At 42.0% G+C, this 72,089-nt stretch overlaps 1 protein-coding gene and 3 long non-coding RNA genes across 12 annotated transcripts; 3 read left to right on the forward strand and 1 right to left on the reverse strand.

The window, feature by feature from the left end:
• Positions 1 to 10,075: 10,075 nt before the first annotated feature.
• Positions 10,076 to 13,923, forward strand: LOC135243505 (uncharacterized). The gene is made up of 3 exons (XR_010326661.1): positions 10,076 to 10,634; positions 12,777 to 12,929; positions 13,289 to 13,923. It is a non-coding gene; the product is annotated as an uncharacterized LOC135243505 (long non-coding RNA).
• Positions 13,924 to 13,936: 13 nt separating this feature from the next.
• LOC135243507 (uncharacterized) lies at positions 13,937 to 19,946 on the reverse strand. Its single transcript, XR_010326669.1, has 3 exons — positions 18,462 to 19,946; positions 17,283 to 17,340; positions 13,937 to 14,757 (listed from the first exon to the last, which is right to left on the reverse strand). It is a non-coding gene; the product is annotated as an uncharacterized LOC135243507 (long non-coding RNA).
• A 183-nt stretch (positions 19,947 to 20,129) lies between these two features.
• On the forward strand, positions 20,130 to 32,940 carry LOC135243506 (uncharacterized). 7 transcript variants are annotated; one of them, XR_010326663.1, is made up of 9 exons: positions 20,130 to 20,259; positions 22,500 to 22,602; positions 23,458 to 23,540; positions 24,085 to 27,371; positions 28,200 to 28,241; positions 28,401 to 28,486; positions 29,243 to 29,584; positions 29,708 to 30,784; positions 31,544 to 32,940. It is a non-coding gene; the product is annotated as an uncharacterized LOC135243506 (long non-coding RNA). The 7 variants fall into 7 exon arrangements; XR_010326664.1 differs by having other exon boundaries at positions 20,131 to 20,259; positions 29,243 to 29,319; positions 29,518 to 29,584; positions 29,708 to 32,940; XR_010326665.1 differs by having other exon boundaries at positions 20,131 to 20,259; positions 24,085 to 24,219; positions 24,963 to 27,371; positions 29,708 to 32,940.
• Positions 32,941 to 49,666: 16,726 nt separating this feature from the next.
• On the forward strand, positions 49,667 to 59,607 carry LOC135243736 (proline-rich protein 29-like). Of its 3 annotated transcripts, none has more exons than XM_064315736.1 (6): positions 49,667 to 50,223; positions 54,567 to 54,657; positions 54,943 to 55,058; positions 55,631 to 55,815; positions 56,316 to 56,386; positions 59,228 to 59,607. In XM_064315736.1, exons 1-6 carry the CDS (start codon positions 50,038 to 50,040, stop codon positions 59,284 to 59,286), a joined length of 708 nt encoding a protein of 235 aa, XP_064171806.1. In that variant the 5' UTR covers positions 49,667 to 50,037; the 3' UTR covers positions 59,287 to 59,607. The 3 variants fall into 3 exon arrangements, with proteins under 3 accessions (XP_064171806.1, XP_064171808.1, XP_064171807.1); XM_064315738.1 differs by having other exon boundaries at positions 49,668 to 50,223; positions 56,316 to 56,451; positions 59,258 to 59,607; XM_064315737.1 differs by having other exon boundaries at positions 49,676 to 50,223; positions 59,258 to 59,607.
• The last annotated feature ends 12,482 nt before the right edge of the window (positions 59,608 to 72,089 follow it).

Genomic DNA, 72,089 nt, shown 5'->3' on the forward strand with positions numbered 1-72,089 from the left:
GTTTCCATTTGAATAAAAAAAAAAACATGATAGCGATGAAATCTTTTGCTTTCTCTCATGCACCTAACAGTGATTCAAGTCAAAGCAAGCAGATAAATCAAGTGAATTATTTTAGCTAGGTGTTCCAGTCTGCTATTGCTTTTCACAAGGGTGCATTATCCTTGAGGTCAGGGTCACGCTGACTAGGTGTAGCTAGAACCCGTAGGGAGATCATTTAGAAAGCTTCTATAATCGAATCACCGATCTCCTTTCATTTAAAGAACGGTAGCTATTTAGCTAGCTCCCATAACACGGAATGGCTGAGTGCACACTTCTTGAGGATTTAAACCAGTCAGAAAATGTGGCTAGGCTGCCAACTAGATATAATTACTTGTAACAGTCGACTGCCATTGTATGGCAAGCCGTTTTAGCTTTAATTCACTTCTGGAGCATATCACAAATTCTATTCTAACTAGTTAGAATGCAAATTCTTGATATCAGAAATTCAATTGTAACTAGTTGTAATGTGTATTTCTGATATCAGAAATGAGATTTTAACTCGTTAAAATGCATATTATTGATATTGGAAATAAAATTTTATCTAGTTAAAATGCCAATTCTTGATATCGGAAATTCTATTTTAACTAGTGAGATTTAAAACGTTTTTTTCATTCATTTCAATGGGAGTTGGAATTTGACCTAGTTAAAATGCCAATTTATGGTATCATAAAATCAATTATTGATATCAACAATATAATTTCAACTAGTTAAAATACCAATTTCTGATGTCATGAATTCAATTTTAACTAGTCGAAATTCCAATTGTTGATATCAGAAATAAAATTTTAACTAGTAGAAAATCCATTTGTTGATATCATTAAATCTAATTTTGATATCAATAATTAAATTTTAATTCTTGATATCATATCGAAAATTGTATTTATGATATCAAGTATTGGTATTAAAATTTTATTTCCAATATCAACAATTGGCATTTGAACTAGCTAAAATTGAATTTCCAATATCAAGAAGAGTCATTTTAACTAACTTTCTGATATCAGAAATACACGTTATATAGTTATAATTGAATTTCTAATATCAAGAATTTGCATTCTAACTACTTAGAATTAAATTTCTGATATCCTCTAGAAGTGAATTAAAGCTAAAACGGCTTGCCATACCACTGAATGTTTGTATCATTCAGAAAAGTTAGCCATCTACAACTGTTCTACTGTCTAGCTAACTGGCTGGGACTAGTCAGTAAGACAGCTCGATAGCTATAGTGAATCTTAATAGTGTTTTAGTTAGCTAGCTAACCACTTTTTCATAAGTAGACTACGTGTCTAGCTAGCTGATAATTTAATGTACAGTCTTGCCAAATGCTTCTATAAAAATATCGACTGCCTTATATATTCCTTTTACTTGCAGAAATGTTTGAAACTAGAAATGGCCACAATGAGTCCTGTAGCTAGCCAGCAAAGCCACGGTCACAGTTCAGTGGCCACAGTTCGTCAGACGATTTGAAAGCTTTTTCGGAGTGCCCCCAAGTGGGTAAACGTCATTTTTCTGCGTTTACTGTGATCCTTCACCTTTAGGTACCCAGTGCGCACGGCCCATAATCAGACTCAAACATGGCTGCGTCCATGAATTGGCTTCATGCGCCATTGAGCAGCTCCCATAGGAATCCATGGAACCGGTAAACGGAAGCTGTCTCCAGTTCTTGTATATCTTGATCTCATAGAAAACACATTTTCAACATACAAAAATGCCAAGTTAGTCATGCATACAATACATACACTGTCTATGACTCATTCATTCAAACTGGCAAAATCTAAGCTTGCCATTAAAAGTATTGATATCAAAATGACGCCAAGTTACTGTACTACAAACAATATAGGCTATCTTGCCTCACCGAAATCAAATGAGCTGTATTCCAAAGCAATGCTACCCAATGTTTCCGCAATTGTTTCAAGTCATTTGGTCCTGGGTGTGTAAGCATGCAGTACATGGATAGGCTAAATGTAACAGGTCCCTGGCGTGGGACCATGTGTACAGATAATTACATTACACAATCACTTTACATTTATTTGGCAGACGTTTTCATCCAAAGCGACGTACAAAAAGTGCATTTCATAGACAACTACTAAACACAGGTTCAATAAGATACAATACTTTTTTTTTTTTTGTACAGCTATTTCTAGCCAAGGACACAGTTTAGTTCACACAGTGAAGGCTATTCTGACCTAACCTCTGCAAAGCCAACTAGACAGAAGAATAAGCTACAGTATTAGGACAAATGCAAATTATCAAAAAGTGCTGGGATGGGGCAACAGGTAACAAGTATCATAAAAAGGGGGGGGGGGGGGGGGTGGATTTTGAGTGAAATATACAGCATGGTGGTAGTTAGTCCAGGTATAGTCTAAAGAAATGAGTCTTCAGACCACGGCGGAAGATGGGTAGTGAGGGGGAGGTTCGGCGAGGGACGGGGAGTTTGTTCCACCACTGGGGAGCTAAGGTGGAGGAGCTCTGTGATCCCTTTGGTCGGGTGGGAGGGGTTACCCTGCTGCCGCAGAGCGGAGTGGTCGAGCAGGCACATAGGATCGAATCATGTAAGTAGATGGGGGCTGTCCTGTTGGCTGCAGTGTAGGCAAGGGTCAGGGATTTGAACCGGATCCTGGCAGCGACCGGTAGCCAGTGGAGTGATCGCAGCAGAGGAGTGACGTGGGAGAATTTGAGAAGGTTGTAGATGAGTCGGGCAGTGGCATTCTGAATAATTTGTAGTGGCTGTATGGCACAAGCTGGCAGGCTTGCAAGGAGAGAGTTGCAGTAATCAAGGCGAGAGGTCACCGTAGCCTGGACGAGCAGCTGGGTAGAGTGCGTCGTCAGGTATGGTCGAATCCTTCTGATGTTGTACAGAAGGAATCTGCAGGACCGTGATGTTGCCTTGATGTGCTCCTTGAGGTCCAGTCCAGTGTGGCCGAGGGGGGGGAAGAAAAGAAGAGTTGCGTGTCATCTGCATAACAATGATAGTAGAAGCCATGTGAATTAATAACTGAACCAAGAGATTTGGTGTATAAGGAGAACAGCAGAGGACCCTGTACAGACACCTGCGGCACTCCCGTAACAATGGGATGAGAAGCAGAGGCAGACCCCTTCCAGGTGACCTGGTAGGACCTATCTGCAAGATAGAAATCGACCCAAGACAGGGCAGTCCCAGCAATGCCCATCTCAGCCAAGGTGGAGCGGAGTATTTTATGGTTGACCGTGTCGAAAGCTGCAGACAGGTCAATGATCAGGACAGAGGAGAGGTATGAGGCTCCTGCAGTGGCAAGTGCCTCCGTCACAGCCAGGAGCGCAGTCTCTGTTGAGTGCCCGGATCGGAAGCCAGACTGGTGAGAGTCTAGCAGGTTGTTCTGATGGAGAAAAGAGGTTAGTTGTTTAAGAACTGCTTGTTCAAGGGTTTTGGACAGAAAGAGTAGAAGCGATACGGGTCAATAATTCATTACATCGGAGGGGTCTGAGGTGGGTTTTTTGAGAAGTGGGGTAACACGAGCCATCTTAAAATCAGAGGGAACATGACCAGAGGCAAGAGAGGAATTAACAATGGAGGACAGATAGGGAAGGGTCTCGCTGGAAATAATAATAATAGTTCCCTGTAAAACAGGAGAAATAATGAGACAGGCGATCACAGTAGTGTGGTTCTTCATGACAGCTCCTCAATTTATTAAACATTCTTTGTCCTTGTTTCTTTCTTCCAACAATTATCGTCATTCACATACGTACATACGTACATACTGGCCTATCAAGCTTATCACTAGCATTTTGTTAAGCATTAACTAGAACATCAAACAAAAATGGATTTTAACCATGAAAACAAACCAAAAACGGTTGTACATGAAATAGATTATTTCCCTTAATATGGATCACGAAAACTTAGAGGGCAACAGGCTTGATAACTATCCCTGCATACCATTTGAGCAGCCATCAACATTAAAAAGAAACACCGCCAGTGCCACGAGGCTACTGACCACAAAACAACAAGTGCTGATGTTACAGCTAAAACATTTTTCACCTCCTATAAGTACATGTCAGGGTGGGGCGCGGGAATGGACCCAAGCGCAGAGTGCAGAGAAAAAACATGACTCTCCAAAATTAGGCAAAACAAAGACTTTACTTAAAAAGGGGACAAAGAGAACAGAAAGCCTCGCAGGGCGGTTACTACAAAACAAAGAAAAAACTCCAAACAGCGGGGAACAAGCAAAATACAAAAAACCGAAAACACGTAACAAACAAAACAAACTCCCACAACGGGCAAGCAGGCAGGGAACAGGCAATGGGCAACGGGCAGGAAACAAGCAACGGGTAGGCAACAGGCAAGCAAGGGGCAGGCAACAAACAAGCAAGTAGCAAAAGGCACCGGGCAACAAACAAGCAGGCAGGCAACAGGCAGGCAACCAACAAGCAAGGATCCAGCACCTGAGTCAGGGGAAAGGGGGACTTAAATAGACACGACGCAGACGAGACACAGGAGGGCACAATGAACAATCAGGCCACAGAGAGGGAATGGAACATGAGACAATAAGCAACTAATAATAGGGAAATTGAAAGCAATAAAACGATTAACAGGACACAAAGCAGAGGTGCCGCCATCTGGCGGCCTAACCAAGAATAACAAGGGGAAGACACAGGACCCTGACAGTACCCCCCCCCCCCCAAGGGACGGCTCCTGATGTCCCAGGAGGCCGACCCTGGGAGGGGGTGAACTAGAGGGTGGGAGCAGGGAACAGAACTCAGGACAGGAGCACAGATGGGGGAACCAGACTCAGGAACAGGAGCACAGACAGAAACAGGACTCAGGGCTGGAACTCGGGACAGGACTCAGGAAACAGGAGACTCAGCGCTGGACAGGACTCGGGAAACAGGAAACTCAGGAACGGACAGGACTCGGGAAACAGGAAACTCAGGAACGGACAGGACTCGGGAAACAGGAAACTCAGGAACGGACAGGACTCGGGAAGCAGGAACTCGGAACCCGGGACTCGGGAAGCAGGAACTCGGAACCCGGGACTCGGGAAGCAGGAACTCGGAACCCGGGACTCGGGAAGCAGGAACTCGGAACCCGGGACTCGGGAAGTAGGAACTCGGAACCCGGGACTCGGGAAGTAGGAACTCGGAACCCGGGACTCAGGAAGCAGGAACTCGGAACCCGGGACTCAGGAAGCAGGGACTCAGGAAGCAGGAACTCAGGAAACAGGGACTCAGGAAACAGGGACTCAGGAAACACACCGGACAGGACAGGGGCGAGGCAGACACACCGGACAGGACTATGACTAGACGAGACTGTACACTGGACAGGAACGAGACAAGACAAAACACTGGACTGGGTAAAGACTCAAGACTGAACACCGGACTGGACTTATGACAGGAAGGGACAAGACTCAAGACAGGAACGGACAACACCAAGACCCAACATAACACAGATACACACACACACACACAACACAGGACTGGGAAAAAGACAGAAACGGAGCGTAACAAAACACTACAAGGAACTAGACGAGGGCACTACACTGGGGTAGACCAAGACTGACAGAAAAACGGACTGACAGACACAGGAACAACACAGGGAGACCTACAAAGACAGACAAAGGGCCAAGCAGGCGGGGAGGCACACTGCGACACCGACAGACAGAGTGAGCAACAGACAGACAGGGAAGGAGAGGGGTGAGCCCAAAGACTGACACAACGACTGACAAACAGGCAAACAGGACAAAAAACACGCGGACTGGCACACAGACAGACAGGCAGACAGGCGGGAGAACACATTGGCTGATGGGCCGACGGCCTGGGGGGCAGACAAACAGGCCAACAAGCTGGCTGACACACATGCGGGCAAACTGGCAGACAAACAGGCAGGCAAACAAACAGACAATGGGGTAGGAGTACAGACAGACGCATGGTTGGGAGAATGGACTGGGTGAGGTCTCTGGGCACTGGGTGGAGGCAGCGACGGCGCGAGAACACTAGGGGGAGTGAGAGCACTTGGCAAAGCATGAACACTTGGCAAGGCATGAACACGAGGCAAGGCATGAACACGAGGCAAGACAGGTGGCTTCTCCTGCAGGACAACGGGCAGGGCAGGCCGCGGCGGTGGCCCCCTGCGGGACAACAGGCGGAGCAGGGGGCGTCTCTGGGACAACAGGCAGAGCAGGGGGCCTCTCCGGGACAACAGGCAGAGCAGGGGACCCCTGCGAGACAACAGGCGGAGGAGGCGGCCTCTCCTGGACAACAGGCGGAGCAGGAGGCCTCTCCGGGACTCTGGGCAGAGCAGGAGGCCTCTCCTGGGCGCTGGGTGGAGCAGGAGGCTGCTGCTGCACTCTGTGCTGTGCAGGCAGTTCCTGCGTGGCAGCGGGCTGGGCAGGCAGCTCCTTCGGGGCAGCGGGCTGGGAAGGAAGCTCCTGCGGGGCAGCAGGCTCCGGCGCACTGGGCTTGGAGTACTTCTCGGCCAGAGGGGGCATATCCGCTGCCCCCCGGAGATACTCCTCCCAGTGAAATGCTGTTATTACTAGGGCTTTAAAGTCACAACACCCTTCAAGCCCAGAGTAAACCAGCCCATTGTGGAGGGAGTCCCTCATGCCGTCCCGAAATATCTGGCACACGATATTGGGGCAGGTCAGCCTGTGAGGCTACAGTGCTAAATACAGTCGTGTAATTCAATAAATTACGTGACCCCTGACTGATATCCAAGAGTCTGTCGGCCATCTGTCTGGCGACAGGACAGCACCCAACGGGCCTCGGAGCGACCACCGGCTTGCTCCAGACCGGTGGCATGTCTAAAGCAAAAAATGAAAACCCCAGGGAGGAAGGAGGCAAAAGAGAAAAAAAAAATCTCTGCTGGGTCCAGAATTGGCTGGATCCTTCTGTCAGGTAAGGCGAGGGAATGGACCCAAACGCAGAGTAAAAAAACTCAAAATCCAAAAGGGGTGAATCCAAAACAAGACTTTACTCTTAATAAGAACAAACACTAAGGAATACAAAAACAAAGCCACGCAGGGCAAGTCTCAAAAAACCCAAAAATAAAACTTCAGAACGCAAAACAAAGAAAATCCAAAAATCCAAAAATGCGTAGAAAACAGAACGTGGGCGGAAACACAACTGGGAGCTCTCTCAGGCAGAAACACACAGGGCAGAACACAATCAGAAACACAAGGATCCAGCACCAGAGTCAGGGAGAACAAGAACTTAAATAGACCAGACACTAACGAGACACAGGAGGGCACAATGCACAGACCACAGAGGGAAGGGACATTACATTACATTACATTACATTATAGGTATTTAGCTGACGCTCTTATCCAGAGCGACTTACAACAGAGTAACCAAACTCAGGATCAAGTCCGCTTAAGTCCATTGAACAACATGTAGATAAAAAGCCTTTACTATGATGCATACAATAAGGAGAAACAAGATAGTCTGAACAAATTTTTTTTTTTTTTTTTTTTTTTTTTTTTTTTTTTTATAGTTATGGGAGGGGGTTTAGGGAAGAGGAGAGAGGTACACAGAGAAGAGGTGCGTCTTGAGTTTCCGTTTGAAGGTGCTCAGACACTCTGCTGTTCTGACCTCCACTGGAAGATCGTTCCACCATCGTGGGGCCAGAACTGCAAAGAGTCGAGACCTTGTTGCTGCTCGTGTAGGGGGAGGAATCAGCCGCCCTGTAGTAGCCGATCGGAGCGATCTGGCCGGCTTGTAGGGTCTGATCATCTTCTGCAGATAACCAGGAGCTGACCCCTTGACTGCTTGGAAAGCAAGCACCAGTGTCTTAAACCGGATGCGAGCTTGCACTGGTAGCCAGTGGAGGGAGATGAGGAGGGGAGTGACGTGGGAGTCACGAGGGAGGTTGTAAACCAGACGTGCTGCTGCATTCTGGATGAGCTGAAGGGGTCTGGTGGCTGATGCTGGGAGGCCAGCCAGGAGGGAGTTGCAGTAGTCCAGACGTGACAGTATCATGGCCTGGACCAGGAGCTGTGTGGAATAATTGGTGAGGAGTGGTCTTATTCTGCGGATATTGTACAGGATGAACCTGCACGACCGGGTGGTTGCCGCGATATTCTCAGAGAGTGACAGCCTGTTGTCGAGCACAACTCCAAGATTTCGGGCACTCTGTGAAGGGTGTAGGGGAGTGTCTCCTAAAGAAATGGGGAGATGAGAAGTGGGAGAGGTAAGAGAAGGAATATGGAGAAGTTCCGTTTTGTTTGTGTTGAGCTTGAGCTGGTGTTTGGTCATCCAGCTCTGGATGTCACTCAGGCAGGCGGATATGCGATCGGAGACCTGAGTGTCTGTGGGAGAGAAAGAGTAGAAAAGTTGAATATCATCTGCATAGAGATGATATGACATGCCATGGGCGGCAATAACAGGGCCAAGGGACCTAGTATACAGAGAAAAGAGGAGGGGACCAAGGACAGAGCCCTGAGGGACCCCAGTTGTGAGGGGACGAGGAGCTGATACTGCACCGGCCCAGGCAACCTGGAAGGAGCGGCCGGAGAGATAGGACGCAATCCAGTTGAGGGCTGGTCCGCAAATTCCCAATTTTGTCAGGGAAGACAGAAGTGTAGGATGGTCAACGGTGTCGAAGGCAGCTGAGAGGTCAAGAAGAATTAGGACAGATGAACGGGACAACTAGACACAACTCAAAAACAATAATAGAATAATAGGAACCAATAATACAATTACACAGGGAAAAGGAACAGAACTACCGCCATCTGACAGCCCAAAAAGGAAAAAACCGAAAGCAGGAACAGAAACCTGACAATGTAGCACTCAAGATGGATACTGGCCTGTAATTACCAGGTTCAGATCTATTCCCTTTTTTGTACATGGGAATAATCTTTGCATGTTTAGAGCCACTTGGTACAATGCCTTGCTCCAGAGAGAGGTTAATTAGATGTGTAACACAGGGAGCTATTTCCTGCATCCCGTCTCTTAAAAACTTAGCAGAAATGTTGTCCGGGCCAGTGGCTTATGCTATATTGAGCTCGGCCAACATTTCGGCTACCTTCTCAACTGACACTCTGGTCAAAGCAAACGAACTGGCCAGTACCCCTCTGCTGGAATAAAACCTCTGAATAAACTCATCTCCATATACTCCTGTCTTAGGGGGCAATGCATCAACAAGCTTATTGGCTACTGAGGTAAAGAAAGCATTGAATTTATTGGCCACCTGTGCTTTATCAAATTCTATCTTACCATTGATATCTAGGCCAATATTGGGCTTGCCACTGTTGGCTTTGCCCCCACAACCCATGTCTTTCGGAGTTTTCCATAGCTTCATTTTTGTTTTCCTTTATTAGATTCATGTAGTACTCCTTTTTTGCTACCTTAATCCATCTTTGAGCTTCATTTCTGCTTCTCTGATTGAGATAGCTTGCTAGCTAGCACAACGACTAGGATAGCCTATTTCATTTTATGTTCAATGACTAATGTTAGCTGACACATCACATAACAACACAAAGTTACAAAAGAAAATTCTACATTTCTAAGTAGTTAAATAACCCTTTCATACCTATGATTTGTTGTTGTTCCCTAATTCTTATTCATAGGGAGCAAGTGACAGAAGCCCTGTTTCTGAATGCACGCGCATACCATACTTCAACTGTTTACTCTTCCCTGGTCTGGTGGGTTGGCCAAATGGCTGTGGTTGGCTGGATGGCTGTTCAATCAATCTAACTTGACTAATAGGTTTTCATGTATGGGAACTCATTCTCTGAAGTACTGTTTTTACAGATTTTAGTTTAGTTTCATCAATGACTATCTCAGGAAAAAGTGGGGGGGATGGAATAGTGTTTCTGTGAAAGTGTAAGTGTCATAACACCCGTAACACCCGCAGGTGCGACACGCTTGGTTTGAGGAAGAATCATCCATCCTGTGTTTAATGTTTCTTTCTTTTTTCTTCTGTATAGTATAGTAGAGCTCTTAAGCTATTTAGAATAGTATCATATGAGGGGCTAAGACATTTGTATCATAACTAAAAATGACGTAGAAAGTAAATTATCAGAAAGTGTCCCACTTTACCAGTATTCACCCTAATATATAACATCGCTCCGAGTGCACCTAATTAACAGTTGATAACCTGATTCAAATAACGCACCTAATTCACAGTCAGAGTGCATACTAATAATCACAATCAATAAGCCCAAGTAGCCTATCAGTTCTAAGCATCAAAAAGCGCCAAATAGTTACCTAACACAAAAAAGAGTTAACACAAGTAAACCACAAGGAAAAGTTTAAATCTAATGCGGTACGTAATTAGCAAAGGAAACCAGATACTTCACCAACTCTAGCGGGACGGATTTCAGCAGCTCTACGTGCCTGGAACGAATTATACACTTACTGTATACACAAACTTGTGTCCTCATGTCAGCATTTCTTCCTGTATTGCCAGAATAGATGTTGTTGCCATTACCACCCGTTTGTACAGGTTTCCAACCTCCCTTTTGACCAATCTTCATCCAACGGAACAGATGGACCATATCCTGGAGGAAGGTGATGGCCTTTTGATACTTCTCCATCTTGAGCCTGCTCAGTGCTGTTATCGGATGGCGAGAGGACATGAGATCAAACCAATGATCAACTTGCTCCAGGAGCCACGCTGTAGTCAGGTAGGATAGGGGGCTTTGTTCTTGCTGCACCATGTATTTCAGCTCGGCACTTGTTGCCTTCCTGAATACATTCATAGCGGGGCCCACCTTTATTTTTTCAAAATGACTGGGCTTGATGGCTTTAGTTAACAAATCGAGAGCTATTTTCAATGCCATACCTTCTTGAAAGTCCAGTAGATCCTTAATAGGGACTTCTGAAACATTACATTACATTACATTTATTTGGAAGACGCTTTTATCCAAAGCGACGTACAAAAGTGCATTTCATGGTCATGGACAACTACAAAACACAGGTTCTATAAAATACAATACTTATTTTGTACAGCTATTTCTAGCCAAGAACACAGTTTAGTTCACACAGTGAACACTATTCTGACCTAACCTCAGCCAAGCCAACTAGGCAGAAGAACAAGCTACAATATTAGGACAAATACAAATTACCAAAAAGTGCTGGGATGGGGGAACATGTAACGAGTGTCATGAAAGGGGGGTGGGGGATTTAGAATGAAATATACAGAGTGGTGGTAGTTAGTCCAGGTATAGTCTGAAGAGATGAGTCTTCAGACTATGGCGGAAGATGGGTAGTGAGGGAGAGGTTTGAAGAGGGACAGGGAGTTCGTTCCACCACTGGGTAGGTAGGGTGGAGAAGCTCTGTGATCCCTTTACTCGGGTGGGAGGGGGTACAAGGCGCCCTGCTGCTCCAGAGTGGAGTGGTCGAGCATGCATATAGGATCGAATCATGTCCTGCAAGTAAATAGGGGCTGTCCTATTGGCTGCAGTGTAGACGAGGGTCAGGACTTTGAACCGGATCCTGGCAGCAACTGGTAGCCAGCGGAGTGATCGCAGCAGAGGAGTGACATGGGAGAATTTGGGAAGGGTGTAGATGAGTCGGGCAGCGGCATTTTGAATCATCTGTAGTGGCTGTATGGCACAAGTTGGCAGGCTTGCAAGGAGAGAGTAACCTCGTTAGAGGGGAGGTTCTCTTTTTCTACAATATTCGCAGGAAGTATGAACACCTGTCCACTCATCAGGTTTTTGACCAGATGGGGGACGTCGGGCAAGAAATAGAGCTGCCTGTCTGGCGTTACTGGATGTGGCACCAATGTTTTATTTTGGTCCACCCCAAAGGACTTCCACATGGCCCGGTTAGGGCTACCCATGTCGGTGGTGACATCAAGCACATGTAGCCCTATGGATGCTCCTCTCTGTATTATTTCCAGAATGATTGACCTGTACTCTGCTCCATTAGTAGAATTACCACTGTAATGGTAAGCCACTACTTGCTTCCACTGCATTGTGTTTCTCGCCAACATAAACACACAAGCATGTGTTGCAGCTCCTGTGTGACCTGGTAAGGTCAGATCACCATATAATTTGCCTGTCCCCATGTGCAGCTCCATGCTTGGTGTGATGACCATCTCATCCAGGGTCAGCACACACTCCCTTTCCAGCTCTGTCAATCCATCTGCCTTCTATTTTAGGAAGTCAAAGACCTCCCTCAACACACCCGGCTCAAATTTAACATGCTGCATCCTTCTTTGCAGAGTTCTTATTCCCAGCAGCGGAATCTGCAGTTCCTGCAGGGTCTTATAGCCTGTTGGGCCTGCATCAAAGCAGATTTCTAGAACCTTCTTAATCGTTTCATTGCCCCATTTCATCCCCCTTGTACTATTCCTGCCTAATGCCTTAATTTGGTCTTTTGAAAATGTTTTCTCTACTTTCTTGTCCCTAATTGTAATTTTCTTCTGGAGAACATAATTTCCTTTCCTTGTTTTTTTTTTTAGTGCCGCCTTTGCTTTCTTGGAAGTTTTTTCTTGTCGTTTTAATTCCTTTCTCAGATCCGGCTGACTGGCAGCTGGATGACTGGCTGTTGGCTGACTGGGTGCTGTCAGCTCTCTCTGAGTCTCCTCTCTTTCCTCACTCTCACTTTCCCTTCTCTCACTCTCCTCATCCCTTCCTCCCTTAATCTCTGAAATGGATGTAAGGAGAAGACACAGCACTGTTAGTCTTAGAGGGCATGAAGACGAATCATTTCAATGTGAATTGGGAAATATTACTTCAAATATGAGTTCTCATGAATTATACCTGTGTCAGCATTAGCACTATAGCTGTGGTCAGCAGCTATTGCAGCTATATTCACAGGTGCAGGGGTGAATCTTGGTGCAGGGGCCTTCCTCTTTTTGACCTCAGGGCGATGCACAAAGATCATAGGAATAGCATCTGCTCTCAGCCTAGCCTTACCCTTTTTGGTCTTGGCACACTGATCTGCCACAAAATGTGCCTGCAGAGTGACTTGTGAGTTTAATTTCCTCACACAACGACTCAGTTCTGTCTACCCACAGACATATCCCACAGTGATTTAATGGACCATATTAGGCAACACTTTACACTATACATTCATTACACATCTACAAGTGCATCAAGAACGTGAGATAATAACTTTATAACAAATTCATAACATACCAATAACTGATGTTACCAGTCATACTTTGGTAAAGATCAGCAGCAAAAGTTGTTGATGATCACAAGAAAAAAGTGCAAATGCAAAGTGTTTGAACATGATTACTTCACATATTTTTTTGTTATTGTAGTCTCTTGTCATGGTCAGATTGCTTGTGCTGACTTGAGCCAACCATTTTTTTCTCCTCTCACAGTCAGCAGGGAAACCATACATCTATAGTCCTTTCTCCGAATGGTTGGATCATCCCCATGCAGCACAACCAACCATCATGGAATTCAAGAGACTGGGTTCAAGGACAACAGGGAGGAAAGAGCACAGACAATGGAATTGACACACTATTTATGTTTCTGAGTTTATTAGAGCCTCAATGGGGTAAATAAGTACATAGTTTATTTAGTTACAGATTGAGAACAAGCACTGAGTTAGTCAATGTGCATGCCTAAAAACAATTATTGACTTATGTGGCGTAAGGCCATGTCATGTAGTGTGCATTGCATCATTACAATCAGAGATGGAACATGTACATGTATGTGTACTGTCCTCCCATTTGCTATTAATTTGTAATTTGGTTCATATCATTAGGGACTCACTGTCATACATGTATGGATAGGGGAGACTCTCGTCTGACCACGGTCCGCTGTGTTTCAACTGAACAGAGTGCCTTGGACATTCTTTCAAGTTTCCACTGAAATAAACTAAAATTGAGTACCCTACAGTAGTGTGTACTGCAAACACTGATGAACTACTAAACAATTAACTACTCTGTGATTCAATAGACTCTTTTTCTGCTCAGTTCTCAACAGACACATATACTGTACATACTATATATATATATATATATACATATGATACATAGAAACAAACAAAACACACAATATCTGCTCCAAATGAGTGGAATATTGTGCACCATGTAATGTAAAACAATGTTTACAGGATGGTGTATTGTTATTGATCAGGTGTATGTGATTTTCACTGTACAAATTGTCTTCTAGGGTGGAATATTTCTGTTAAGGTTCAAGGATGTTTGTTCTCATATGTACTGGCATACAAGCATAGACAGAACAATAAAATGCTTATTTGCAAGTGGATTTCCAATGACAACACATTATTATATATCCTTTATTTAAATAGGTGATCACATTGAGATTGGAATCTCTTTTTCAAGTGAGACCTATATACATACTAGGTAAGAAACACATACAGGCATAGAAACAGACAGATACAGTTCAGTTAAAAAACAGACAGCATACAATCAATCAAAACATTTACATACAGAATTTGAAAAATCGGTATAATAATCTTTTAATTATTTAACAGGACAAGGGATGTTAGTTTATGCGCTTGTACGTCTTGAAAAGAATTCCAGATAAAAGGGGCAAAGAATTTAAAACAATACTGACCAAACTTGGTTTTCACACATGGTGTGTCTAAAATCAAATAATCAGATCTTGTGGAATTGTTATTGACCTTCAGCATGATTAATGTCGAGAGGTAAGGGGGAAGTATATATGTAAATATTTGTAAGAATCAACAGTCTCAATTTGCGCACCATGAACATTATGATATGCTTGCTGCCCCAGTCCATTGACCCATACTGCTGTCAGTTGTTGACATTCATTGATATTCACCTCTTGTTGTGCTTGCTGCCTGATTCTGTCATATCTGAAAGTCATAAAGATTACATTAGGATGTGATTACTCGTGACTACCATAGAAGTTTAAGAACATAATATAAACAAAAAAGCAATGCAATACAGTAGCAAGCAACACATTGGTTAGCCAAGGGATATGTCAACAAGGCAGCTAGCTGGTCACACTAATCCTCTAATTTGAGGTAATTTTTACCTTCATTAAAAAAAAAAATCATATTCATGTAACTACACACACATTCAATATATGTATATATATATTGTAAATGAATGTATATATTGTTTACTAGTTACCATAAATCGCTGTTCCGTCTATTGCTGTTATCTTTCCTATAAAAAACGAGCGTTCAAATTGCCCACCAGGATTTGTTTGGAACTATCTCTGACCTACATGAATCATGTGACCATCCAGCGTTTTGATCCTCCATTGATGCGAATCTCTCTTTCTATGGCTCTGGTGCAAAGTAAATGAAGTGGCCATAAGCAAGCTGAGTTTCCTTATCGAACAGACGGTGCTTTTCTCATGTTCAGTACTAGTAGTTATAATTATGATGGAGTCATGATTTTAAATGTAATGTTTTAATGGGGAGTTGCAGAACGTACATGAATGTAGAAATATGTCGTTTGCTGATAAGAACGTTTTCTACAGTAGCCAAGTGAAGAAGTATAGTTGCTAGAAATGGCACAGTGGTCCACTGGTGTAACTTTTTAAGAAAATCAATACATTTGCTGTCATGAAATGCATATGGGTGGTTGTGAGTGACTTTTGGTAAAGCAAATATAAGCGTAAGAAAACGTTAGTGTAAATATGAAAATATCTACCTGAGGGCGAGGCGAGATTCAATCCTTTGACCTCATCCTTTCCAATGCGTGGCTTTGGCAGTACGCCACCACAACATAACTATTCAATGCATGAAATTTCCTGGTCAAACCTGTCTGTGATTTTAAAGAAGAACACAGGCCAGTAAGCACAGCTGAGCTCCGGTTGAATCCATATGGCCTGGCGATATTGTAGCCGGTTAATAACTGAAGGTGCAGATGGTACGTCATAATGCATTGTGTACGTTTGGTGAACGGCAGGTAGATGTGGTGCAAAAGCAATAATTGAGAAGTAATAGATAATTATTAATGAGGAAAAAAGCAGGTTAAAGAAATTTGTTCCTGGCTGGGCTTGAACCTAGGACCCCATGGTCCGTAGACTGTAACAGTGACCACTAGGCCACAAATGGACTAGCTGTCACGATTGAAAATGTTTCAGAGTAAAGGATATGGCTATTTTGCGTGTGTATGTGAGATTTTGATTGGCTCGTGTAGGTGAAGGATTGGCTGGTGTCGGTGAAATATCCAATGGGGAGACATTTTGTTTGTGGGATAGGCGGAAGGAAGGAGAAGAAGAAGGAAAAAATGCAAAATCCCCTTAGTTTGGGGTTTTATTGTGTGGACATGTTGTTTATGAGTTCTGTCTGTTGAAATGGGGTGAAAATGTAGAGAATTTAATGTTATTAAGGGCTGAGTGTCTGTGGCTGTTGTGGTAATTTCTGTGGGGAACCCTGAAGAGTGCCAAACCCTTGGTGCTGTATAGGTATGGGGCATGCCACCCCGCCAAGGCATAACTTGGCGGGATGGCATACCTACCATCCCAATGGGGAGCACATCAGAACCAGGAAGTACAATTTTGTGCTCAACAGACATGCTCAGTTGTGTCCTTGGTCTGGTGACATGCCTAAATCATGTCTACAACGAGGATAGCGCAGACATTGGCTAAAATAAATAATAAATGAAAAATTCATGTCTTTGTCTGTGTGATAGAAAAAAATATTTTACCTTGGAAAAGTAACAAGTGATTTTTCCTCCTAATATAATGCATGAAGTTAACATCAATATTTGAGTGAAAGTATTTTATTTTTGCTGTCAAAAATGAATGGCGCTCAAAAGGGAAACTTGCTTTTTGAGCAAACATCATAGATATCAACAGGGGCCGACATTACATCCGGTGCAGAGGTTGAGAACTGAAAGCTGGCCCCTTGGTTAACACACCTTTCAACTGTCAACTAATTAACTGTATAAGAACAAGAAGGGAAACATGGTCACCTGATTCCATTATAAGGTCCATTCAATTCGATTAGAGCCAGACCGATATGGGATTTTTGGGACCGATACAGATACAGATACAGAGGGGAAAAATTCACCGATTACCGATATGGCAGCCGATAGCTATAGTGAATTTTTGAGCTGGAATGAAAATAGACCTTTTCTATGTGGATTGTGCACCGATTTTGCACCGATATGACTATGCAAAGGTACTCATAAGGCTGCTTTCTTAAACAAATAACTTTATTAAAGAATATTTAACATTATTATATTATTATAATATTATAACATTATTAACATTGTCAACCAATTTTAGAAATGAACACTGAGAAAATAAAGAATAAATAAAAATAAAATAAATAGCTAAATAAACATCAGTACTGTATGTTGAGTATCAGTCAATTACTGACCATTTCAATAAAGAATAAATTGCAGACAACTACATCACCATCTTTGCAGAAGTAGTCCCACACCTTACTGCCCATTCGCTGTCGCTTTTCAACCATCTGTAGGTGATAGAGGAAAGAACATTTTATTTAAGCTGGGCATTTTTAAGATGGGCATTTTTTAAATGTAGAGATAACAATTAATTTTATTTCTTTTGTTTTTATTCATTTATCTATTTATTTATTTATTTACATAGGGTATTTGTTTTATTCTTTATTTATTTACATAGGGTATTTGTTTTTCTAATTGTTTTTTCCTAATGTCTTACCACAGATTACCCAGAATAAAGCAAGTTACATGGTATGACTCACTGGAGATAAGGTTAATGGAAGTGAATACTGAAATAACGAAAACAGTTTTCTTTGACTAAATGTAGCCATTAGCTAACGTTAGCTTGATGACTGGTAACATAGATCCCATCCCAATAATGTTACTTTTAAATAGTTTTTCCTCTCCTCTCATCCTAACGTTAGCTGAGCAGGAGCTGTTATTAGCTAGATAGCAAGTGCCGTCGTCACCTCAAATCGGTAACGTCAATCTCATGAGTTTATTTGATATGAAAATAAATGCCTCAGTTAGCTAAAATCTAAAATACGGGGTAAATCTAAATGTACACTGTCCTAAATATATGTTTTATATCCGAATTGGCACTCATGAATGATAACATTAGCAAGTGATGGCGGGCTAAGTAAGAGAGCGCTAGTATGTTACTGGCTGTTGATTAGCTAGCTAGCTGATAGCTGAGCAGGAGCTGTCAATATAGCTAGCTAGCTAGCTAGCGATCAAAACAAGCGCCATCGTCACCTCAAATCGTTAATGTTAATCCCATGAGTTTATTCCATATGAAAATAAATGCCTCAGTTAGCTAAAATACGGGGGTAAATCTGAATGTACACTGTCCTATATATGTTTTATATCTGAATCGGCATTCATTAATGATAACGTTAGCTACGTGATGGTGGGCTAAGTAAGAGCACACATCGAGGTCTGCAGCTGGATGCATCTCCCGTTACTGGCTGTTGATTAGCTTGCTGATAGCTAGCTAGCAATGTTATCGTTAGTTAACATTCATCGGCAGTTTGCAAACATTTATAAAGACTGCAATTAATGAATGACTAATATTACTGTTAATACACTATTATTATTGACAATATTCAAATAGCTAGCAAGAGAAACATACCTTATTCTTCCTTGTCAGTTTCAGTCAGTCAGTCTACCTCCAGCGCTGCTCTCTGACTGAGTGAAGGTTCCAGGTCACATGAACCTTATTGATGTTGTTGGCAGTGAGAAACACTAGATAGAGTGCTAGGAGCGCCATGTGTCAGTGTTAAAAAAAAAAAAAATTATCGGTCCTACATATTGGCCACATATCGTCTTTGACTACCGATACAGATATGGTCCAAAAATGCAAATATCGGCCCGATATATCGGCCGTCTGATATATCAGTTGGGCTCTAAATTTGATACTTCTGCATGTGGCACCACCCTAAGATGGCTGCCATGGCCCGGAAATAGAATTATAGACGCTTTCAACGGTAACAACATAAACAAACGTTACTGCGCATGTGCGTTGTTATGGCCCAAACTTCCGGCAGACTTCCGCAAACAATCAATAACAACAGAGTCCCTCTAGACTATTTCTGATAACAAGCAAAATAAATAACAAGTAAATTACGTTAGCTAGCTAGTTAAAACTATGTATTATTTGGGGTTACCAGTCAAAGAAAAGAACCGTTACTTGGCCAAACGTGTGATACCGTTACACTACCAGACCCTTTCAACAAAATGTTGAGACAGTTTTTCTACGGACCAGTCTGATTTACCGGAGGTCAGTCAGGTAAACATCTTTGAATACGTAGTCGAGAGGCAATGTATATATACAAGGGAGACGTTCAAGGTATATCGCAGCTTGGATGCCTATAACTATTTTCATTCCGGAAAAGTTAAAAGCATCCTAACCCACAAGAATGGAAATACATGTGTTGTTTACGGGGAAATCGAGGCAGGTCAGGCGCTTTCCAAGTGCTACTCCGCCTGGATCGTTGCGACGAAGTCTGGCGAAGTCCCGGGCGGGCAGTGCACCTGCATGGCACGGTAAGTATGGCTGGTAGTTCGCTAGCTAGCTAAACAATACAGCTAACATTACATTTGACAATAGCATTTGGATAAGCTTGTTCAATGCTGGCATTTATCCGGTTGATAATGGAATCTGGATCTATGCAGCAATGGAGAGGTGTGTAGCCATGTGGGCACAATTCTGGTTACTGTGGACCAGTGTGTCCAGGATGTACTCCTGAGTGGCCCATCGGTCACCTCAAAACCAAGTGCCGTGCCTTACCGGAATTCGTGCTCCCGCTTTGTTCTGCTTTCTCCACTGCCAACTGACCTGTGCCGATTTTAGCTACTGCTCTGGGGTAGGTACCAAAAGTACTATCCGTGCTGCAATACGATACTGCAGACCATTGATTAGTCAATGGGAATCGTCACAAATACATCATCCCATTTTCATGTTTGTTCACCAGCAGCAACTGCCATTTTTAAATACCACAAGAGCAAGAAAGAGTAACGTTAACTAGCAAATTTGAAAATAAAATAAACGGTTAATGCAAAACCAAATCCTGACGAAAAAGTACAGCATAGCTTCAAGTTCCTCCATTGTGTTGTGTTGTGCGGTTGTGTCTCGTGAATATGTACCATAAGAAGGTGAGCATTTTAATGATATGACACACTATCTCCCAGTCTTTTAAAATCTCATAGTGTGAAATTGGTGATATTTTGTTGTCATGAATGTAGCTATGACAATACAAGTCCAATGCTACAGATATCATAATAATTCCTTTTTTCCTCAATAATTATCCACAACAGGCTGATCCACAACCAGTAGCTCAATGCAATTTATTGAATCCTGGCAAGCTCCCCTCTGCCTTCCCCTGCTAAATCCAGATGGGTCACCAAAAAAGCTTTTTAAAGCCCTGAAGGTAAATTGTAGTTCACATATCTCCACAGTGAGCACCATAATTCATTGGACAGTGACACATTTTTTGTTATTTTGGTTCTGTACTGTAGCACTTTGAAAGGATACAATGACAATGAGGTTGAAGTGCAGACCGTCAGCTTTAATTTGAGGGTATTTTCATCCATATTGGATGAACCGTTTAGAAATGACAGCACCTTTTGTACATGGCCCCCCCATTTTAAGGTACTACAAGTATTTGTTGAATTGGCTTCACAGATGTGTTTCGTTAGGCAGGTGTTTTCATTTGTGTCATTAATGAATGTAGAAGAGAGCTGTTGATGTCTAGTCTTGATTCTAGACTTTGAAATTGCCTTTGGAGATTGTTGTTGGGGTGTGACAACATGAGGAAGACAGCAGTGTCGATGCAAATTAAGCTGGCCGTCATAAGGCTCAGGAATGAAAATCAATCAATCAGGAACATTGCAAAAACCCTGGGCATGCCCAAGTCAGCAGTTTGGTTCATCATTAACTAGAAAAAATCAACTGGTGAACTCAATTATGTCAAAAGACCCGATAGACCGAGGAAGACCACTGTAGTGGATGACCAGAGAATACTCTCTATGGTGAAGATAACCCCCCTGACAACAGCCCAACAGATCAAAAACACTCTCTTGGATGCAGGTGTAGATGTGTCAAAGTCTACCATACGTAGAAGACTATACCAGCAGGACTACAGAGGGTACACTACAAGATGCAAACGACTGATAAGCCTGAAGAACAGAAAGGCGAGATTACAGTTTGCTAAAAAGCACCTAAAAGATCCCCAAGAGTTCTGGAATAAAGTCTTGTGGACAGATGAGACAAAGATTAACATGTACCAGAGTGATGGAAAGAGGAAAGTGTGGAGAAGAGAAGGAAATGCCCATGATCCAAAGCATACCAACTCATCCGTGAAACATGGTGGAGGGGGTGTTATGGCTTGCGCCTGTATGGCTGCCAGTGGAACGGGCTCACTTGTCTTCATTGATGATGTGACTGCAGACAGAAGTAGAACAATGAATTCTGAAGACTACAGAAATATTTTGTCTGCTCTGATTAAACCAAATGCCTCCAAACTCATTGGACGGCACTTCATCATGCAACAAGACAATGACCGAAACATACTGCTAGAGCAACGAAGGGGTTTTTGACGGCCAAAAAGTGGAAAATCCTTGACTGGCAGAGTCAATCACCGGATCTGAATCCAATTGAACATGCTTTTTATAAGCTGAAGAGGAGACTGAAGGCAAAAAGTCCCCAAAACAAGCAGGAACGGAAGATGGCTGCAGTACAGGCCTGGCAGAGCATCACCAGGGAAGATACCCAGCATCTGGTGATGTCTATGCATTGCAGACTTTAAGAATGTGAGGGACTTGCTAAGGAGCAGATTAAGGAGAGGGGCTGCATAGTGATGGACAAAGAGTTGGTGGTTGTGTTCAGGAGACCCATGGCTGGCAGCAAGCCCTGATGGTATCATTGATGACAAGCTGCTATAAGTAAAATGCCCCATCACTCTCAGTGCTTGCACACCCCTTAATAGGGACTTTAAGCAACAACGGATTTTTGGATGCACAGTGACCGGAAATAGATCTGTGCTCTGTTGATCAAGACTTACTTTGCTCTGCTGCCGTGGCCGGCAGATCTCCAACGGGAAAATTGCACTTTAACGTAGTCACTACAACGTGTGTTTTAGGTGAGTGAATGTGTTTTTAATGTGTTTTTGAAATTAAATTTGTTTTTACAATTGATAGTGACACTATACTTTAAATGATTTCAGTTAACTTTTTCTATAGACACTGGCTAATGTTAAGATTTTCCCATTTTTCAGAAGCTATGTCATCTGCTCTGTCTGCTCCTTGAGACGACAGTTGTGCCAGTGGTGGCGATACAAAGAAGCATTCACAGTAGATCACATATAATTTATGTGTTTATATAATATTTGTACATTGTTAATTCTAGAAACTAGTGACAAAAGTTGATTGTGTTAAGGGTGCCTCACAACAACTTTTTAGCAATAGATTCACCTCACTTTCCCATACGCTAAGCTAACAAACGTTAATGTAACTTTGCTAGCTAGTAACATTATCAAACTGATTGTGTTATGGGTAACTTAACGTTAACTAAGGGTATAACATGATTATAAGGTTAATTGTGTTAAGGGTAACCAGCTAGCTAACTACTGTAACTTTGCTAACAAACTTTGATGTTGACGTCATTATGCAGACCCCCAATGGAGTGGACGGAGAAACACGACGGAATTCTCTGCAGAGAAATACTCGTCACAGAGCCGTTCATATTCAAGAAAGGGAGTGTTGACAAGGAAAAGGTATGGACTGAGGTAGCAGATTCACTTAACAGCTGCCGGGAGCTTCAATTCAAAGTAAACCAAAGATCGGTGAGGGAGAGGTTTGCTTTACTGCAAGCTAGATTCAAGTCCAAAAGCAGCAAGGATGAGAGGAGTAGTGGAACATCACAAGAGGTGTCAGAACTTGATGTGTTGATAGAGGAGATAACAGAGAAAGAGAGAGCAGCAGATGAGAACAGAGGGAGTGCAGAAGGTAGGAAGAAGATAGAGGCAGACCGGGCCAAAGCAGAGGAAGTAAGGAAGAAGGCAACGGAGAGGGTGGGACAAACAAAAAGAAGGCTAAGTAAATATGGAGAAGAGTGTGAGGGTAAAAGAAAAAGGAGAAGTGGAAATGAGACCATAGATTATTTGAGAGAGAGAAGTGTAGCTAAGAGAGCTCTAAGAGAGAAAGAATTGGAGTTAAAAAGATTGGAGATAGAAGACCAAGCATAGAGACCACAGGAATCACAGTGCCTGATGACTGAAATGATGCGACTCATTCAACAACAGCAACAGCAGATTCAGGGTATGCAGGCAATGATTCTACAGCAGCAACAGCAACAAGGACAAACCATGCTTGCCCTTATTGAAAATCTGTCTAAGAAACAGAACTAGTTAGCCTAATTCATGAGTGATCAAAGTTCCAGCACCACCACCATTGTCACATCTTTATGTTCTATGTTCTTTTTTGCAGATTAAAGACAATGGACAATTATTGCTGTATTTACAAATATTTTATTATATTTCGTTTTGATCATTTGTAAACGCTCAATTGTAAATAATAAATGATTTATGATTTGATACAATAGAACTTTTTTGTCTGTCTTCCTCCTGAAGGTGCACACGCAGTGGGTATGCAGGGTCCCCGTTCACACACATCCGCTGGCCACCTGGGGAAACTGCGTGCTCTTCCAGAACAGGTAACAAGCTGGAATCTGCAAGCATCCCAGAATCATGTTTCCTTCCGTCTGAAAAACAAAAACAACTAATATGACATGAGTTGTGGTTTGTTTCCATTTTAGAGAGGAGTAACTTGTTATATTATTTTTTAAGCATCATGTTATCAATGACTTACCTACTGGACCATAGATGTTGGCAATTAATCCGTTTGGAATTGCTGTAGCCTGGAATTTCAAGCTGTATACACGCTTGTGGCCATTATATAGGGTCCTCTGATCTGTCCCAGGTCTGGCTATGGGTCGCACTGTGCCATCTATGAACCCAAAACAGTTGTCCAGGGGGGCTCCCATCTGGTGTATACAATCAGCACATGTTTGCAGAGCTGCAGGGTTCAATATGCTGTCATTCCATTCTGTGATTCTCTGATGATGGATGTCATAAATGTAGTCTAGCACACAGTTTGTAGCCATGCTCAGGACAGGTACTTGTCGCTGACCAAATCTCCAGCCTCTTCAGGAGCATACATAGCCCCTCCATTCCTCCCACGACACTTTCTGATCACAGGTGAACTTGTCAGGAATCCCAAGAACATCTGCCAGCACTTTCTGCCATCTGCCACGCGTTTTCTTACGCGAAACTCGGCAAGACACTCATCGTCCTCCATGTCATCCAGATCGAAACGCGAGTACATTTTGCATGGTAAATCTAAGTTGATAGATTTGTTTGCGTAATACAACAATAAAATCCCCTCTTCTGAAACTAAGAGATCATCGAAAGCATAAAGCAACTCCTCTCTGGCCCTTTTAAATGACATTTTGAATTTACAGCAGAATTACAGGGTAATAACATTATTGTGTTTATATTCCGCCACCCACTGTCAATTTTGATGCGTTGCTATAGTGACCGGTCAGCTGTTCGAAGCACCTTGCTTAGTGACTGCTATGGATTTGACGGCTACGGTGACAGATCTATTTCCGGTCACCGTAGCCATCCCAAAATCCATTGTTGCTTACATTACATTACATTACATTACATTACATTACAGGCATTTAGCAGACGCTCTTATCCAGAGCGACGTACAACAAGTGCATCAGTTCAAGGTGCAGAGGTGCAAAAAAAGCACTCTAGAGTGAAGTAAAGATCGTAGTGCCAGAAGTGACCACATAGATCAGGACTCCAACCCTGTAGGGTAACCTGTTCAGCAAACAAACAAACAATCCTGCCAAGTACAAACTAGCACTGAAATCACATTTGCCTAATCAGAATCAGACAAAAACAATCCTGCCAAATAAAAACTAACGTGATCGCATTAGCCTAACTAGGTACATTGAGCTAAACTGGAGGCTAGGGAGGGGTGAGGAGTGGTGCAGCCTGAAGAGATGAGTCTTTAGTCTGCGTTTGAAGGTAGTCTGATTCTCTGCTGTTCTGACCGCTACGGGAAGGTCATTCCACCAGCGAGGGGCCAGGACAGACAGCAGACGCGAGCGGGAAGTACAGACACGAAGAGGGGGAGGTGCCAAGCGTCCAGAGGTGGCAGAACGAAGAGGTCTGGCTGGTGTGTAGGGTCTGATGATCCTCTGGATGTATCCTGGTGCTGACCCCTTAGCTGCCTGGTATGCAAGCACCAAAGTCTTAAATTTTATGTGAGCCATAACAGGCAGCCAGTGGAGGTCAGTGAGCAGGGGGGTGACATGGGAATGTCTGGGGAGGTTGTAGACCAGACGCGCTGCAGCATTCTGGATGAGCTGCAGGGGTCTGATGGCGGATGCTGGCAGACCAGCCAGCAGCGAGTTGCAGTAGTCCAGGGGGGACAGGACCATCGCTTGAACCAGGTGCTGGGTTGCGTAGGTGGCGAGGAAGGGGCGGATTCTCCGGATGTTGTACAGGAAGAACCTGCACGTTCGACTCACCGCTGCAATGTTCTGGGAGAGGGACAGTCTGTTGTCCATCACCACTCTGAGGTTTTTTGCAGTGGGTGATGATGACACCACGGTGTCCCCTAGGGAGATAGAAAGGAAAAAGAGGTTAGAGGATGGAGCAGGGATGAAGATCATCTCTGTCTTACCTGGGTTCAGCTTAAGATGATGGTTATCCATCCAGCTCTGGATGTCCCTCAGGCAAGCAGAGATGCGAGCGGAGACCTGTGTGTCAGAGGGGGGGAAGGAGAGAAAGAGTTGGGTGTCATCGGCATAACAATGATAAGACAAACCATGGGCAGAGATTACAGGACCAAGAGATTGGGTGTACAGGGAGAATAGGAGGGGACCAAGGACTGAGCCCTGGGGAACTCCTGTGGCAAGGGGGCGAGGTGCCGATACTGCACCAGCCCAGGCGACTTGGAAGGAGCGACCGGAGAGGTAGGACTCGATCCAGTCTAGTGCTGTGCCACAGATCCCCATAGCTGCCAGGGAGGACAGGAGGATGGGGTGGTCGTCTGTGTCGAAGGCAGCAGAAAGGTCTAGGAGGATCAGGACAGACGAATGGGAGGCTGCTTGTGCGGTGTGAAGTGACTCACTGACCGAGAGGAGTGCTCTGTCGAGTGGCCAGATCTGAAGCCGGACTGGTGGGGGTCTAGGAGGTTGTTCAGCAAAAGAAAAGAGGAGAGTTGGTTAGAAGCAGCTCATTCAATTGTTTTGGATAAAAAAGGGAGAAGGGAAACAGGACAGTAGTTCTGGATGACGGAGGGATCCAGAGTGCGCTTTTTCAGCAGTGGGGTGATGTGGACCAGCTTGAAGGAAGAGGGGAATGAGAGGCATCAATTGTAAAGCGCTTTGGATAAAGCGCAATTGTAAAGCGCAGGATTGATAGTGCTGCACAAGCAATCAACATTTTGTCTATTGTGCAAAGACTGTTATCGTTCATCCGTTTGACCATACTGACTGGCAGCGCAGGGTGTTCCGCAGAATTCTGAATGACTTCAGTTTTCCTATGGGCCTTTCCACATGGATTCTCACTCGTGATATTTTTCTGTGTCACCTCTAATCCTGTCAGTTGTTTTCTTGCCTGTGAAGATGCTGATGGTACATGGAGACGGATACATTTGGTGGCAAAGTATTCAGGAAAATTGAAGCCCCTATCAGCCATTACATGGTCTCCTTGTTCAAGAAGGTCAATCAACCCGGAATTCTTTATTATAACCTTGTCACTAGCACGACCACCCCAGACTCTTGATAAAAATGTAATAGCTCCTGTTGGACTAATGCCAACAAGGAACTTCACAGTATTATGTGACTTGTAGTGGGAGTAGGTGATTGCTCGTGTTTGCAAACTAGTTGGCCTCTCAATGAACACTTCAGTACAGTCTATTATACATCTGACATGTTGGTAACCTGTAGTCTTGAATAGGGTGGGGGGATTTCTTCTGATATCTTTTCTGGATGGCCACCGGACAAGGCATTGCAACTCTTTACCCATCACCTCGAGCCATTCATGGAAGATGTTCGAGACAGTTCCACAACTCACTCTGAAGCGAAAAGCTAGGTCTTGATGAGTTAAGCTCAGACGAAGCTTCAACAGGACCACAAGAAACTGCTCGGGAAGGGTAAGTATGGTTGATGATGCATTCCATGTTGTTGTCAGGGAAGTGAGGAGGGTGAAAAACACAGAGGCAGATGGTAGACCAGTGCAAAAATGAGTGTGCTTGTCATCATTTAAAATAAAATTGGACAGACTGGCAAACATATGATCTTATAGGCGTTTTTCTTGAGATTCCAGTTTCTTCTCCAGTAAAGCCACTTTTCTCTACAATTCACTGTTTTCATTTTGTAGCTGGTCAATGTCTGCCATTGAGAGATCTTTACCCACAGCAGTGCATCCTTCTTCAGGGTCAGTATGGGTGACCTCTATGGAAGGTAATTCAATGGACTCAACCACAGATGGTCTACTCTATCTCCTCTGGTACCTCTCCAACTTCTGGGAACCATCAATGGTGTTTTTGTGCGCGAACATTGATGGAACATAATGTGGATGGCATGGGTCCACTGATGGTGCACCTAAAATAAAACAAGTGACAGAAACAGTTAGTATTGACAGTATTGCACCTTGCTGAGCATCATACATTCCTTGCATAATCCATAACTGTTCTGGGTTACATGCACATTCCTGTGTAAAAAGTGCACTCTTTCTATGATATTGCTTAAAAACGATGATTACATTAGACACAAACTGGAGCTAGTGGGCAACATGTGTAGCCTACTGGTACAATGCAATTTCTGTAGGTTGTTTATTTGTATAGCATGCATTGATGGAAAAACACTGTGGCTCTTATGTTTGGGTCATCTTGCTAGGTTACCACAACAAAAAATGATCATGCAATGTAACGCTGTCAAGTCATTGGAAACAGGTATCATAACGTTAGTTCAAAACGTAGCTAAAGCGTATCAACTACTAGCATTGATCTAACGTACTGCATATAATTTGTACAATGTTAGCTAAGTTTAGCTAGCTAGCTAGCTACAATCAATTTAGTTAGCTAATTCATAACTATTGCAGGCTTCTTACTGGTCAGCTAGCTATTAGCTATCGCTTATCATGAGTTTGTTACCTGAAACGAAGTGAGTGCTACAGATCCTTGAATTGATGATATGCACACTACAGTGATGACGTATTTCCGCTAAAAAATAGGCCAGGTCTAGAACTACTGGTGAAGTGACCCTAAAGAAATGTCTGTTTTTCCATAGATGGATATACAATTTTTTTCTCAGCAAGACAGCCAGGTTCAGGTGAGAGAGAAATAATGTTACCTGACTGCATTGCCCACAGCAACCCAATATTCAATTAGAATAATGTTATAAATTGATATGGATTCTCCCCCATCTTCCTACCTCTTATTATATTATAAATGCTCTGTTTGGTTGTTATGTTTGCCTTTTGGTTGACAGCACAAAGAGTGAGCGAGGAGGATAGAGAAGGAAAGAGAGCATGATGGAGTCGGCACAGAGAGAGAAAGAGAGAGAGCAAGAACCAGGTGAGGATGTGGACAGGTAGTCAAGACCACATAGTTATAATGCCAAGTCAGCTACTGTTTTGCCCAAATTCATTGCAGTGGACTCCACAATGATTTCACATTACTAAGCGGTGTATTGATATACTGTTATCAAATGTAGTGTCACAGTTGTGCCTTTTCTGTTAAGGCATTTCAGTTCTTTGTACCGTGTGTTCGTTTATCTCATTGCTTTCTCCTGTCTTATTCAATCATTGTGTTCAATTACTCAATCATTGTGTTCACCTGTGTCTCGTTATCCCTCTCCTTTCTGTGTTGATTGTGCATTGTGTTCACCTGTGTCTGGTTATCCCTCTTGTCTATTTAAGCTCTGTGTTTTCCTAAGTCCCTTACTGCATCCTACTGTTGTACTCCCTTGGTGTTTGCTCCCTGTATCTTGAGTTCCCAGTGTTTTGAGTATTCTCAAGTTCCTTTGCATGTTTGCTTCTTCCGAGTCTGTGAGTATTTTGAGTTCTGTTGCATGTTTATCTGTTTGAAGGATTTTTGAGTTTTTGGAATTGCCCCTCGTGGCCTTTTTGTTGGTTCGCTGTTTGTTGAAAGTAAAGTGTCAATCATTTATGTTGCGCTGCATGTGTAATTTATGTAGACAGTAGTAGCTTTCATTTATTGCATATTCGTATAGTATACTGTATAGCTGTACTTGCTTATGATAAATAGCATTATTAGTGTTTGTTTGATTAAAGTGCAAGCAGTTTTATTACAGTCAGCTTTCATTCACAGTGAGTGTCATCATGAGCAAGAGGAAGGGTGGCGGTGACATTCGTCAGTTTTTTGGGCAGCCTCAGAAAAGAAGAAAAGTAAGTTGAGAGCAGTGAGAAAATGAGTACCAGTCAGATGATAGAAGTATACAGTTGTACAAGAGATGATGTTTCTTGATATAATAATCATTGCCATTCAGATCAGAAATGGTTAGTAATCCATTCCTGAACATCATGGCAGGAAACACCACTAGTTTACTGATAATATTTCTTTCATGTTCACTCTGGTGCGTTCAGAGTAAAGAGAGAGAGGGAGAGAGAGCATGATGATGCCGACTGCACAGGGAGAGCAGGTGACATGGAGGTGAGTGAGAAAAGGAGCAATTATTGATGGTTAAAACCGAATAATGACATCACAACAGTCTAATCCTAATGTTAATTTAAGCTAAGATATTCCTCTAAATATGGCTTCTCATGTGTGTTTCAGATAATACACTCAAGCAGAGAGAGTGAGTTTGCAGGCGAGAGCAGACAGGCAGGGGAAGATGAAGGTGCAGGAGAGGAAGGGGAGGAGTTTGGACCTTGCCCAACTCAGCCAAATGTGAACGTCATACCTAGTCAAACCCTATTAAATAGGACTCTCTACTTTCAGGAGAAATGGTTTAAAGATTATACTTGGCTCCATTACAGCCCCTCCTTAAAGGGGGTCCTCTGTTTCTATTGTGCTAAATACTTTGCAACACAAAAGTCTAAGCTTGTGTCAAAAGCAGATTCAGTTTTTGTCAAGACTGGCTTTCAAAACTGGAAGAAGGCACTGGAGAAATTTAGTGCGCATAAAGACATGCAGTGTCACAAATTAGCTGTGATGACTCGGATTCAGGAGCCCAAGCCTGTTAATATGCAACTTTCACGTGAGCTTGAAAGACAGCAGCAACAAGCGAGGAGAAATCTTATGAAGATTGTCGGGGCTGTGAAGTACTTGGCGTGGCAAGGTCTGGCTTTTCGAGGTGTTGATAAGGAGAGTGGGAATTTCAACCAGCTTCTGAAGTACAAGGCAGAGGGCGATGCATAGCTGACCAACTGGCTGAAAGGTCACGTTGATTTCACCAGTCCCCAAATGCAAAATGAAATTTTGAAATTTTGGGCAATACAAATGTCAAAGAAATTGTGTCAGAAATAACATCAACGCTAGTGGTCCAGTTTGCATTTACCATTGATGGCACCCAGGATATATCAGGAGTTGAGCAGGAGTCCATATGTTTGTGCTTTGTAGATGCAGATCTACAACCAAAGGAAGAATTCCTGGGACTCTACGAAGTATCATCAACGACAGAGCAAAATATAGCCAAGATGGCATGTGATGTGATGAACATAGGACAAGAGGAGAGGAGGAGAGTTGACTGGAGAGGAGATGAGAAAACAGCAGAGGAGAGGAGAAGACATGACTGGAGAGGAGAATATAGGACGAGAGGAGGAGAGAGGGCTGGAGAGGAGAAGATAGGATGAGAGGAGAAAATGAGAGTAGAGCAGAGCAAACGCCCCTACTGCCCACCCAAGTTTAATTGTAAATATGTAAATAAAAACAACAATTTGCTAAACCTTGGCCACAATATCTGGACTTGTCTTCATATAACAATGCATACATTTCTGTTTATATGATTATGGTTATGCTTGTACTTTATTAATCCCTAATCTCTGCCATTACATACAATGAAACAAGAAAAAGTAAAAAAGAAAAAACAGCAATGTAATACAATACACTATTAGACAATATTGCAAAAATAAAAAGTTCATCCCATGTGTTAGTGAATTTTTTAATACTTTAGAATGGCAGGAAATTAGTTTTCAAATTTTGAATTTTTTCTAGGAGGGGGGACCCCCAGACCCCCCGCCAGATTTGGTCCCTCCCAATGTTGACTCCATGGCTACGGCCTTGCTTCATAGAATGTAATAGTGGCAGTAAAAATGACTTTAGTAGTTCCATATTTAGAAATTGAGCTGTTGCCTGTTGGTAACTTTAGGTGATGTAGGTGAAATGGGCATTTTGTCATCTACATATTATTTTATATTATTAAGGAGGGCAAAATATTTTCAAGTAGTGATACTGGCCAGTGTTCAGGCAACATTACAGTGTGTTGTTGTTTTTAGATTTTTTTTTTTTTGCTGAGCTATGAAGTGCTGCTTCAGTTTGTTTGTGCCCCCCAAAACTGCGCCCCCACTGTAGTAATGATGAAACAAAATTATTTTCCTTCCTGGGTTAAATTACTTGATTTAGTGTCATTGACAATCTGTTATAACTTTACATCTGTTTTTTTCTTTATAGACACAGACTCTGCAACCAATTGACAAGTTTTTTCTCTTCATGAACCACTTAGCTCTTGGTTTGAAGCAGAAGGATCTGGCCCACAGATTTCAAATACACCGGTCAACCGCGAGTCGCATTACTGCAACATGGGCCAACTACCTCTTCACCATACTTGGGTCAGTGAAAATCTGGTTGTCTGAGGAAGAGGTCAAGGCTAAATTGCCAGAGGTGTTCAAGGAGTATGCAGACACACACGTTGTGCTAGACTGCACAGAACTGCGCTGCCAAACACCATCATCTCTGCTCCTTCAAAGTGAAGTATACTCCATCTACAAATCCCAAGGTATCTTCAAAGGGATGACTGGCATGGCACCACATGGAGCAGTCACCCTGTATTTCAGCCCTGTATGCTGGTTGTCTGTCCTGGCCCCACGATGGTGGAATGACCTCCCCGTGGAAGTCAGAACAGCTGAGACACTGACCCACTTCAAACAACAACTTAAGACTCACCTCTTCAGGCTGCACCTCTCCCCATCCCTCCCTACCTCCCTGTGATCTCTAAATTAACTGTAAGCTTAGGGTTGTAACTAGGTAGCTGTTTCATAGGTGACTTAGTTAATGCACTCGTCTTATCTACTGCTTGTATTTTTGCGTAGACTGCATTGTTGCTGTTCTCATTTGTGTTAGTATTAATCTGTTTATCCTTCAGGGTCCAAGTTGAACTATGCGGTTGTTCCCTGCACTTGGAACGGTACTTCTCTCTAGGGTTTTCGACACACTTGTACCTGGTTATGGTTATACACATTGTTGTACGTCGCTCTGGATAAGAGCGTCTGCCAAATGCCTGTAATGTAATGTATGGTTCTGTCAGCGACAAGCAGATTCTGAAAGAGTCTGGAATTGTTCCTTTGCTGAAGCCGGGAATGGCAATAATGGTGGACAAAGGTTTTCTTGTAAATGACTGTGTGCCTTGTAAAGTCTACAGACCACCTTTCCTGTACAAGAGAACACAGATGCCAGCATTAGATGTGAGGGAGACCAAAGCAATTGCAAGGCTGAGAGTCCACGTTGAGCAACTGATTCGCAGGTTGAAGAAGCACAAGCTGTTTCATAGAGTTATCCCCCTCTCCACCATTGGGAACTTCAACCAGCTGCACACAGTTACATGTCTCCTCCTCAACTACGAAAGTGGACCACTGGTCAAAGCTTCGGCAAAATAGTCCTGAAAATGCACGCACACACACACAGCCATGCACATACACACAATCCAATCAGTTTTTCTTATCGAAACGTCACAGTGACATTAGTATTTTTAATAATGATGCTGGAAACTAATTTTCAATTGTGTTCATTTTCAAGTGAAAATGCGTAGGTGGTAAAAAAATAAATAAATAAATGAAACAACCTGAAAACTTGCACCACTGTTGTCAGCCTTATTAACTGCAACATTCAAGTGTCAATGTATCATATTTTCATTACAATTCAGTACATCAGTTTTGTGCTGAAAAACACTGTGTTCTGTCACCCCTAAGCACCCTGCATAAGCTGGCAGACAGATAACTCCTCTTCCAATCATCACCCTTCATCGGCAAGTGACTGCTTCACAAGGGCACAGAACACATATACAGAATACGAAGACAACACACACTGAGATTCAAGACAGAAACTTCCAAAGGTAGACATAAAAAAAGAAATAGTCTGCCTTCTCCCTAATTTCTTTAATAACCGCATTGTCTCTGGATTCGCTGGATGAACATGTCCTCCTGTGAGTACACAACAAAGTCGTACCACTCCAAACCTGATATCAACAACTGGCCCTGGATCTGCCAGTAGTATGCATGTATAAGTTTCAACGCTGGTGTGCCATCCTGCAGCTTGATGTAGGGGCAGTCCACATAACTCCTGACATTCGGGCATTTAATCTCCAGTAGGCCAAATACTGGCTGTGCTTCAGGGTCATAAATTAGTCCATCTGGGGATGACCCCATCCATGGAGCATCCGGATGTACAAGGAAGCCACAAGGATTGTGGTAATTAACTTATATCGTAATTCTTTAGGCTACATTTAGGTGAAGAAAAAATGGCCAGACCTCGCCACCAAAACTCGGCAACAAAACTCACCACCAAAAAGCGTGTTGCAGCCCGTAGGCGCAGCACCCAGCTGACTGGAGGAGGCCAGCTGGATTCCAGCCTTGCATTGATGCAGACTGAGGAGCGAGTGTCTTGTTGCTGACAGTACTCTTCCACAGCAATTGGCTCCAACTCCAGACCCCTCTTCATGTCTGCTGTCTGTATACTTCTTTTTATAATTCTTTCTGCCAGATATTCAGCAGATGGCTGCCCTCGGACATGACATATTTCTCTGAACTGTGATGATGTGATCTGTGGCTTTTGTAAGCGATGCCACTCCAGAGATGAGCTCTGCTCTCGTGTAGCCATGTCAATTTTGTGAGCCATATCAAGTGGTGTCGCCAGGGAGTCCATGTGGAGTTGTTGGTGTTTGCTCAACACAAATGAACAGCCTGCTGGATCCAGGTGGTAGCCTGCCAGTGGCAGAGGTGGTCTAGGAGGGGCATTTGCATGAGGCAATGTCTTGTGTGGTCTTGCTGCAGGTAGCTGATATGAAAGAACACTCCCTTCTTGGACTTTACCAAAGATCGAATGCACTAATGGGACCTCACTAGACATTCCCATTGTGGTGATCAATGGTACATCACTGCTGAAGGAGTTGTACACCTCAGACACTCTGGCCCTCATTTATCAATCTAATGTAGAAACCAGCGCAGATCTGAGCGCAGAAATCATCTTACGACAGGGTTCACGTGTGATTCATGAAACGTTCGTATCTCGCCAATCACAGTGTAAGAATGATCGGGCGTTGATAAATGTGGCGGCTTAAAACAATCGTCATTTAAAATCATGCCCTTATATATTCTTGGTTTAGAGGCCTCGCCCCTAGAGTTTATGACGTGGAGAAGCGTAATACGGCCAAAAAGAGAAATTTCTCCGACCTAGAAATAGAATCTGAACCAATTCGTTCTATTTGGCAGCCTGAAAAGTGGCATAGAAGGAAGTCAGAAAATGCAGTATGGAAGGAAATTACTGCTGCGGTCAACAGCGTTGCTGTAGACAATCGAACTCCAGCTGAGGTTGGAATTTTTAATTTATACATGCGTGATTATATATATATATAGTAATTAGCTTATATCGTAATTCTTTAGGCTACATTTAGGTGATGAAAAAATGGTCAGACCTCGCCACCAAAACTCGGCAACAAAACTCACCACCAAAAAGCGTGTTGCAGCCTGTAGGCGCAGCACCCAGCTGACTGGAGGAGGCCAGCTGGATTCCAGGCTTGCATTGACGCAGACTGAGGAGCGAGTGTCTGCGCTTATCGGGTCTGCTTCCATTTCGGGCATAACAGGTGGCGGAGGAGACACAGACCTGTGTCCGAGCCGGATAATGGTAAAAATGTAATAGCCTAGGCTACTAGTATTTAAATAATTACACGGTTGCAGGGTTCATTTATTTCTTAATTTTAATGATGTTTTAATGATGTTATAAACATGATTTCGTTTCGTTTGTCTCGTTTTCGTCTTACAGGCGCGTAGAGGTCTTCTAACAGAGCCAGATCTGCCATTGCTGAGGTTTGATGACTGTCAAAGCTCATTCAAATAGGTGACTGAATAAGCATCTAACCTAATTGCTTGTAATGATGTCAGCAGTAGCGTAGCCTAACAAGTAGGCTATCTCAAAATGAAAGAGAAATTAATCTCATACACCTACACCAAAAAACTGTTAACCCCGTTAATTGCAAACAATTAGAAAATAACTATTTATATTAGGGATATGACACAGTCGATGTAGGCCTTTACAAAATAGAATATTTTGCCATAGGTGACATATTTTTAAGTGATGAATATGTGGCTGCATATGCTTAGATGCCAGTCAGAATATGGTCTAATAACAATTCTCAGACTCAGCCAGATTTACTATGCTGCACCGCAAGTACACGCTGACATGAAAACTTGCGTACACGAGTTGAGACTTGACGTGAGATTTGATCGTAGCCTCCGCTCACATCCAAATTGATAAATGCCGAGCTTTGCGTGGAAATGACCGTACTCCCCATTTTCTGTCGTACATTCGTTTCGTAAATGAGGGCCTCTGAGTATAGAGAGATCAGGCAGGTCCCCGCTGACACCTTTGTATAGGTTACTCCTGTTTGAATAAAACCACACATATACAAACCTCATTTTTCTTTGTTTAATTGTAATATGCATACATTGGCAGATTAATCAAATATTTGTATGCATAATTGCTTACTTCAGTCCTTCTGCCATTTTTCTCTCCTTTGGTGTAGCTGACAGAACAACCATTCGGTTAATGGGAGAGGAGGTTCATGGACATGGTGAGGGAGGACATGCAGGTGGTTGGTGCAACAGAGGAAGATTCAGAGGACAGGAAGAGATGGAAACGGATGATCTGCTGTGGCGACCCCTAACGGGAACAGCCGAAAGAAGAAGAAGAAGCCTTAGCTATTCAGACTTACCATGGTTCTAGGCTTGTGCCAGCTTTGCTCAGCCTCCGTGCAGCTGTGCACTGGGGGAACAACACTGAACCTAAGCTGTGAGTAGTGTGCCATCTGATACAACAGGGCAGCTACATGGTTGCACAGTGCTGAACCAGCCACACAGGTACAGTGACACTGTAGTAATGTCACAGGGCGGGAGTCCTTTAACACAACCTGTGAAAATATGGAATGGGTGAAATGGGTGATTATGTCATGATGCTGATGTTTAAGTTTTAGTCACAAATGTTCTGTGAAACCTAGTATCAAAGCCAGACATATAGAAAGGAAAATGAGAACAAAACGGAACAAAAATCTAGTTTCTGGGAACACAACGCCAGCTGTCAAACCTGAATCTTCTTAAAGTACTAACTTTACTGCCTATCTATTAGTGATAGGTCAACATTAATTTGTGTGCCAGAGTTGATATAGCTATTCAAATGAACTGTAACGTTTGGCATTTAGATACCCGTTATCCTACCGCGTTCTGTTTGACAGAGCAAATCGGCATTAATTCCCAGAAAGGTGACTTTTAATAACCAGAACAGGTTATGTTAACTGTTAGCTAAACTTCATTGCTCTTTTAACCCTACACTCAGATTGTGCGGCTTCTCGCTTTTTTTTTCATCGATCGATAACAGGTCGCCCTCATGGAGATCTCTCCTGTTTCCTGATCTTTGTTAGAAACTGCAAAAGACATTATGACACTGTAACATTACATTATCCATAGGGAACAAATATGACAGACCAATTATTTATCTGTTAACATCAATGACTAGCAAGCAAGCGGACAATCAGATAATCGAGTACATTGTTAAAGGGTAACTCAATTTCAGCCTATCCCTGCCTACTGCACAAATTTAAAAGTTGTTTAGTGTTGAGTTACCCTTTAACTAGCTAACGTCTGCCAAGCTAGACAGTGATACTTGTACTGGGTGAGTTAGATAAACCTTACCTTCGTAATTGTCGATGTAGCTCGAAATGTACAATTTGAATCCTTTTTACTTCTTGCTTGAAGAACAGCAACACAGAATTTGATGTACGTCATTAATTGTCATTTTGGGAAGATTGCCCAAACTCCTCGTAAAAAACGCTGCCCTTGTACGAGCTAGCTAGCTACCGGATGTTGTTGACCTGGCCTGTCGAATTTGCGGAAGTAATGCGTGCATAAGGTCAGTTCTTGCCTAGCTGCCTAGCCTCTCTTCGCACACCAGTGATCCATGCTCGCTGTCTCCTCTCTTCTTTAGGAAACCAAAACTGTTTTATTTTTGAAATGGCGTTTGTTCCTGAGGTCAGGTTGCACCCCACAGCACAACAACCTGAGCCCAATGTCAGTCTGCTAATCAGCTAAACTTTCACTCCATTTGTAGTCGGTGCCATATTAGCCAGTAAACACAAACCGAATAATAAACAAACACAGAGCGGAAATTAACTTCGGGCCAAGCGCATAACCTTGGCAACGCGCGTGCGTCCGATGAAAGCGTCTATATTATGGTCCCCGTGGAGAAACCATAATACAACTCAGACATTCAGTGCTACTGCAACCAAAGTATGCGATAAAAATAGAAACGCTTTGTTTTAGTTTCATTAGTAGATGATACACGACAACTATGCTGAATACGGAGTTTTGCAGCGCCACCATTGTCGCTCTGGTCGTTCATTTAAAACACACCCCCTCCCTGCAGTCTCATCTCCAACTACACCCCCCACCCATGACAAAATGGATAATATTGTCTATGTGGGCATTCATAAAAATATTCTTTCACCGCTCAAAAATCGTATTCTGTCATAGCAACCCGATAATTACCGATATGCCAATACAGCAGTGAAAACGCTGCTCACTGAATAACGAAATAAACGAGACAAACAAAAAAAATGATACCATGTCATTATACAGTCAATATCTGGGACTGAATGTTGAATAAACATACAACCTTACCATTGGTTTTACGTGTAGAGATGTCCCTTTTGAGACTGAGTGGTCATATATTGTTTTGGACAATCAGTTTGTGAAATACACGTGCATTTGTGATGCCTGGGTACCTAAAATAGCTGTATGGAGACTCAACTAGTACGTAATACCACACGTGTTGTTTACGGCATTGTCGCCCTTTTTAGTACAGTCTGGCTTGATTGACAATTCATTTATTCAGTAGGTGAGAGTATAAGCTTTCTAACGACGTATAGCATGTCTAATTTTGCTACTGGAATAGCGTTTTATAGGTCAGCGTAACCGAAAGTTTTCTTATCATCGCGTTCACTTACGCATTCACTCAGTAATGACGATGCACCTGACCAAACGTTGTCAATGTTTTTTCAAAATTTCTAGGAAAATACTATTATTATTGAGGACTTCTGGACATAGCTAAGCCATATGTTTGCTGATAGACCTATCTGATTCTGGAGTAAAACAGAAGCGGATAGAACTGTATCATTGATTTACTGTCTCTGTCTCTACTGTACACAGATAAAATTTCATCGACGGTTGAAAATTGTTTTCATGTCGTCCCCATCCCCATACAAGAAAACATACAAGAGTACAGAGTATAGAAACACATACAAGAGTTAATTATTACACATTTAGGTGCTGTACAGCATTGTGTGACAATATTTTTCCATTATTTTTTTTATCTGATATCAATGTTTCATCTTAAACCTTTATAAGGGGCTCATTTATATTGTGACATCCGGGGGCTGTTCCAGCAGGCTGAGCCAACAGCTCCCAGAATGCACGGTGCGCGGACTTTTGTAAATAGTTTGTGTGGGACTGTAAATTGTAAATACGGGTAAATAGTGAATTTATCGTGTGTAAATATGTGTCCTTGTGCTAGCTGAATTGTGTTTGTTGCTTTTAGTTTAGTTTTGTTACCCTGAGCGAACCAGCAGTGCTGTACAGGGGGGCTTCTCTGCTGTTCACTATGGCAAAGTTTAAATCTGCTGATTGTCTTATTTTCTGGTTTGTTTCTCAATAAAGTTTCATTGAGTTTTGATGAGTTTTGCATCTGAGTCAGCTTTCTGATGAAGCCCTGTCTTGCTACTCTGGTGTCAGAAGTGGGATCCAAGATGAAGGAAGAAATCAAAGACTTAGTCTTTGAGACGCAGCGTAAGACCTGGGATATAAGCCGGGGACTATTCTAAAGTCGTTTTAAGATATCTACAAAGGAGACCAATATTATTTTGGAGATATCTTCAATTATCATTCTGACCAGTCGGAATACATTTATAGATATCTTCTATTATCATTATGACTAGTCAAAATGCAGTTATCAAAAACTGGCTCCTTGTTTCCTCGTTCTACTAACACAGCGACCACCATGTAATGTACCTCTTTTCCACCAACGCAAATCTAGTTCTGGTTCTGGGCTGGTGACGCCTAGTTTCACTCATTGTGACCAAGCAGAATCGATAACGATCCCGAAAATATATAACTTTTAAAGATTTAATTCAATCTTCTACTGGGACTTTTGCCGTTTATTGAGGGTGTGACAGAAAATTTTGGTGCCGCTGATAATCAAATGTTTTTCACATTTACCGTTCGATTGAGCAAGTAGCCTGCTATTCAAAGTACATTTGTATGGGTTAGCGCTGTCAGATTGTGCTAGCTACTTCACATTAACCTTGTACAGTGATCAGTAAAGGCTAACAGCACAGTAGCCTACCACTTAATTCTTTTCACTTCTATCACCACTGTAATGAACTAAAAAAAGGCAACAAACTACCTTTTCTGTGAGAAATGTATTGTCGAGCTCACGCGCATACACTGCTGGCAACATTCTAAAGCTCTGGTTTGCCCTACGGCTATCTTGCATCCTGCGACTTGTGTTACAACAGTGAATATGTGCGGATTCCTAGACGTGCTGATAGCGACCACACTTTCTCATATTAACCTCAAATACGCAAGACAGCACACTTAAACAGTATGCTAGCAAATTTATGTCAAGTTCCATTCATTTATATGGGGTGGTCGATACACGTCCCCTTAGCAACCAAAAGCTAGCGCTGGACCACCGCTGACTTATTTGCCGGCACAGAAAAAAATAGCCAAAGTACTGAAAAAATAACCACTGGAGGATAACAAGGGCATGTTTTACTACATAACTAGGTACAGGTTGTTATCGATATTTCGCCTATTTCATATATAGTTGCAGATCAGTTTACGTTTTCCTGTCTGTCGAACGAACGTGGTCTCACTCTACCTGGCGGTCACAAAGTTTTAGTTGGTCTTGGTTGTAGTGTTGTGTCGTTCGTGAATGATTCGTTCAAAAGAACGAATCTTTTTGGTGAACGAAGTGTACTGACTCACTTTGTGAAACGATTCGTTCGCGAACGTGAACTGGTCGTTCACTGACTGACTATCGTTCGCAGTTCAGTGCTTCGTTCAGTGAACGTACTACGCCCGCCCCGAATCGTTCACGAACGACAGGACACTTGCCCGAATTGTTTTCAAATGACCCAACAGTACTTTTGCCCGAATCGTTCGCGAATGACACAATAGTACAGTACACTTGCCCGAAGTACAGTACACTTCACTCTAGTGTTTCTTTTGCGCCTCTACATCATGAAACCTATGCACTTGTTGTACGTCGCTCTGGATAAGAGCGTCTGCTAAATGCCTATAATGTAATGTAATGAATCGTTCGCAAACGACACAACAATAGTTTGTTCCTCTTGCTGTAGCGAATGAGGAGTCTCTGGTGAGGAAAGTGGGTACGGTATGGAAATATGGATAATAAATGGATAATAATCGAACATCACTGTCAAGTGTGCTGTTTATTTTCAATGAAATAACAAGACTTTGTTTAAAAACATGTCTCAAAGTAGGCGAGCCAAGGCTACTATTTTATCGACTACATTTTATGAGAAAACGATAGCCTATATCTACTTAGCCAACATAGGCCTATATCAGCACTTTCTCTTTCAAGCAGCCGTTAGAACAAGTCATGGTAAAGAAATCGGCATCTAGGGCTAAAACAACACATTTTGGGAAATATAGTAAAATAAAATGGCTATATCAAACACATTCTTTCAAACGAAACTATTTAGAATAAAATCGAAACGAAAACAAAATTTTATTAAAAATAGGGAAAGAAAGCGCTTGGTTCTTTGGCTATTAAATATACTGTGGGAAAATGCTCTGTCTATAGCCTACTTTTTAAACTGGAAAACTATATTCAATTAAAATAAAATAATGTGCTAATATATGAACCGCGGTTCGCCCCGGGTGCCAAGCATAATTACGCTACTGATTCAGTGAACAAATCTTTTGAATCTTTTGAATCTGTGAACTGATTCTACTGATTCAGTACACTGAAAAGAACTGTTTTGCCCATCACTACTTGGTTGGTCACCATAATCCCGCCCCCAGCCCCTGATGTAAGTGGTTCTTGGTTCTAGGCCAGCCAAGTGTTGGTGCTGCTTTGGAACCAGTTTTCCTGGCCGAGAGCCAGTTCTTTTGTGGTCGAAAAGTGAAGAACTGGTTCGCAATTAGGCACCGGCTCCGAACCACTCAAAATGCCTTAATGGAAAAGGGGATGTCAGACCAATTTGAACCAGAGTCAAGCATCTTTGTCAGGGTTTTCAATGCTGTGGCCCGTGTGAGAAATGATCTGTTAACTTTGCTGCCTAAAACCAGATGACTTTTTCACTCCATCTCTTTCCAAGTCGTGGCATTTCTTACTTTTTGAGGGAACAGCAACCGCCAGTTCTTAAACCATAATTGATCACACTAGGTTTGCAAAACATTACATTTACATAATATTTTATTTTGACAAACGCTTTTATCCAACGTGACGAGCAATAATGGTATTGTACGAATATGCATATATGTTTACGTACTTCACAACCATAGTCCGTATAAAAATAAGTTACAACAATGAAACAAATTCGGACAAAAGCAGGAAGTTTACAGCTTACAACGAGATCCATCCGTTCATGTGAGACGTACGTTATAATTTTGCTTCAAATTATATGGCACGCATTTTTATTGTATTTAAGAATGGGGCTACTTCTGCATAACCGTCTTTTAAGGTTTAGCCCCACTCTACTTACCATAACAACAGTAAAGTGTTGTGTTCGATAACTAGCTAGTTTTTGGAGTATTGAAAGCGCAAGTAGTTCCCCCCCCCCCCCCCAACTTCATTTAATCTTAATGAATTACAATTTAAAAATTTGTACAGCATATATTTCTAAACAGTATTTAACAGAAAGTTCAAGTAGAGAAAAGAAACATCATCAAAAGTAAAAATAATAATAAAGTTTAAAAAAAAGAGAGGCATACTTTGTCTCAATTTCAATACATTTTTCATACAAATTTAAATTGTATGCTCAGGGGAGAAATTTCGGCAAAATTTTGCACAGATGTTTTTTTTGTTTTGATAGCTTTGTTGTTTTGCCTTTTTTTCAGGGTATCCAAATATAATTTAAATGTGGCTTTCAATGCCACAAAGTTTAGTTTCTGGTCGAAAAATTTGCTACTATGAATATGATATTTACCAAGATATAATAATAGATTGATTAAATAGTGTATTTCATTATTAGAAAGGTTATCTTTCTTTACCCCAAACACCACTGTACAAAGGTTAAATTAAAAGGCATAGAACTATTGTGTACATAGCGCATTGTATCACCCCAGAACCTTCTGCTATACTTGCAGTCCCAAAACAGATGTGACAAGGTTTCTTCTAGACTATTACAAAAACGACAACTGGTATTCAGTATAGAGTTCCATTTAGTATAATGTGTTTTTATTGGATAACATCTATGTAGAATTTTATACAATATTTTTGTTATCTTGTTAGTTAACAAATATTATTTTGCTAAGATCCAAGTCCATTTCCAGTTTATATTATCCTAGAGGCCATTCCAGTAAAAAAACAGCTGGTAAAACAGTTAGGATTATACTTCTAATACATTTGTTAGGTGCTTTGTTACATACTATCAAACAGTCAGCATCAGTATATATATTCTTAGGGTCCAGTGAAGGTATAGTGCATTCTTTACCTTTGGAAGCGGATAAGAGAAGTCTTATTGCCCCATTGGGAATTACATCAAATATATTGGCATAGTCCTTTGGAGGGACTGGGAAGTTGTGTACTATAAGAAAATCACTGTATGAGAGAAGACAACCTTTAGAATCTAGGAGTTGACTACTTATAATATACCTATTTCAAACCATTTCTTATTGTTTTTAAGTTTAATATCTTGGTTTTTCCAAATGAAGTAACTATGAGGTGAAAAGTTGTGCTTGTATATTAATGACCAGCTTAATAATATTTATTTATGGAAGAGAGAGAGTTTCAGTGGGATTTTGGAAATATTATAATTGCATTTTAATAAGAAGGATAGCATTAAAAAAATAACATTGGGTATTATATTCCAAATTGAAGGTGGATTTTTAAAATATCCTTTTGTCCACTTTATTTTTAAGGTATTGCTTTAGTGTTGAGAAGTCCAATAACTCTAACCCTCCTTTGGATATTTTGTTCATTAAAACACTCTTTTTTATATAGTGGATTTTTCCCCCCAATGAAGTTAAAGATTATTTTATTTATTTTATTGTAGTAGTCCATGGGTACATCCATTGCTAAAGCCACGTAGATTACACGTGATAGGCATTCTGTTTTTGTTATTAGTGACCAGCCTTATATAGATAAGTCCCTCTGGAGCCAGAGATTGAATCTTTGTTCGACAGATCTAATTAATGGTTTGAAATTCTCTTTTGCTCTTTCATTCTTATCTTTAGAAACAATTATACCATGGTATTTTAGTTTAGTTTTAACTGGAATATTATGTATATTGTTTTCTGTATATTTGTTGATAGGGAGTGACTCACATTTGTCTATATTTATGAATACACCAGAAGATATAGAAAAAATATTAATCACTTCTATAGCTTTTTTAATTTGAAGTTTGTCTTTCAAAAAGAGCATTGTATCATCTGCAAGTTGACTGATATAAAAATAATTACCTTTAATGGATATACCCTTAATACCACTGCTCCTAATATGGACTGTCAAAATTTGCAGAGCAAGAAGAAATAAATATGGAGATAAGGTGCAACCTTGACAGAGACCTCTTTTAATATCAAATCTCCCAGAGGAACCATGGGGCAGTTTTATTGAGCTGTTGCTTTTTTAATATAATGTTTTAATGGCCTTTATAAATGTTTCTCCATAACCAAAAAGTTCTAATGTCTTAACCATAAAATGATGTTCAATGGTGTCAAACGCTTTATAAACGTCTAAAAAAAGAATAAAACTCTCTTCATTTATTAAATATGAATAGTCTAATATATCTAATATGAGTCTAATATTATTAGTGATACATCTACCAGTCAGGAAACCTGACTGAGTTTCCTCTATAATATCATGAAGTCTTTCAGTTTTTTTTGCAAGACATATGGCAATTATTTTATAGTCATTTTATAAAATACTAATAGGTCTCCAATTATCCAATATAAGTTTATCTTTTTGTGGTTTGGGAATCAAGCTTATAAGGCCTGGAGACATGGTTGGGGGGAGCTCTTCATTCTCAAACTCTCTATGTACATTTTATGAAGGAATGGCAATATTTTCTTTGATAATTTCTTGTAGTAGTCAGCAGAAAGACCATCGGTGCCTGGGGACTTATTTAACTTCAGCTTACAGATGGCATCATCAACATCACTTATTGACAATGGTAGATCACATAAATCTCTATTAATTTGACTAATTTCTAAAATATCTTTAATTGAATCCTTTAAATTGTTAGTAGTGTCATTGATTCCTGAAGTTTTTTATAAAACGGCTCCCAAAATGTTGACATTTTATTTGGGTCCTTAATTATTATATCATCTATCTTAAGTTCTTATACCATTATATTTTTGGTGAAATCTTTTCTAATTTAAAGAAATAGCTAGAATTTCTTTCACCTTCCTCTAGCCATTTTTTCCTGGAGTGAATACAAGCTCCTTGAGCTTTGTGTATGTAGATCTTATCCAGTTTGCACTGTAATTCAGTTAATTTAACTTCTAGAAATTACCAAAAGAATATAATGACCATTCTTATCTGATGATACAAATAAAATATCACCACTGAATTTATGTTTTAAGGTTAACACTCCGGCTGAGTGATTGTGAAAGCTAGATCTCTTCACCCCATTGAGTTTTCCAAAAACCTGAGTGAGACTCCTGCATAAAACAAAAATCAGCATCAAAACGTTTAACATATAAAAAGATTGCCTTTCTTTTGGTGTTGTCTCTTAATCCCAGAGGAAAGCGCTAGTAATTGTAACTTTATCTGCGGTAGATTTGCGTCACAATCCGGTTACCGTAAAGAGTAATACAGGCCACGCAGTAAATGTTAAAGTGCGGATAGCTTGACCGATCCTTTTCAAAGTACAGACGGCGTGACCGCAGTCACCGAGGCCGGCTATATTTCCTTTTTCCTTTTTCAAATTTTTTTTCCCTCCGTACCCGAGCCGTGGCTCACGTTGATTTTTAGGAAGACCCTAGCCTCGGTGTCCCCACCGAATAAACCTGGATCGCTGTACCGTTGGACTTAAGAGTGTTTGCACCGCTTTGGAACCGCGTGTCTATGCCTGGAAGTACTGACGGGCTCATGTTAGGAGACCGGTGTCACCGATCAAGCTGGCCTGTCTCAAGCTGCATCCTCCGGCTTTGAACTTAGCGCGTGCTGCCTCAGATGGGTCTCGGGGATCACTTTCTCCTCCCTCTTTCCTCACTTCCTCTCCTCTCCACACTCTTGACTCAAAGTTTTGACTCAAAGTAATTCAAAGTTTAACCTATCATTAGCTATTTATGCGTGCATCCATACGAGGCCAGCAGTAGCAAGACAGATGCTGGACTGTAAATCAAATTGTATGGTTAAAGACCTTTGTGTTATGAATAGAGTGTAACTGATTGTTGTCTGTCTCATACTATTCATAGGCTACGTGCGTAAAATGGTATTAGTTCATAGTGAGTTTCTGTGTAGCGGTACCCAGCAACCTTGCTGAGATAGCGTATAACTTATGAACCATAATACTAATATACTATAACATCTGACTCGTCACTACATGCTACATTATATGTACAGGGTTGTATTGTGCTTTACTGTGCCAGTATACTATCCAATACTACAGCCAAACTGCTTAATTTTCGTCATTATTTGTCTTAAAGCTTATATTTTTGTATATGTTGGATTGTGTTTCCTCTCTCATGCTGATGTTATGATCCACCAACAAAGTCAAATAGAGACATCTGAATTCATAAGTTCCGAATGTCTATTCCCTCCAAATAATTTTAAGTGTTGAGGTAGATAGAGGGTGATCTCCAGTTATTCTGGGCTCAGTATTCAGAGTGCTGTGCCACTAACAGGGTAACTGAGGGCGACCTCTAAATGGTGACCCTTGAACTGTAATTAAATTTGAAATAATCCAACAAATGAATTTAAATTTAATAACTCAACTAAGTACTACCAACCTTATGACAACTGTATTTTCTCAAGTTATTTACATAAGCCTTTAACATCTCACATAGTTGATAGATATTGTTTATTGAAAGAGCCTTTACTGCTTAATCAAAGGGAACACACATTAGGGCTACTTTATTACACAACACACATACAATTAGTCTGTTTACCGTAGATAAAAATAATAAAGCATAAAATAACAAAAGAGAATTTGTATGATCAATCTAATCAGATTTATATGTCTCAGGTGGGGATCAAACTCATGACCTCTGCATCCACTATCCATCTTCCGCCGTGGCCTGAAGACTTATCTCTTCAGACTATACCTAGACTAACCACCACCACGCTGTATAAATATTTATAATTAAAAAAATAAAAAATAAAAAAATAAAAAAAACCTTTTTTCCTGTCACTTGTTACATGTTGCCCCATCCCTGCACTTCTTAGTAAATTGTATTTGTCCTAATACTGTAGCTTATTCTTCTGCCTAGTTGGCTTTGCAGATGTTAGACCAGGATAGTGTTCATTGTTCTCGGCTAGAAATAGCTGTACAAAATAAGTAATTGTACCTTACTGAACCCGTGTTCAGCAGTTGTCTACGATCATGAAAATGCACTTTTGTACGTCGCTTTGGATAAAAGCATCTGCCAAATGAATGTAATGTAATGTAATGCATCCCTACCATTGTTCCCCTAAAATAAAAAATGTAGTGATTTTCAATAATTCATCAAAACACATGCAGAAGAATCCTAAACTCTTTCAATTTTTCCTCTTCTTTTCCCTTTTTTCCTTCAGTTTGCTTACCCCTTCTTCACTCATCCACACCTGAAGTAAACTATTGTTCCCCTGACGCTTCACATATATAAAAAATATATGCTTTAATGACCAATAATTGTTATTATACGTTAAGCAGTTTGATTGTAATATGAGATTAGGATACTGGCACAGTATAGCACGATACAATTCAGTACATATTGTAGAATGAAGTGACTAGTAAGACGTTATAGTATTAGTATTAGGGTTCATAAGCGATACGCTCTCAACAAGGTTGCTGGGTATCGCAAACACAGAAACTCACTATGAATGAACGAATACCATTTTACGCACGTAGCCTATGATTAGTATGAGACATACAACAATCAGTTACACTCGACTCATAGCACAAAGTTATTTAACCATACAATTAGGTTTACGGTCTAGCCGCTGTCTTGCTACTGATTGCTCTGTATGGATGTACACATAAATAGCTAACGGTAGCTTAAACTTATGGCGTTACTTACGAGTCGGAGTGTGGAGACTAGAGGAAGAGAGGAAAGAGATAGGAGAAAGTGATCCCCGAGACCCAGCTGAGGCAGCACACGCTAAGTTCAAAGCCGGAGGATGCAGCTTGAGACAGGCCAGCTTGATCGGCGACACCGGTCTCCCAACACGAGCCCGTCAGTACTTCAAGGCGTAAACACACGGTTCCGAAGCGGTGCAAAGACTCTTAAGTCCAACGGTACAGCGATCCAGGGTTATTCGGCGGGGACACCGAGGCTAGATGGTAGTTTCCTAAAAATCAACGTGAGCTACGGATCGGGTACGGAGGAAAGAAGAGGGCTAGCCTCGATGGTCATTGATTTAAAAACCGAACCGGGAGAGAGCGGTTTGAGCTGTCATTGGCTGTTTGGAGGGCACACCTTCATATCACGTCTGCCTTTCCCATTGTGGGGCGGGTTTCAATAACGTTGGTAAATATTAATTCAATTTTGATCTAGTTGCATAATTATTTAGCAATGCGAGAAAGGTGGATAGACTTTGTACCCCGACCTTCGTTGTGAGTATTGAAATATACCCATGTCAAACATGATTACCTTAGGGTCAGGTACGAGAAGATGACGAATTATTTCTAAGTCGTGCAGGCTAGGGAACTCAGAAACGTGATACTGTAATATTCTAATAGCCTGCACTTACTTGGAGTTTTTTTTAGACCTATTGGATATTGTAATTGTATTTGCTAATTATTAAATTAGACTTTCCTCCATTCGCTGGTGTGAAAGGAGCGGCCTTGAAATACTGACGGTGCCCGCTAGTCGCCGGTGGTGCTCTATAGGGATACGCAGCAGTTATCTAGGTACCGAGTTGGCGCAGTCCAGAGATATCACACCGGGGGGGGGGGGGAGGGGGTTCACACTGCGAGCGTGGTTAACAGCGAATGAACATTTGTTACTATGCCTCGGCTACGTGTAAGGAGGTTGTTAATCCCCCCAGTGTCATCTATAGCTTTGATCTTAGAATTATGAGTATCTGGCATGAGGGGTCTGGCGATCCTGAAGGGAAGTGGAAAATAGTGTTGGAATGTTGAAAGTAACAGACGCAGGCTCATTTGGGAGCTTATACAGAAATAAAGCATTTGAGCCCTTAGAGAGAGGACTGCAAAGAAACAATTTACAACCGCCCTACAGGGAAGTTCCAAAATTACTGCGCTCAGACTTAAATTGGGTACGTAAATGACAAATAAAATAATGAATCAAAGAAAAAGAAGGCTCCACACACGCCTCAAACATGCTTAAAGTGATACAGTTGAGGCCAAGAGTTCCAGCAAAACAGTCCCACAACATGATGCTGCCAACTCCATGCTTCATAGTTGGGATGGTGTTCTTCGGATTAAAAGCCTCACCAATTTTCCTCCATACATAGTGCTTATCATTATGGCCAAGCAGTTCAATTTTTGTTTAATCATCTTTGACAAAATTAATTGACTCAATTTACAACTTACAACTTATAAAACCATAAATAAAGCATAGCAGATATGCATGCTTCAAATGCATTATTATTTTCTGCCATAAATATATTTTGCTTTTATAACATTATATTGCTCTTGTCAGAAGAATAGCATAAAACACTATTTTTGTACAAAAATAGTTAAATTAGCAATTCATAATTACAAATAATGCAAGATACAAAACTACAATAATCTTCGATGTCAGTCGCCAGACGAAAGGACACTCGCACAGACGAGACATAGCAGAGACCGAGAGCAGTGTTGCTAATTGACGGAAGCTTCATGTGATTCTGATCATTTAAAATTAATCAAATTGTGTATTGATCATTGAGGGTATGTATTTTATTTTGGGGTAAGTGCTATCAGATTAAATAAATAGAGGACCACTTGGTCATCAAGAGAACAAAGGCCGGGTGACCAATCACCTGCCCCTCTGCGCCTTTCTGCGTTGTCAAAGTAGATTCGGCTTCATGGTCAACCTATTACGCCTAGCCTACTTTAAATCGCATTTGTTTTTACGTCTCTTCCAGACTCTTGCACTGATGTGACTGTGCCAGTTATGTGTTTTGCAGACAAAGCTGGCTATAAATAGTGTTGTTCTCGGTAATTATATTGTTTTCCTTTTGACAGACGTGCGGTGTGCACATAAGTGCAAGCACTGTCGCCATTGTAGAAAATGTGGCCACGCGTCTGGGGGATTGTTTATTGTTAGTGTTTTCATCCTGACGCTATGACAACTCAACCGGCGCACCTGCTCCACGGTGAAGCTGTATCACTGAAGCACGGTGCCACTTACGTCCTGCTCAGGTTTATTCCGTTTCTTAAGTTGATTCCGATGTCGTGGCCAGATGACACATACGCTCAGACACAGCAGTTGTATCCAGATCCTCAAAATGTGCAGATAATTCAGCAACCCGTGAGTAACCTGCTTACGTCTTTTTTAAAAAATTTTTTTATATTGTTTCAATATAATGCCGGTTTTGTGTTTTGTCCGCCTACGACGTTTGCTCTTCAACTTACGAAATAAAATATGTGTTTATTTTAAACCCATGTCACTTATTGTCACTAAACCATCCTATTTACAATGTAGATTCAATATTATCTTAAAAACGCACTGGGCTTTTTGTCAGATTCCTGCACATTTTAAATGTTTTAATTACATGATTTTATCCTTCAAATCACACATAATGCAGGAGCGAAGAAATGCGTATCAAATGGACAAAAGTTAACAATATATTACAGGTTAGAGATGAGAGTAACAGTGTACACTCACCAGCCACTGTATTAGGTACACCTACCTACTAGGAAGAACCCCGTTTGCCTCTGGGACAGCATGAATTCTTAGTGGCTTGGATTCAACAAGGTGCTGGAAACATTACTTAGGGATTTTGGTTAAAGTTGGACTGAAATTGCTTCTTATATTTTGTACTACCCTTGGTGCTAAAATAGGCAGTGTCAGCTGTATTATCAAATCATTTACAATTTATAATTTTTTGTTTTGAATTATAGAAATTGGTGTTTTAAAAAACATTGCGCCACCTACTGTGTTTCTTTCCTACATTTTTTAAATTGTCGCTTCTTGACGTCAGGAAGCGGTCTCATTTGCATGCAGCCTATCACAGCGTGTATTGCTTATGATTGACATTGAGGGCTAGGCTGCATTTGCCACTGTCAAGTCTGGCAAACATGGCACCTTGCAAGCAACATTGTTGTGTTGAAGGATGCACAAATACTGACTCACTACACGCAATCCTGAAGGACACAAATGTAAAAAACAAGTGGGTAGAATTTTTATCAGGTTCATTAGTGTCAAACAACACAAGAGTCTGCAGTCTGCATTTTAAACCAGACAACTTTTTGAATTGGGCTCAAAAACAGAGTGGATTTTGCAAATAACTGCGACTGAACCCTGGAGCAGTTCCCACTGTCCATTTGTAGCAGGGTTGTCTCTGCGTTGTGTTTTCTTGTAAAGATGACATGACAACTGCTGCGCGGGATCTGCATTTATTGCTGTACAGAGCGATAAAAAGATTGTTGGAAACAGGTTCGCTCGCAACTTCGCCCGCAATGGCGTGATGAACGGATATTGTTGGTAACAGGCTCGCTCGCAACTGCGCCTGTTAAAATATCCTAAATGTCTTTTAATGTATGTTTGTAAAGCACATGTACTTTTCCTATGCGGTACAAAATAAAAGAAAATATATATTATTCTGAGAATGGCATGGTATTATCACTTCGGCCAAGGCTGTAGTTGACTAGCACCATATAGCAACTTTAGCAAATAGCTATAATAAAAAAAAATGCACGACAGAATGCAACTTAAAAATACGTTGAGCAGTCCCCACAATTCGATCAAGCACAGTACGGAGCAGTATGGAGGATATCCACAAAGTAAGTTTCTTATATTATTATATTTTATGTGTATAATTACTGAGTGTATGAATTACCTTTGCCTGGCTTACAAGGAGGATAGCTAACAGCTACATTTGCTAATGTTAGCTGGCATAGCTGAAAAGAAATCTTAGCATAAACATAATTATCACACGAAATATAAAGCAACAATTCAGGAAAGCTGAATATTATATAGCCTAATGGGTGCGTTTTCTGAGAGGAGAGAGAGAGAGACTTCACTGCTCATTACGTGGTCCAACACTTTCACACACACACACACACACACACAGCAGCCCACTAGGTACTTGCAACAATTAGGTCTGGTACATAGACCGTATAAAAATATGGACGAAGTGCTTCATGACGCCACCCACTGATTTGCTATGGTTAGTGCTCACTTGCGCATGAAACCCAAAATAGGGCGCAGCCACATTGCCCATTGCAACCAACGCAAGCGCAGTTGAGCGAAAGACAGAAGTCCACGACTACAGGAAAATCCACCCAGACTACCTTACATGATAATTAGACACGCCCACGTCTGGACAACAAGCGTGGCCTTGCAACCGCAGAACAGTACTGTCATAACATTTCAAAAAAGTTAATTGTGCAAGATATGTTTAGTGTTAAGATTTTTACATAGAAAAATAGATACAATAGATGATTAGCTAACTAGCTAGCTAGTTAAGAACTCTAGATAGCTAGACAGATATATCACCAGATAACTAGCTAGCAAGTTAGCTAGACAGATCGGTAGCAAGACATTAAGCTTGCTCCCCCTAGCTAAGTAAATCCTGCTAGCTTGTCTTCTTAAAGAAGCTTCAAAACTGCTTACAAATCTGATTTCACCAACAACATATACAAATTATGAAAGATGAGACTTTATGAGAATCAACTGAGACACCAAACTGGTCAGAAATCGCATTTTGACATAGAACCTTGTTTATCTGAAAATGTCTCAAATCTATTAACCGAAAGAACTGGAGAGAAGAATCCTTCGAATAGCGGTTAGTACCAGTTGAACGCAGCACACAACATTTTCAGACCTTGGACTTTTAAATGGTGAGATCGTATGTAGCTAGCCAGTCGGAATAAAACAACACAGCATCACACCTGCCGCTGAGCACTCTGCATGGCTGCAAGGATGGGGAAATCCTAATATGGTCATACGGTAGTAGGACAAACCACATTGCACGCACTGAAATTAACCCAGATTTGGAAATTTTGGTGGAATTATGTTTAAAAACCAGACCCAGGGGAGACATTACAAGGGATGGGATTAACTAGTTAAACCATCATTTCCTGTGTAAAAAATTTATTGACTTTATATTTCCTCAGAGAAAATTGGCCTCTTTTCAGGCTTTCCCAATTGACTTAACATTGGGTGGGTGGGGTTTCAAATTCTTTTTGCAACCAGGCGTTGCAGTTCACACAGTAGCCACTGGGGTAAAAGGCTTCACTCATAGAGGCGAGTTGTTGCCCCTTGGCCTGGTAGCATCCTTCGTAGCAGCAAAGCTAGTGCTAGCTGTCATGCTAGCAGGTGAATTCCAGTTGTCTAAAGCTGTTTTTTGTTTCTTTGTGAAAAAACCGAAACTAGCCAGGCTTGTAGACCCGGCAGCAGCGGCCTTTTTTCGGTGGCATGGTAGCTAGTCTATGCTACTACTTTCTATTCAATATATTATAAAGATAGTGTTGGCTGATACATGTAGTGGCTTGTTCTTCCAAATGGGTTCGAACGTTTGTGGCTCGCGCGCTCTCAACAGGAACAGGCAATATTCTACTGCGCACCATGGTGGCTTGGTGGTGAAGTGCAGCCATACTGTTATTCACGAGAGAATATGGTGCGTTTAGTTCTTTTGGAAAACATGTTTCTTTTAGCCTATTTATCTCGTTAACGTAAATAATACTCATTACATTGAAAAATGCATTATTTGTGATTAAAATAATGGTTGTTGGTAATGTATTAGCGACCCCCACAGATGTATGATTTTACTGCCCTCCTTATGGGAGCTCAGCTCCCACTGGCTCCCACAAAACTCAAAACCTGCCCAAGGGGGATTGTTATCTGGGGACTGTGTAGGCCATTGGAGTAAACTGAAGTCTCTGCTATTTTGTGGAACCAGCTTGAGATGATGTGTGCTGTGTGACATGGCGAACTATCCTGCTGGAAGTATCCATTTGAAAAAGGGTGGACTGTGGTCATAAAGGGATGCACATGGTCAGCAGCAGAGGAAATCCAGATGTTTCAGACTAGGCAACATTTTTCCAATCTTCAGTCATCTATTTTGGTGATCATGTACTCACTGTCGCATTGTCAGCTGACAGGAGTGGAACCCGGAGTGGTCTTCTGCTACTGTAGCCCATCTGCTTAAAGGTTGTGTGTTCAGAGATGCCCTTCTGCACACCACTGTGGCCTTTCTGTTAGCTTGAACACAAGTGCCCATTCTCCTGTGACTTCTCTCATTAAAAAAGTTGTTTGTTTTTTGTTTATCACACCTTTCTCTGTTAAGTCTAGACTAGAGGCTGTGGAGCCTGAAAAGCCCAAGAGGGCAACTGTTTTTGAGATGCTGGAACCACCGCGTCAGGCACCAACAATTATACCACAGTCAAAGTTGCTGAGATCACACATCATGCCTATTGTAAAGTTTGGCTGAACGAAAAGATAAAACTCTTCCCCCTGTCTACATGCTTTTTGTATTGAGTGGCAACCACGATTCACTGGAGGAGCAGGCTATTTGCATACTGTGTAGCTAGAGTAATGAATTGGCCAGTGAGTGTAGTTAGCCTGTTGTATAAGATTATATAATTTCATTGTACTGGTTGCGGAAATGCTTTCCAGGGGCTAACTCTCTTTCCATTATTGCTTGTCAGATTTCCCAGCAGCCCACCACTGTCTTACAGCAGATTCCATCAGCAGTGCCGTCTCCAGTGCCTGCCGTTCGCCCAGGACATGTGAAGGAAGGTAGAGGCAGACAGGAGCCTGTCACTCGCAGACTGTACTCACAGTTTACTAGTACTCTGTGTGTGTGGTGTGTGTGCCTTTGTGCATATGCTTGATAATATGTATGCGGGTGTGTGTGTGTGTGTGTGTGTGTTCGTGTTCCTGTCGGGCTGTGCCATATTCTTAAAAATGTGCGTTATGTAAAATGTAAAAAAAGAGATGGATCTATGTAATTTGAGCTGACCTCTCTTTGGTGTGTGTGTGTGTGCGCATGTGCATCTGTTTGTGCGTATGTGTGTGGGGCAGACCTGGTAGAGCTGATGATGATCCAGAATACTCAAATGCACCAGGTCATCATGAACAACATGACCATGTCGGCTCTCAGTGCATTCGGCTACTCCCAGACTGCACCTGGCCCAGAAGTACGCCACATCCACATCGCTACCTCACACTCTCTCTAACGACACTCCTCTCCTCTCTGATCATGCCCTCCTGAAGACCTGATGGTTCTGCTTTCTCTAAATGCAGATCTAGGGCACCTCCATGTGTGTTGCTGTTTTTATTCAGCGGTATCGCTGAATTGCATGGAACTACTACCTTTGATCTGTATCTACAACAGCCATTTGGGTAATGACGTCTTATAAGTGGGGCATTAAAAATGAGTTAATTATTCTTTAGAGCGGGATATTAATATATGGTGGCCAGCGCTGCTCTCATTCATTCACTGCTGCTCTTCATTCCTCCCTGCTAATCAGGGACTGGCTTAGCCCTAAGACAACATGTGAATCTGGACAGTCAGTATTATTAATCAGTCATATCAATCAGGTAGAAAAGAACACCAGCAGTACTGCCAGCTTTGAGTATTGCTGTATTAAATAAAGATATTTGGCTGGAGTTCCCGTTTAATGTTATCTCTGAAGATCCATGGCTCCTCTCAATCCAGAGAGAAACAGGTTGACTGGAGAGGGTAAGTTTGATTCTGGACTTTACTCAGACTCTTAGCCACCCAGTGATTGTTGACGATGAGGATCCAGAGGTGTACCACCACCATTATCCACCTGCCTCAGTCCCCACCTACCCCGGATGGATGCCCCTGCCCCGAACCCACCCGCAGCCCACCATTGTGTACCAGGATCCAGTCAAGCACCAGGAACCCGGCCCTTCCTCCCGCAGGGACAGGTAAAATGCACATCTGAACAACTGTACCGCACGCTCCGTTAGCCATGCACATATACACAGACATACGCTTCCCTCTGTATATAACACTGATTATGTATAGCCATTCAGTAGAAGCTCTTATCCAGTGCGACTCACAAAGCCTGCGTTTTCACATACAATCTGCTTACACAGCCAGACATTTACTGATGCAGTTCAGCTGCATGGCCTCAAGTGATTCAAGTTCCCTTTCTACCTGGGAATCAAACCTGCAACCTCTGTGTGACAAGTTCATTTTCACAACTAATATACAACTATAACTGTTATTTATTTGTATTATAGTACTGTTATTCTACCGCTGGAATGATGCTCATGTTTATAATGACACACAAGCAAAAACATGTGCATATCTGTATATATGAGTTTGTGATGAATGAGGTGCATACAGTCTCAGGTGCATGCACTGGGAGGAGACCCATTCAGCTGGAGAGAGTGGTTTGATTGACACATTACTATTGTTACAGAAAGGCTGTCCCACCACCACCCCCACCCAGCGCCACTGGCACTGTGGGGGCTGATGTCCCACCTGCTGCAGGTACCCAATCACAGGCATCCACTCCCTAACCTCCAGATTTACACAGATCAATGGGCCTACTGATAGTGAGTCTAAAGATGACATGAGAGCTATAGTGTTCTGTCATTTTTGTCAAAAAAAAAATGGTGTAGGAATTCTCTTGGTTGTGTCACTTTGCTATGCAACAGATTCTATACATGAAAGCACAATTAAAAAAAACATTTCTATGATATGATACTTGAGAAATATCTAAAGCAGTGGTGTCAAATTCAATCATACTGAGGTCCATGTAGAGAACTGTGAATCAAAACTGGCCCAAAAAAGTGGCCAGACATGTATTACTACATTACTACACGTACTAAAGTTTGTGCACAGACCTTTGGGGGTATGGTATTAAGGGAGTAGTTTGCTATCACAAACTTTGAGGGTGGGGGTGGTGTTAGTGCTCCATATGTTGCCGATTCGATCCCCCGCCCTGGGCGTGTCGAAGTGTCCCTGAGCAAGACACCTAACGCCTAATTGCTCCCAACGAGCTGATTGGCACTCTGCGTGGCAGCCTTTCACCGTTGGCGTGTGAGTGTGTGTGTATGAGAGGCATCAATTGTAAAGCGCTTTGGATATATAAATATATAGATAAAAGCGCTATATAAAAATGCAGTCCATTTCCCAAAATAATGAATCTCTTCCTGCTTTTGTTCTTTTTTTTACTGTGAGATAGATGGCAGATCTTAATGTATTTAAAGGGGGATTGCACTTGTAATACTTCTGGGCTCATTTTCACACCTACCTGGAGTTTTGTGTGCATCCCAGACGGTTTTTAGGTTGCTTGCTAAGTATTTAGATATTTGTAGATTTTTGATTCCCGTGTGAGCAACATCAAGCTCAACGTCAAGGCCAATTCATGGTCCAGACGTAGCATACACGGACCGGACTCCGCTGGGGTCAGACATGGAGTCGACATTTGAAGAGAGACTGGCTGAAGAGGTGAGAAGGTACAGGCACCTATACGGTTCATCCCAACGGGATTATAAAGATTTTCTGAAGAACGACAATTCATGGAGAGAAATTATCATAATGCTGGGCAAGGACGAGGCCATGTTGTTTACAGTCTGTAACTTCCGGCAGAAAAGGAAAACGACGTGCAAAGATTGTGGGAAATGTAGGGCTTGGGCATGCGGTGGTACGACTGGACTATGAAAGGGCAAACGACTGCGGACTGTCCATCCGCACAGCGTATGCGCCCTGTTCTTATAGACTATGTAAAAGCCTTTAGGCTCATTGTAAACAAACGTCCCTGCTTCTCATGACTGATATTGTCCTGATATTTTTCTAATGAATTTGTCGCCCTTTATTTTTCGATTAGTTATTTCATTATGTTAATATTTTACGCTGTTTTGTTGTTTTCCTTCACAAATGCAGGAAGTAGATCCAGGCAGTTTAGTGTCAAACTCGAGGATGCATATAATTGCGCGACTTCTGATGTGGGCGTACCTGCAGACAATAACACTAGGTTGGTTGTAGAAGTAGTGTTGTATTACTACTAGCTAGCGAAACCGAAAATGTCTGAGGACGACTGAGATTTTGTTTTTGATTGCTGTTCCCTATCGATTCGAGCCGGAATACACAGAAGAAGAGCTGGTTAATTTGCAGGATGATTTGGGGTGCAAAATTTTTTTTCACCCGGTGCGCACTTGCAGACATCGTGAAAATATAAAAAACAGCGAGGCACTTCACTTCCCGAGGCAATCAGTGAGGCGGCGATGATGACACTGACATAACATGCACTCTCACGCAGCAGCGCCCCGAGGCTGAGCCTATCTGTCTGGAGCTCACAGTCACCACCAGTAAAATTACACTTCTCAACTCTGCTTGTAAAACTGGTTTGAATGTTATTCTCAGCACGTTGAAGACCTAGTGTTATATATGAAACGACGTGCACGAAAACACGGGACAAACTGCGTCCCGTATTGAATCAGTACGGGACGTAGCATTTTACTTTAAAATCCAGGACGATCCCGTATTATAAGGGACAGGTGGCAACCCTAGCAACAGGGCACTCTGATTTCTTGGCTGTCACAAACCCCGGAGTCTTGGAGACTCCTATTGGAGCTTCTATTGGGGGCGGGGGTGATTTGCTCACACGGGAATCAAAAATCTACAAATATATAAATATTGAAGCAAGCAACCTAAAAACCGTCTGGGATGCACACAAAACTCTGGGTAGGTGTGAAAAGGAGCACAGAAGTATTATAATGTACATCCAGAGGATCATCAGACCTTACACACCAGCCAGACCTCTCCGTTCTGCCACCTCTGGACGCTTGGCACCTCCCCCTCTTCGCGTCTGTACTTCCCGCTCCCGTCTGCTGTCTGTGCTGGCCCCTCGCTGGTGGAATGACCTCCCCGTGGCGGTCAGAACAGCAGAGAATCTGACTACCTTCAAACGAAGACTAAAGACTCATCTCTTCAGGCTGCACCTCTCCCCACCCCTCCCTAGCCTATAGTTTAGCTCAATGTACCTAGTTAGGCTAATACAATTACGTTAGTTTTTATTTGGCAGGGTTGTTTTTGTTTTCGTCTGATTCTGATTAGGCAAATGTGATTTCAGTGCTAGTTTGTACTTGGCAGGATTGTTGTTTGCTGAACAGGTTACACTACAGGGTTGGAGTCCTGATCTATGTGGTCACTTCTGGCACTACGATCTTTACTTCACTCTAGTGTGTTTCTTTTGCACCTCTGCACCTTGAACTAATGCACTTGTTGTACGTCGCTCTGGATAAGAGCGTCTGCTAAATGCCTGTAATGTAATGTAATGTAATAATGTGCAATTCCCCTTTAAGGTTGATAACAGATGTCCCGCAGTATCTCTGTGTATCACTCTTCTCTTTATAGAGTACTATGACGCAGAGATGAGGCTCTGAAAAACATGGACCTGAGGTCAAAGGTCACAGATGACAGCACCTGCAGCTCTGGCATTCAGGCATGCCTGCCAGCGATGATGTCACTTCATAGGACCTTTAGCATACATCATTTGTAATATCAGCCATGGAAAAGGAAAAAGTATATGTGATTTATGCAGTTAAGCTGTTTAAGTATACCAGTGTTTTTTTTAAAACAGATGAACAGTAAAACACACTGTTTCCCTCTTTACAGTGGTAATGTGGTGTCTGCATCATTGTATTTTTTATGATAACATGGTAAGATTTTTTACTGCAGTAAAAATGGCACTTGGATTTTTGGAATTATTTCTTACTCTGTGGTTGTCATTGAGCTCCCTAAATGACTGTGTATAGGACTAGTTCTGATTTAGACATAGTTGCATTCTGTATAATAAACCGTATAGCTTTCATCTGACTTAAAGTGAAAAAGGCTGCTAAAAATGTACTTTTAACTTTTGGCAATGGCCACCAACTTGATTTCAGTTATATTCAATTTCAGCCACTAGATGCCACTCTCTGTAAAGCCACAATTTTCTGTGTGAGACAACTGAGATAAGTTAATACACCTGCGCTGTTTCTCCAAATGTAATTTCATGATACACATAATTTGCACTTGAAAATAAAAGCATGAAAATTGGGAGATCCAAGGGAGATCCTACAACGTTAAAATTGTGCCCCAACAATTCATAAACAGAAACTGAGTAAATAAATTTAAATTTGCCACCTATTGTTTGCCAATTGACCTAAACGGTACTTAAATTACCTCTTAATAGCATGAAATTGGTCATAAATGTCCCTTGCTTGATCATAAGACATCATGAAATGGGTGCCCAAACATATCATAAACAGGTAGTGTTTTTGAACTAATTAAAAATGGCTGCCTAATTCGTTGTTCATTCTGGGAGCCTTTAGCACCATTAGCACCGTCAAGTACATTAAATCATAATGTTTCTACATTTAGTCCGTCGCTAATTATGCTATGTGCCCAGAGTTACAGCCTTACTTGAGTTCTTTGCTTTGGATTTGTTGCTGGAATGCTTCCCGGTTTCCAGTGGCAAATCTATAGGATGCGTGGCTCTCCTGGTTTTTCTCTGACCACTGCTAATCATGTAGGAGCGCCTCGGAGTGCCTTGTTCATAGACATGCATATTTAACTAGACAGGCGAGCATGCCGACAAGTTAACCTAAGCATGTGAAGTCCTGGAAGTAAGCCTGTCCTGCGTGAGTTAAGGGTAAAACATTTGGCGCTCCCATTAAAGTGAATGGGGAATATCAGACTTTTGAAGTCAAAATAAAACGTCCTCGATAGTATTTTGAAACTCGATTGACAACCGTTATGTTTCATATGAAAAACAGATTGAAAAATATGCATTATGTAATAAAATATGCACATTTTAAGAAATATTTTCCAAAGACTTCTGGACTAAAACAGTCATTGTTCCAGAAACATCTGCATGTAATGAAATTTATGATCACAAAAAATAGACTGATGAGGCTTTCTTTGGTTGTTAAATCACCTTGGATTTCTACATTGAATTCAATGGGCAGCAAGCGCTTTTGCCCTGAAGTATACGCTGTCGAGGCTGTTTCCTGTTACTTCCTAGGCTTCACCACCTGGCCCCTCCTTCCCTCTCCAATTCCTCTGTATGCTCTATGTCCTCATTCCTCAGTCTGAGGAATGCGCCGATATACGTGAGAGAGCCTCGCTCGGTTGCAGGCCGTGCGGCCTCTCCCCGCGTGCGGCCTCTTATCGGTGTGCGGCCTCTTCCCGCGTGCGGCCTCTTATCTGCGTGTGGCCTCTTCCCGGCGTGTGGACTCTCCCCGCGTGCGGCCTCTTCCCGCGTGCAGACTCTTAACGGCGTGCGGCCTCTTCCCGCGTGCGGCCTTTTCCCGCGTGCAGACTCTTAACGGCGTGCGGCCTCTTCCCGGCGTGTGGACTCTCCCCGCATGCGGCCTCTTCCCGTGTGCGGCCTCTTCCCGTGTGCGGCCTCTTCCCGCGTGCGGCCTCTTCCCGCGTGCGGACTCTTAACGGCGTGCGGCCTCTTCCCGCGTGCGGACTCTTATCGGCGTGCGGCCTCTTATCGGCGTGCGGCCTCTTCCCAGCATGTGGACTCTTCCCGCGTGCGGCCTCTTATCGGTGTGCGGCCTCTTCCCGCGTGCGGACTGTTATCGGCGTGCGGCCTCTTCCCGCGTGCGGACTGTTATTGGCGTGCGGCCTCTTCTCGCGTGCGGACTGTTATCGGCGTGCGGCCTCTTCCCGCGTGCGGCCTCTTCCCGCGTGCGGCCTCTTCCCGTGTACGGCCTCTTACCGCGTGTGGCCTCTTCCCGCGTGCGGACTGTTATGGGCGTGCGGCCTCTTCTCGTGTGCGGACTGTTATCGGCGTGCGGCCTCTTCCCGCGTGCAGACTCTTCCGTGTGTGGACTCTTCCCTGCGTGCGGACTGTTATCGGTGTGCGGCCTCTTCCCGGCGTGTGGACTCTTCCCGCGTGCAGACTCCTCCTGGCATGCGGACTCTTCCCGGCGTGCAGACTCTTCCCGCATGCGGACTCTTCCCGCGTGCGGACTCTTCGTGGCGTGTGGACTCTTCCCGGCGTGCGGACTCTTCCCGCGTGCAGACTCTTCCCGCGTGCGGACTCTTTGTGGCTTGTGGACTCTTCCCGGCGTGCCGACTCTTCCCGCGTGCAGACTCTTCCGTGTGTGGACTCTTCCTTGCGTGCGGACTCTTCTGTATGTGGACTCTTCCCGGCATGCCGACTCTTCCCGCGTGCAGACTCTTCCGTGTGTGGACTCTTCCCGGTGTGCCGACTCTTCCCGCGTGCAGACTCTTCCGTGTGTGGACTCTTCCCTGCATGCGGACACTTCCCGCATGCGGACTCTTCCCGGCGCGTGGACTCTTCCCGGCGTGTGGACTCTTCCCGCGTGCAGACTCTTCTGTGTGTGGACTCTTCCCGCCTGCAGACTCTTCCGTGTGCAGACTCTTCCGTGTGTGGACTCTTCCCACGTGCAGACCCTTCCGTGTGTGGACTCTTCCCACATGCAGACTCTTCCGTGTGCAGACTCTTCCTGGCGTGTGGACTCTTCTCGCGTGCAGACCCTTCCGTGTGTGGACTCTTCCCGCATGCAAACTCTTCCATGTGCAGACTCTTCCTGGCGTGTGGACTCTTCCCGCGTGCAGACCCTTCCGTGTGTGGACTCTTCCGTGTGTGGACTCTTCCCGCATGCAGACTCTTCCGTGTGCAGACTCTTCCTGGCGTGTGGACTCTTCTCGCGTGCAGACCCTTCCGTGTGTGGACTCTTCCTGGCGTGCGGACTCTTCCGTGTGCAGACTCTTCTTGGCGTGTGGACTCTTCTCGTGTGCAGACCCTTCCGTGTGTGGACTCTTCCTGGCGTGCAGACTCTTCCCGGCGCGCCGACTCTTCCTGGCGTGCTGACTCTTCCCTGCGTGCGGACTCACATGAGAGGGAGACAGGAGATGGGTGGCAAGCCCAGGGAGAGGAAAATGGAACATTTTATTGAAGGTTGTGTGTTTCCAATTTACAATAAACCAATACTGTAACCGGAAAGCTGTGCTAGGAGGCGTGGTTAAATGAGTTGCCCTGGTATTTGTAGTTTTGTGTCTTTTGTAGCCCATGGTACCTACCAACTATTCAATTATTCTTAATGACTTTTCGGAGCCCCCCTGGCAATTTTATTCATAAAAGCAATAAGCCTCATCTAGCTAATTTTCGGACTGTGTTGACTCACATAAACATTGAGATTTTCTATGCATTTAGTGACATTTACCAGAATGTACAGACATGTGCTAATAGCATGTGTATACTTAAACCCATAGCGCACATGCCAAATCTGGCCAATCCTTTCCCATTTAGGGGGTACCCTATTTAAAGCTTTATAACTACAGATGTGAACACCACAGAGACTTGAAAAATGGCTTATATGAAGCAAGTCATTTGTACCATTTACAATAATAACTTAGATTAGTTTATATTCATAATTTCGGAAGAAATAAAGTGCCACAAATGCAATTGGCTTGGCAATTGCCTTCATCAAAAATGAATTTTCTCTTTTTTAGTTTGTAATGAAACACTGAGATATTGCATATATACAGCAGATTAAACTATACATGTTCTGGATCAAAAACTTCTTGACCACAAGTTCATAAAATCTAAGGGTGGATATGTAGAACTACTGAAGATCTATGAAGCAAAAACTAAGCAGTGTACCCAACATCTCTAAATCTATTCAAAATGTCTAAATTATGCATTGCTGTAAATCACAACATATTCACATATTTCAATACAAATCAACTGTTTTGACTCAAGGAACTCACTGTTGCACCATTTTTGAGTGGAAATTACAAGCTTTTCGTCAGTACAGTGGTATAAAATAGCTAGGAGTCCATAAACATATCCAAAATCTCTCCAAAAATGACTAAAATGCTTTTTGTCCATTATAAAGCATATAATTGAGCCCTTTATGAAGGTTTACCCTGAGCCAACCAGAGGAGGATGGGTTTCCCCCTTGAGCCTGGTTCCTTCCAAGGTTTCTTCCCATCTGCCACAGGGAGTTTTTCCTTGCCACTGTTGCCTTAGGCATGCTCCTGTGAGGGGTTGTCTGTAAACCGTATTGTGACAACTGCTGTAAAATACGCTATACAAATAAAATTTGTTTGATTGATGGTTTAAGATTAAACATTGATATCAGATTAAAAATAATCAAACAATATTGTCACACAATGAGGTACAGTACCTAAATGTGTAATAATTAACTGTTGTATGTATTTCTATACACTGTACTCTCGTATGTTTTCTTGTATGGGGATGGGATGACATGAAAACAGTTTTCAACCGTCCACCACGTTTTGGCAATGTTCCAACTCTCACATCATCACTGTTGCATGCATCACAAAAACTACTAAACCACCAACGAATGCTTACAATACAGTGTGAAATATCCTCATTATTGAATACCACTAACCTATTTAAAGACACTCAATTTCAAAAATAATGTTTATAACAGAAATATTTTCGGCAGTAACACTTATATTTGGACGATGAAACCTTATCTGTGTTCAGTAGACAGCGACAGAGACAGAATGAATGCTGTCATTCCCCACTTCTAACTTAGAAAACAGTATATCAGCTAGGTCTATCAGCAAACATATGCCTTAGGCATGCTCAGAATTTCTCAAGAATAATAATATTTTCCAAGAAATGAAAAAAGTCACCGATAAAATTTCACCAGGGACATCTCTATGCGTAAAACCAATGGTAAGGTTGTATATTTATTCAATATTTAATCACAGATATTTATCTGTATAATCTGTTTGAAGAATGGATGAGAGTGCAGGCAGATAGGAGAAGTAGAAGTCAGAGGTCAGCGAGTGGTGATCAGGGAGGTAGAAAGGGACATATTTCAGGTAAAAGCATCTGAGATTCAGGAGAGCAACGATCAAATCGAGGAAGCTTGTGAAGGAAGAGTTTAAGGTTGTATTAATATTCAAACAAGGATGTGAAATAAATACATTGGTTCCAATCACAATGACCAGTTGACTGAAGAAAGTAATACGAGATATATGGATGGCAAAGGTTTTAAGGGGAGGAGCTGTGTTTCCCAGTTTTGATGTACCTTTACGTTTTACGAAGGTTTCTAAGGTATACCTTGCCTCACTTGGCTTATGAATGACGTTTTAATATAACATATAATCATTTTACATAAATCTAATATTGCAGAAGAGGAAACTATGCCTAATAAAGATCATCTTCTAATCTCTTTAAGAGTCAAAACAAGACCTTGTGATAGTTTCAATCAATAAATGTAGGCTACAAAAGATAAAATAAAGAGCATCAATCAGGACATATACGCCATAGTCTGAGACTTTTGGAAGCCCAGGAAGAAGGATATAGGCTACATATGGGTGAATTATTTTGTTCTTATTGAAACAAAGGTCTAATGTTAATTTGTTTTGTCACACAATATATAGGCAACTGTAGCAGCATATCCACTGATTCCCGCTGACTTTTCTCCGCAGTGCAAAAATGATCGTAGATGAAAGGCAAAAGCGCGTTGGTGGAAATTGATCATGATTAATTCTATACCGGGTATGCCTTATGAATAGGCCTACCTGTTAAAGTGATATGTTCATCCACCTTGATTCGCTGTTGGATAGTCTTAAGTTTAACCAATAATATCACTATTGGGTTGTTTACTGAAAATCGTAAAACAACATGGTAAGAAATGTTCTGTAATATTGATATTTACCCAGTGCTATTTTATTTTATATAGGAGGTGTGAGCTAAAGGAAAGGGATGTAGATAATTTGTCCTGTTTGTTCATTATGAGCCACCGTACCTGTATGTGCGTTTATGGTCTAGGCCAATCAACGTGCTTTAGTTCCGCCTAGTTCGGTCATGCAAGTAGGCTATACTCACTCAATGTCGGCTTTGCTCACACAGGTTTTATATTCTTAATAAACTGGCTGTTTGTTCCAAGTCAGTGTGATCATTGACTCACACACAAACAAACTAATATCTACAGGGTATGCAGTCAGAAAAGCCATATCCTCAGTAAGCTCCACTACATAAAAATAACATACGCCACAAATTGGATTAGTATTATGGATAGGCCCTATACTTTATTACCATCATGATGGGAATAGACAGGTGAAACGACAACATTCTCATGACGTGCTATGCACAAAAAATGTTGATTGGATAATTCATTTTCGTAAAGTTAATATTAAACTATGTCATTTTCGCATGCAGATGTGCTACTAGATGCGCACTGTAGTACAACTGTCGATTTGAAAAGCAAAATGTTGGCATAATAAGGCTAAAACTGTGAAAGGATGAGCGGAGTGCATCGCTAAGGGACAGCTTACGAGTGCCTCAGACCACCCTTTTAAAGGTATACCTTAGCTAAGGAGGCGCTGGGAGACAGCCCGAGACCGAAAGGAAGACCTTAAGGTATACCTTACGACGCACGTAGCGCTAAGGAGACTGGGAAACGCAGCCCAGAGCTTTATTGATAGTGTAGAAGAACTCTAAGCAGAAGAAGGACTGAGCAATGAAGATGCAAAATGTTTGCAAAATAGAGAGGTGGTTAAAAGGAAGGTGCTAGTTGAAAATAATATTACTAAAGGGGTCATAACAGGAAGACCTACCCGTTGGAGAGAACTTGAACAAACTAAAGAACATCAAAGGGCCAGTGGTGACAGATAAAAAGATTAAGTGACGGTTAAATTCATGTTTCAGTTTGAGAGCTTACATCCCACCGCTTCTCAGATGTTACAAAAGTACAAGAGTATGGCCTCATAACAGTGGTTTGTAATGGCAAACAGAGATGTGGGAGATGCAGAGGGGAACATACCTGCAAAACATGCAGGCAAGATGAGCTGCAAAAATGGTGTAATTGTGATGGAGCAGAGAAAACCAAAACACTCTTTCTCACAAGAAAGAAGTCGGACAGCAGCTATATTTAAGATTATATAATAGACAGCTAAAATGTGTAGTCTTTTAGGACTAATGTTTGATAAAATACTCATATGGGCAAGAAAAATTAATGCAAGAAAATTCTAGATGCTATGAGATGTCTGTTAGGAAAGGAATGGGGGGCAAATAGGTTATCAATGAAGACCATATATATAGGCTTAATAAAATCAGTAATTGACTGCAGTTTTCTGAAGTTTTGTGTATGGATCAGTAGCCAGTAGCCTGCTGAAAAAATTGGACATAATCTAAAGTCAGGTACTTAGATTAATCTGTGGGGCAATAAAAGCAATGCAAGTGGCAGCAATACAGGTGGGGAAAGCCATCCAACATTATATTTGCTGTATTGTTAATAGTGCATTTGACAAAAAAAACTTTGATTTGATTTGAATTTGTCAGTTTGGCTAACTAGGTAATCGACTATATACGTCATGTTATTAATAGCAAGAATTATAGCTTAACTTCAAGCGAATGTATGTGTGTCTATCTATATTACGGTATTGGCATTAGGATATGAGAGTGGTTGACCACAAAGTTTTATCCACTACAAACACTTTTTCCAGTGTGTCTTCAGCTTGGGAAATGGAATACAAATAACAATCCCCTCCCCCCAGGATAACATGTCTATTTTGCTAGTTCCCCAACACCACCTCAAGACGGACCTTTGCAACGTGTAGTTAAACCTTTTTCTACTGTCAGCTACAATGATGCTGCAGACTGTGTAGAAGAAGGCGTACATTGCAATGGTTTCTAAGCAGAGATTGGTGGATTGGCTACTTTCATCAATGTTATTTTCTTCATTTCTGCTATTTGAAGAAATTTTTTTTATTTATTTATTTGCCAGCAGCTAAAGCATGAACCACTAGGGGACATGTATTGACCACCCAGCATTAGTGCCACAGTCTTTATTTTCTCTTATTTACTGCAAGTGTAGCCACTCTAAGCCAGAAAACAAGCATGCGTTCAACTCAATGGTATTTTAGCTTTCTGAAAACATGTGAATGATAACTCGCCAATTTAACACAACATCTTCACCTGTGCCTTGTGGAAACAGCTGAAGCGGACTATGCAGATACATCACAGAACCACATTAGTTACATGGATTGAACAATTAATAGACATGTCAAAAAAACATGAGTCTAACATGGAGTTTGATGTTGAATGGGCTTCTATTGGATGGGGGTTGTTTGCTTACACGGGTATATCTAAATATCTAAATATTGAAACAAGCAACCTAAAAACTGTCTGGGGTGCACACAAAAGCCTGGGTAGGTGTGAAAATGAGCCCAGAAGTGTTATAAAGTGTCATTCCCCTTTAACTTTCCCGGGGTTCGAGACCCTCCCCCTGGGCCTAAGCTTTGGCGCTGGTCCGGCTTCAGTCAGAGCCTGCTGTGGGAGCGACCGCCGGTCCAGCGCCGGTCCAGTATCTCCACGTGCAGCAGGAGAGCCTCGTCAACAGGCTGGAGAGCGGACAAAGGCACTCCTATATCCCCGCTACCACAACCTCACACAGGAACCTCGCCCTACAACCCGCTACCTATCTTCGCCGTCGGCACCTCTAAACGGCATGCGAACGGCAACCACCCTCCGGTAATGAGTGCAAAATGTGAATAGCTCGGCTGGGCTTCCTCCCCGTAACCAGAACCACAAGCGCCCGCTCACTGTGCTCCTTTCAATACTCCTCTGTTACTCTAAGACAGTCCCCCCTACAGGTGCAGTCACTTGCTTTCATCATCTCCGGTGCCATCACTCACTATACTCTCTTCTACCTCCCTCCCCAGCACACAGCATCACTCACTACAGTATAATAGTTTTACTGTCTCTGTCTCTATCTACTGAACACAGATAAGATTTCATCAACAGAATGTTTTGCTTCGCTTCTTCTTGATTTTGCTGCGAAACGAAATCGAAGAAGAAAAAACCAGAAACCGTACTACTATGTGGACATAGAGAATTACACAATACGAAGTACAGTACGACAATGCATCACAGTAACAAAAAAAAAACATTTTTTATATATACATTATATATAACATTCTTTATATGTACATATTTACATATAAAGGATGAGGAACAAGACAGACAACACATGATGGGACAAGACAGACAAGACCAGACAGACTGGGCTGATGGGGCAAACTGCACATTGTGTTTTCTTGTAAATTTTTTTAGAGCAGAAAAAAAAAAAAAATAAGTAGAAAAATAAATACAAGTAGAAAAGAATAATAATACTTATAATTATTGTATGGAAATGAGCCATATATTAGGGGCCATTTGTGGGAAGAGGAATCATCGTTGAAGGTATTGTAGAAAGGGGGACCAGGTGTTTTCATAGGATTTAATGTTGTTTTTCAAAGATGTGGTAAGTTTTTCTAGATTTGAATGGTCTGTTAGTAGATTGAGCCAGTGGGTTATGGATACCTTGGTTCTGTCTTTCCAGTTCAGTAATATGGTCTTTTTGGCAATGGTTAGTGATATTAATATGAATGGTTTGAGATGTTTGGGTGAATGTAATGTAGAGACATCGCCAAGTAATGCAATGATGGGGCATAAGGGAATGCTGAGGCTGAGGATCTCAGATAGCCTGCTCATGACCTCCTACCAGAAGTTTTGGACGTGTGGGCAGAGTCAGAGGGCATAGAAGTAATCATCTGTTGAGGTTGGACAATATGAACATGTATTACTTTGGCTGAAGCCCATGCGGTAAAGTTTGTGGGTGGTAATGTGGGTTCTATGAAGGACTTTATACTGTATTATTTGGGTTTTGGAATTGCATGTCATAGAAAATGTGTTATTGCATATGCTTTGCCAATTGATATCTGTTGGTAGGTTATTTATGTCTGTGGTCCATTTATCTGTAGGGATTGATATTGTTCTGTCTTCGGATGCTAGGAGTTTGTATATTTGGGATAACATTTTTTGAGGTCATAGGCGTAGATTTCGGGGGGGACGCAGGGTGGCTGTGATTATTAAAGTTTCTAGTGTTGATGTTTTTCTTTATGACTTCTGGATATACGGAAGTAGCAGTGGTACGGTATGTTATATTTTTTTTGGATGTGGACGAAGGTCATGAGCAAGCCACCATTGAGTAATTGTCCCAGGCTGGTTACTCCTCTCCCAATCCAGGTTGGGAAAAGAAAGGGTTTGTTATTGATTAAAAACATGGGGTTATGCCATAATGAAGTATGGATAGATGGTGAGAGGCTGTGATGGAGAATTTCATTTGACCTCCACCAAGTGGTTAGGGTGGTGTTGATAGTGTTGTTGTTTTTGTAATAGGTATGAGTTTTTATGGATTTATCTATAAATGGGAGATTTTTGATTCCCAATTCTTGAACTAAGCTATTTTCGAATTCTAGTCAAGGTGGATTGGTGTTATTTGTCCAGTGGCGGATGTACAGTAATTGGTGTGATAGGAAATAGTGGAAGAAATTTGGGGCCCCAAGTCCACCATGTTGTTTTAGCTTTTGGAGGGTAGATAGTTTAATTTGTGGTTTTTGGTTTTTCCAGTAGAATTTAGTGACTGCACTATTAAGAGAGGAGAACCAGCCTGAGGGTGGGGTGACGGGTCATGGCAAGGAGGTAATTAATTTTTGGGAGGATGTTCATTTTAACGGTGGAAATTCGGCCAATTAAAGATAGCGGTAATTTATTCCATCTTTCCAGATTGTCCTTTATTTCTTGTAGTAGGGGGGTACAGTTGAGTTTGAAAAATTCATTTAAATTTGGAGAGATGTGGATTCCAAGGTATGTAATAGATTTTGCCATTCGTTTGAAGACGGGGTGGTCCCCAGCCTCAGCATCCCAGTTGAGTTTTGTTAAAGGCAGAATCTCGGATTTTGTCCAGTTGATGGAGTAGCCAGACACCCTACTATAATTCCTGACCAGATTATGGGGTTTGTAATGTATAACAGGATGTTATCGGCATACAGACTGATGGTGTGACTTTGATTGAATGCCTGAGATACGTGCACATTGCCTAATGGAAGCAGCCAGGGGTTCAATGAAAAGTGCAAACAGTCGTGGGGATAGTGGGCATCCTTTTCGGGTACCTCTTTGTAATTGAAATGGTTTTGATATAAGTCCATTGGTTATAACATGTGCAGTGGGTGAATTGTATAGTGTTTTAATCCAATTGGTGAAATATGGCCGGAATCCAAAGTGATTAAGGGAGGTGAAGATAAAGGACCAATCAACCCTGTCAAACGCTTTTTCGACATCAAGGGTTGCTATGATGAATGGTGGATTGTTTGGGGAGGTGCTATTTTTATAGAAATTGGTCAAGTTAAATAATCTTTGTGTGTTTTCTGAGGAACGCCTCCCCTTAATGAAGCCAGTTTGATCTATGTGTATTAATGATGAAATTACAGATTCCAGTCTGACTGATAAAGCTTTGCTTATAATTTTTGTGTCTGTTAATTAATGATATGGGGCGATAGTTGGAGCATTGACTGAGGTCCTTATTTGGTTTTGGGATGAGTGTAATATAGGTAGTGTTCATATGATGGGGTGTAGTGGTATTTTGGTGAATTTCAGATATCACTTTAAAGATCAAAGGTGAAAGGAGAAGCCAAAACTGCTTATAAAATTCTGCTGGGTAGCCATCTGGTCCAGGTGATTTATTTTTGGGCATGAGATGGAGCACTCTGGTGATTTCTTCTAGGGAGAGAGGTACCTCTAGATTTTCTGATTGGGTTTGAGTTAGTTTAGGTAGGGAGACATTCCTCAGAAATGTTTCATGTTCTTTAGGAGAGGTGTTCTGGCCTGGAGTGTAAAGATTGGAATAAAAAGATCTAAAAGAATCATTAATTATGGAGGGGGTTTGAGTTATATTTCCAGATGAGTCTATGCTTGAGGTAATGAAAGATTTCTCTGTTTGTTGCTTTAGCTGATTTGCTAAAAGTTTACCTGTTATATTTCCTAATTCAAAATGTTGCTGTCGGAGTTTGAGGAGAATACATTCGGTTTTCTCGTTCAATATGTTGTTTAGTTCATGTTTGGTTTTCAGGAGGTCCTTCATTACTGAATCAGTAGGTGCATGAGAGGCCAGAAGGTCCAATCTCTTCACCTCTTTTTGTAGGTTATGTTCTTTTGCGATTTCTTCTTTTTTTGTATGTACAGTATGATATTATTTTTCCTCTCATGACAGTCTTTGCAGTTTCCCATAGTATACATGCTGTTATTCCAGGAATGTTATTGGTTTCGATAAAGGATGCCCATTCGTGTTTGAAGTAGTTGTGAAATTCTTTGTCTTAAAGTAATATGTTATTGAAGCGCCATCTGGGAGGAGGATGGGGT

Source organism: Anguilla rostrata, chromosome 17, assembly GCF_018555375.3.
Source record: "Anguilla rostrata isolate EN2019 chromosome 17, ASM1855537v3, whole genome shotgun sequence".
NCBI lineage: Eukaryota > Metazoa > Chordata > Actinopteri > Anguilliformes > Anguillidae > Anguilla > Anguilla rostrata.

What these genes read in the sequence shown, in the direction of transcription:
- LOC135243736 (XM_064315736.1), top strand. Translation starts at nt 50,038, where the DNA reads ATGACAACTCAACCGGCGCACCTGCTCCACGGTGAAGCTGTATCACTG. An exon ending in CCCAGGACATGTGAAGGAAG is followed by an intron (nt 54,658 to 54,942) that starts GTAGAGGCAGAC and finishes TGTGTGGGGCAG; the next exon opens with ACCTGGTAGAGCTGATGATG. An exon ending in TGATGTCCCACCTGCTGCAG is followed by an intron (nt 56,387 to 59,227) that starts GTACCCAATCAC and finishes GATGTCCCGCAG; the next exon opens with TATCTCTGTGTATCACTCTT.